Source organism: Uloborus diversus, chromosome 2, assembly GCF_026930045.1.
Source record: "Uloborus diversus isolate 005 chromosome 2, Udiv.v.3.1, whole genome shotgun sequence".
Lineage (NCBI taxonomy): Eukaryota > Metazoa > Arthropoda > Arachnida > Araneae > Uloboridae > Uloborus > Uloborus diversus.
Window position 1 is genome coordinate 74,130,841 of NC_072732.1, and position 72,089 is coordinate 74,202,929.

Here is a 72,089-nt window from a genome sequence, read left to right on the forward strand (position 1 = left end):
ATAAGTTCAGAGCTTAGTTTTTATTTAAACTTTCAGAGTAGTGTCTAAGCAAAATGCAAACAGTATAAAATTGGAAGCTGGCTCTTCAACTGTGGGTTACAGAGACCCTGAAAAAGGAGTGTTATCATAAGTAGAAACGTTATAAAAGTTAATTCGAAGCAACTGTATTTAAAAATATATTAGGATAACGATCAGATTGCGCAGCATAAATCATCTTCAATTTTTAGGTTATAACTGTAACTATAATTGTGTCTACTGTACACTACTATTTTAGTGCAACGCTTTCTTACTACTATATACTGTACTGTTTTATTTTGTCCCTCTCTCTCATTGATCATTGATTTTGTGCATCGTAATAGTATTTCATGTTGAATGTAGCAGCTTTTTTAAAAATACGGTAAACAATCTGCTCTTTATGTAAGAAACGGTAATATACAGCTAAAAAAAGGTCAATTTGAGGTGTGTTTAAAAATGTCCAAAATAATTGGGTATGTTAATTAAAAAATGGAATGCATACCCTTTTCCACAACACGAAATTTCGACTTACGCGAGGGGTCTTGGAACGCATCCCTCGCGTAAGTCGGGACTCGACTGTACTCAGTATTTATCGCTTATAAAAGAATATTAAAGTAAGCTTGTCAAATTACTTGAAATGTGTTTCATTCCGTATTTTAATATTTAAATCTTTCTTTTTAAGAGCTATACTATCTTTTGTTAAAAAAAAAAATCAGTCCACTGGAAAATAAGAGATTTTTCATGCTAAATCGAGAATCGCTTCTCGTTCTGCAATGTCGTGAAATATATCTGCAAAAAGTTAAATAAAACTCGAAAAACTCTTTTGAATATTTTCACATAAACTGATACGTGAATACATCAAGCACGAAATCAAGTTGCAAATTGTAACAAGGAGACGAGAAAGATTTTTCACCTTAAAAAATTCCACACGACGCTTTATTCGGCATCGAGTATAAACGAAACCGAATTGAGTGAGTGATACTGCAAAGAAATCTCCCCTACCATAACAATATCTCAAATTACGTGGTAAGAAAGGTTAAAACTGGCAGCAAAACCATGGTCAACCGATATTCCCTTGGCGCACGCACAAAAGCCGAAAAGTATCCTCTTGAACATTTTCTTTCCATTATATACATAGGTGGAGGGAAATGTACGATGCGTCTTAAATTACGAAAGGATAGCTCTCCGTAGATGTGGATCACGTCTTCAGACTGTTAGATAAGAATTGTGTATTCAGCTATATTTTTGAAAAATGGAAGATTTTTTTCTGGAAGAAAAAAAAATGGTCAAAGAAGGGTGTGTTCTTTGAGGAATAACGATATAAAGAAATGATAAAAATCATTCTGTTTCCTATCAGTTGTCGTGAAGTAGTAAAAATGAAAATATTGTGCAAGGTAAAGTATGTAAATATGAAAGAAATATATGTATCACTAGTTCTTACGTATTATTTTTTACCCACACAGTTTATATTTTTAAAGGTAGAAATGAAAGTATAAAATATCATATTATAGATGTTTTGCAATTTGATATTAACACAGTAAAAAATTTTAGTTGAACCAATGAAGAAAGTTGAAAAAAAAAAAAAAGAAAGATGTTTTCATATATATATATATATATATATATATATATATATATATATATGCTTAAAATATGTAGATAAAGTAATCTAATATGAATTGAAACTTAGTAAAAAAACGGCAAAATGTGCCTACAATTCAGAGATATGTAATTGTAACTAAATAATTCAGCACCTATCACTTCCGTAGAAATTGCATTAGTTCCCAGTATTATAATGTTACCCTAAAGTGCCCGTTACGTACTCCTTTGTGGTCTACTAGATTGATGAACCCCTGAGGACAACTACGCTAACACTGCCCCAAGTTAAGTTTTCTTGAGATTATAATTACTTATGGACAGCAATTAATATGGCTTACACAATTGCCAACATACGTGCTTGTCTTCCCGGAAATGAGAAAGTACCAGAGACAAAAACCAACAACGGGAAAACCCCACCAGATGTAATGCTGCATGTATCGTACATCTCCTAGTGGGTAGATGGCAGCTGAAACGTTTCCAGATTTCTTAAAGGATTTTGCTAAAAACAATTGATGTTCAAAGAAAAACCTCTAACTCTCTTACTAGACATTTACGACTCCCACGTCAATAGAAGGGCTTGAATTTTTGTAAGAATACTACTACACTACTAAAACTATTAATAACATTACTCTGTTTCTTACCACATTGTAGCCATAAGTTGCTGCCTCTTGATAAGAGTCTACATGGCCCATTGAAAAAGTATGTTAATTCCGCCTGTAAATCTTGAATATTGAATAATCCAGGAAAGCCAATGACGATTTATGACGTACCAACGGTGGTAACAGTTGCTTTTCCACAAGAAGCAAGCTCCATAAATATTATGAATGGTTCCAAGAGAACTGGTGTGTTTCTCTGCAATTCAAACATTTTTCAGGACTGTGACTTCATGCCAAGTTGACTTCATGCCACTGATCGGTCAGACTCCCAATCTCCTGGATCTATGAGTGAATCTGTTTGTCCCAGCAAAAACCATGTTGGAAGAAAGTAGAAAAACTGGATGTACCTGTCCTAGAGCAGATTCAGTAACTACTTCGTTCAATAATTCAGGTTTAGAGTTTCTTATTGAAGATAGCACTGTGTCTCAGCTAAACTCACATACGTCTCTGAGCATTACTCCAGGTCATATACGACCTTATCCTAAAGCTGGTGAGGGTTAAATCAAAAAAGAATGGAAACGAAGGACATATACGCAACAAAACTCTTTAATACTCCAGTCAAAAAAAAGCTCTTCGGGAAAAGAGAATCGCAGCAGAAAAACGCGAATCATCACAAAAAATCCCCAAAACATACAAGAAATCTCTGAATCCAGGATAAAAGGAATGTAAATCCTAAAGAAGCATAAAAAAGAAGAACGAAAGCAAATAAAATAATTCATTTCAGACAATGTTCGCATTTTTCAGCATTTACTTCTAAAATCCAAGTTAAATCTTTTATTATATGGTATAACATACGTAATTTCAAAGCAATTACAATGTACTAATTTTTTCATTCACTGCTGTTTTTTCCATTCATTGGTAAGTTTTACTCTCTTATTTAAAGCATCATTAAGGCTTTATGTGAAATTTTCTCTATCTATTATGAGTTTTTCTCAGTTCGCTAACTTATCCCACACGGCTCGCCAACTTACCCCGCGACGGGGCAAGTGTGCGAACTCTGCGAAGGTTCACAAAACAAATTTGCAAAAAATAGACGAAGCATAGTACTGTCAAAACAAAAATACGACTTTATTGCTGATACCATACAGATTATCCAAACAATAACAGAAAAACTTTCTACTTTATTTACAACTTTTAAAAAAATAAAGTTTAAAAAGTTCGTCAACTATCCCTGGTCTCCCCAACTTTAGAAAGACGCCGATTGCAGTGCACATGCGCAAGAAAATGCTCTTCAATATGCAATTATTACCGCCATCTTCCGGCTTTTCATTCTCCTCCAGTTATGTCCGTCCTGAAAATTAATAGCCGGACCTTGTATCTTTAGTAAATCTGCTCTTGCTAAGGGGTTACCTTTTAAAGCTCTCACTAAAAGCATTACTTTTGTCAACCATGTCCAGTGACTGTCATTTTCTTAAATTAAAAAACATATTACTCTTTCGAGTGAATTCGAACTACCAATCTTTTAGTTAACAGCCGAACATGCAAGCCAATTGCATGACGGAAGCTTCGCTTTAGAGGAATTGTTAAACGAGTTCCTTTTGAAGGTCCCTGGTAGAACGTTTTTTGTCTGTTCACTTCAGACGTCAGGTGCGATTAGAAGAACAGCTTTAAAAACCTTTATCAATAAACATGTAATACAGTACAATACTGTACTACTGTGTATAATAGGCTTATTAGTCGATTATTTAGCATGAAGGAAAAGAACACGTTTACTTCAAACGCTCTTCTGACCTGTTAACCTTACGAATAGGGCATTTGTGGTGGACTCAAAATTATAAACTTTAACTTTCTGCCGAAATATGAACTTTAACTTCTACCGAAAACACGATCTTTAAACTTTCACTGCCACTCAGCAATGCGGCACATTAACAGCCGCCATTGAATTGTCAGTCAGAGTTTCTTTTCGCATGTTTTTCTTGTTGGTTGTATCTCCGCGCGCTCGTGCAGAGCGACGCGACGTGTCGATTCGTGATGTTCGCGGCTACAACTGAAGTGTTCTCAATGTGTTTAGCATTTACCTGTTCTTACTAAATAAAATGTTTTTTTTAGCGTTTTACATCAAGAATGTTTCGTCGCCTTTTAAGAAGTGCTCTCCGGCACAAAAGTGGTGTACTTACGCTACCATCTAAGTGGTAACTAAAGTGGCGATCAAACATTATTGAAAAAAGTTGAAATAGGTAACAATCGAAAGAGCATACTCAGACATTTTTATTTATTTAATTTTTAATACAAAAAGTATTTGCCCTTATGCCCCCGTTAACAAGATACAAGATACATCGAGAGATATGACTGTTAAAATTTTTGAAAAAGCGCCAAATTTAGTCACTTGGCGAGAATTCAAAGATACTAATTTTTTAACGACGATTTTACCGTTTGCATGTATTTAGTACAGTAAAAATAGGGGTCGGACCCAAACTTCCAAAAAAAAAATTTTAAACCTCTTGCAAATTGTTTATTACCCTCCCAATAAGAACAGGTAAAAAGTCCCGCCCCATTGTGCGTCAGGTATCGGAATGGAGGGCATCTAAAAATTGCTGTTTTGAGTATTTTTTTTCGGAATTTTTGGAGTAAATTTCAAGAGGAAGTATTATGTCATACTAAGCTTAAAAGTTTGAAAATAAAGGTGTTTACCTCCCAAGAGGGATGACACAACCCACCAATGCTACAGAGCCATCCTATCCACGTAAAACGAAGCAGTACCTTCGTTCCCCCCCCCCCTCCATACATTTCAAGTGGAAATATTATTTTATGCAAAGCTAAAGTTTGTAATCAAGTGTGTCCATTCTCCAAGTCCGATGGTGCCCCTCCTCCCAAAGCTACAGCAACCCCCCCCCCCCCCCTCGAAACAAAATAATACGCCATCCCCCATCCTTTCCATTTCAAGTAGAAGTATTATTTCATGTAAATTTAAAATGCATTAAATCAGGACTGTCCACCCCACAAGAGCAGTAGCTCACCTCCCAAAACAAAATAATATACTTAAAGATTACCTCCCCCCCCCCTCCTTTGATGGCACATTTGATTAAATGGTCAGAAAAATTATGCTTCACGGTTTTTTTCCCCTTTTACTATATTGCTTTTTTACAATACTTAAAAGCAAAATTTTTAGTTTGCGTTATAACATGCATACCTCAAATACGTCATCAGATTGAGGTAAAATCTCCATCAGAACTGGAGTTTGCAAATGATTTCTCCTAAGCTTGTAACAAAAACTCTTCGTTATCAAGATCTTTTTTGGAATCGAGATCCTCAGCAAAATCGTTATTGTTGCAGTTATGTATAACACAGTTTGCGCATATAGTTGAACACTTCAGTCCACTTTCAGACTCTTATCAAACATTCATTTTTTCCAATGAACCCCTCAGGGCAAGCACAAGATATTAGGCGAAGAAAGTCTCCTAGAGCGGAAGGCTTGACTGTTGTAATAGGACGCGATATTTCTGTGGTGCTTTCTCCTTCTTTGTATCCATCAAAAATGACACTAGCTCTCCCATACTTACAAGTGACATATACACTGCATTGCTGGCATATTTCCTTGAAGCTTGTTGATCATTACCAAAAAAAAAAAAACATGATCGAGAAGGTATCTTCCATCTATAACATATATGACACCAGCAGTTTGTTTTGTGATGGTGGCCTTCTGAAACCAGATTCATCGAATACTGATGGAGGATCAGCGCACAACTCGTGCTAGAAGTTTTTTAGCAATTTGCTGTTCCATCTTTTTTACTATTCATACCATTCGGTGTTAAAGATGGTTTGGGCTTACACATCTCTGCAGATGGTAACTACTTTCGTAACAGAAGCTAGAGACATAATTGCATGCCTCCTTTTCAAAGAAATGCCAACTACCCCAACGTTAACGGCTTCATCACATTTCACCTTATTATCAGCGACCGACCAGTATCGGCGAGCAACACCACTACCAACTTGAGTCAATACCCGTGGAGAGGAAAGAGCAGCATTCTGCATTCTACTGTAGTATTGCTCATTGCTCTCATCAAGACTACTTCTATCGTTGAATCACTACAGGTTCTGGACCACCTAAATTTGTGTCTGTTTTGGATCGTGGGTAACTGATGGGACAATTTATCAAATTTTTTTATTGCATTTTGTACTCGAAAGTTTCAAATAGTGTTGCAAGTATATGTTCGTATATTTAGCATAGTTCACATAACCGGCTGCGTAAAAAAGAGGCGGCTAGGTGTTTGCATACAAGAATCCCCACCGACTTGGAGGGTGCAGAATTACAGCATTGCCCGTCTCACTGTTGGCGATTTCGGTTTATCTCCCCTTAAGGTAATGGCAAAGGATTATAGAAAAGTTAAAGTAAATTGGTTAAGAAGAAGGAGGTAAACTTCAGCCAATAGGGACTTTTTTATGCTGCACAGGGATTTTGTTTTAGATATCACCCGAACGCTCTAAAGAGTTTAATAACTCCAGTCACAACTAAAGCTCGCTTAGTTCTTTTAGAATTATCCTTCTGACATTACTATATCATTGTGTGGCATTTTGTACTTCGGAAAAGATTAAAATCAGTGAAATTTTTTTATGAACTTCACAGCAATCGTTGATTTTAGAATGCACATTCATGGTTTCCCCCCCCCCCCCCCCCCCAAATGCGATGGCGCACCCCTGAAGTGTGACGGAGTACCCATCTAGAATAAAAGCACTCAAAAAAGAAAGAAATACCCCTTGAAAAAATGAAAAAAACTGGTTTAAAAATTGCAATGACGCAATCTGCACCATGGATCCCCCCCCCCCCGCCTGTGCACCACGGTTAATTAGCATTTTTTTCTATGAGAGTTTGTTATTTTACTATTTTAGAGTGTGATTTCTACGACTTTTGAGTATTTTTTTTAAGTAACAGAAATTATTTTTATTTAAAAAGGTTATTTCGCCCCCCCCCTCTCTCCCCCAAAATTCGACGCGCAAAGTGCTAGGACTTTTAAGCCTTCTTGCTGGAAGGGTAAGAAGTAATTTGCAACAGGTTTCAAATTTTTTTTTGGATGTTTGTCTTTGGCCATTTTTTGGCCTAATTTTACTGTACTAATTAGAACATCCGTCAGCTAAGAGTATGATAAATGTTTCCCATTACTCACCAAAACTCGCTAAGTTTGGGACTTTTCTTAAAATTTTGGCAGCTTTTAAGACTTCATGCTTCGATAATGGAGACACGAGGGTAAATAATTTATGTATCCAGGAACATGTTTTGCTTTCAGATGTTATTTATGCAATTGTTTTTCATAATTGCACTATTGTATGTTTTCCTGGTAAGCAATATGCATAATTTATTTTATTTACAGTGCATGGATTTTATATTGGATACGTTCGGATTAGTTGACGTTCGAATTAGAAGGGTTTGGATTTAAGATGCTTTAAGATATTGTTTTATTGACTTATAAAACTACCTTACCGGCAACGCGTGCAATCTCAGCAAACTTCGGTAGCAGGCATATAGGCAGACTGTTATAATTCCATCCAGACAAAGCGAATGCATTTCAAAGTGAAAATCATTTGTGAAGACATCAAGTGAAGCCAGTCTTTCAGCAAAGTTTTGAACTCTTCGAAGACGTTATTAAATTTGACAAGTAGGCTTTATCTGAATTTCAACAGCCAGGCTCTACGTGAAATGTCACAAAGGAATGAATGGACAGAGCTGTAGACAACAGCATTGGAAACGATCTGCGCTCTGCTAAGCGAGAACACAGTAGATAGACATCAATGGAAGGATTAGTATGCAGGATGAATTCAGTTAATTAAGTGAGTTATTTAGCAGCAGAGAATTAGAGAGTCGAATAATAAATAAATTAGGAGCTGTCTAGCGATGTATACCAATTGAGTCAATCAATGAATTGTTGTTCCTTTGTTAAACATTGCTCAGGAATTAAAATCGTTGTTCCGCATATGTGAATTTGAATGGTATGCAGTTATATGAAGTTGTTAAGACTGAAATACGTGTCGGGTATTATTTGGTAAAATTTCGATTGAACTGCAGTAGCAAGCGTTAAAATCCCATTTTAAGAATTTTTTTTCAATCAATTTGTTCGACAAGTTACTACATTTATACTGTTTTATAAGTAGTGATATAATTGTTTTCTGGCTCTTTTACGTCATTTATAAAGTATATGTATTACATTTTATAAAGGTTCTGGAAATATAATTATGTTTTACAGAGTTTTAAAAATGTCTTGTACTGATTAAAAAAATCCTTTAATAACAGCTGTTTAATTTAGTGACTTAATATATTTTTTACTGTAATTTATCCTTACATCAATTCGTTTCCTATATTAGTACAATATTAGCTAAATGCATGTGGATGCCTTTTACATAAAAATATGTGAATGGCATTTTGGAAAGAAAAAACTCCAAAGGAGCGTCATGAGGGTAGCATTAAGGGTCAACGCCCCAGAAATTTTGAGTTTACCACATATATCAGCAATTCTAATAAGACAGTTTCTTTCTATATCAGGATGATTAAGGCCAAACCCTCAAGCCCAAGAAGGTAAATTCGGGGACAAAGTTGCAATTCGTCTAAATTTTATCAGATCTAAGAAAGTAGCAGACGTAGCAGTGTATTAACATTGTGAAAAAACTTTTTGAGAAAGGGATCGAAATAAAAAAGATTTATGTTTAATCTGAAGCACGTTTTTTTCGCCCCATGAATTTTTTTTAGCAGTGTAATACTTTGTAAAAACCTTCATTGTACATATACATCTGATACACTGCTCTATTTTCAACAAAAGGTACATGCGGTATAACCTTATTTATCCGAACTTTTTAGAACCAAAATCATTCCGGATGATCTAAAAACCGGATAATCAGGTAGTATAGGGCTAAGCAGAGCAAATCCTAAAATATGCAGACTTAGCTTTTATTACGACAAAACGACATATTTTGTGACAAAATTACCCAGAATTGTTTACAAGACATAATGAAATATCAAAACTGTTTTTTTACACATTTTTGCTTTCTTCTATATCTAATATAGAAGAAAGTATTGGATTCGTGAAAATTTTCGAATTTCAAATTTTGACGGATTTGAACGTTTTGAGGTGTGCTGAGTCCATTTCGACCTTTTTTGGAAAAAGTCTGTCTGTCTGTATTTGTGTGTGCGTCCGTGTGTGTGTCATGTATGTGTGTGACCTGTTTTTTGTGACCGCTCTACAGCAAAAATTACCGCATGAAATCGAACGAAACTTGGTACACATATGTGCCCCTATGTGAACTTGTGCCCATTATTTTTTGGCGTTAATTCCTCCAATGGGGGGTGGAGCAATGAGACGTTTTTTGAGTTATGCGTGCCTGCTATTCCCCAGAAAGTAACCAGCGGTATCAAACAAAATTAAGTCCATATATTTCCCCTAACAGGTACAGGTGCTGATTTAATTTTGGTGTCAAAAGCTCAAGCGGGGGTTGAGCTACAGAACGTTTTTTTTCGTCACTTGTGACTGCTATATCTCAAGAAATAACGAACTGAATCGAACAAAAATTTATCGACAAGTAGCCCTTAGAGGGTACAAGAACTGATTTTATTTTGGCGTCAAGAGCTGAAAAGGAGGTGGTGCAATCGAATGTTCTTTCTTTTTCATTTCGAGTGCTATATCTCAAAAAGTAATCCTACGTTCTGGGTGAAATTTGGAACACAAGTGAACCTATATGAAATCAAGCGCCAATCGCACCAAGAAGTGCTGATATTTTTTTTTTTTTTTTTTGAGCAATCACGATTGCTTATTGTTCTCACTTGACTGTTTTTGACGTTCCTTTGATTTTTCCCACCGCCACCCTCCGCGCCATCACCATCGACGGGCTCCTCACGATGCTGCTCCTCTAGCGAAAGCCGTTTCCAGAAGGCAGCCATGTCCTACACACACGCGCATACACACACGCACATACACACACGCACATACACACACGCACATACACTTACACACACACACACAAACACATACACACACGCATACATACATACACCTACACATACACATACAAACACACAAAAACATATACACACACATACACACAACTACCCACACACTCATGCCTGCACACAGACACAAACACACATGCTTACACACACACACATACCCCCACACACAAGCACACACGCCTACATACACACACTCGTGATTGCGAAAAGCATAATTTGAATTCAAGATGTCATTTCTCGTGATTTTAATTGTATCGGAAATATTATCTCAATGATTTAAAATTTTTAACTGTTGCCAACTTATGTTTGTTAACAAATAAAATATTTGTAATTAAGACTTTTAAAATAACTTTCAATTTTCGCTCTTTGCTTTGCTTTTGCGATAATTCGGAAATTGGGAGCAGTTTTTTGTGTGCGTAATTTAATTTTTTCTGGGTATATTGCTTTTTTTCTCAAGTATGGGGAGGGGTCAGAATTCATTAGAAAAATATAGAAGAAAGTTTCGTGATGGCTACAACATGCTAGTTTGTCTTATGGTTCAAAAACGTATGCCGTTGGAATAAACAGGATCATCCAAACCTTTATCACTTGATTTCAGCAAGAGTGGTGTTTGAATAATACCATAGTTAATTGTACAATCTATGCACATTTAATCAAAAGCAAATGTTCGGTTATAATTAAGTTCTTTCCAATATAATTTGAAGTCATCTATCCGAACATATATTTTTAAACGGCTACAAATTTGATTCGTATAAACGGGCTTCTACTGTATTGAAAACTGCTTTAAAACATGTTTGCTTTATTAGACCTTGAACCGATGTTAATATTTGTTATCTAACTATACAATAGTTTTAAAAACATTGTCATTAACGGTGAACTAACTGTTCTTAAATTCAAATTGTCAAAATGAACATACAATGAAAAGAACGTTCAGCATTTCTTTGAACAGAAAAATTTGACATGTTAAGAATGAAATCTTATTTTTATTCATTCATAGCTAAAACGAGGAAATTTGAATAATAATATTTTATTTACTATGGAGTGATACATTAGTGCTTTTAGTGCAAAAATGTTTTCGTTTACTTTTAGGTAATAAATGAATTTCCACAACTTATACTTCCTACTATGATTTTGTGTTTACGTACATATAACATTATCACGCTCCCTTTCCTTAGAAGTGAGGAAATATTTTTTTCATGCACAAAGGTTTTTTTTTTATAAATTAATTTTTTTGTTTACTCAGTTATGGATCACGATCAGTATAAAGTGTCTTCCAAAATAAAATTAAAATAGAATCGTTAAACTTGATAGTTTCCACATAAAAGAAAAAAAAACATACTTATGATCTTAAAAGCAAGAGCAACTGTTTTATTTCGAATGTAAAATATACAGTCGTGTTTACCCAAAACTAAGACTGAGTATTATGTAATATTTTTCTCCAAAAATGCTTTTTTTTTTCAGGGAACGTCTTTCCCATAACAATGCTGCATTTATTTTTATGTTAATATAGAAATATGCATAATAAGTAAAAAAAAAAAAACAGTGAGATAATCTACGACGGGTCATTACAAATGCTCGAAACATGCTTAAGAGTGATTTTTCTTAATTCAAACTCCTTTTGTAACAGAATTACGTTACCTATGGTGCATTGACTAAAGAGCTTACTTTCTATTCCAATTTTTGTCCAAGCTACCACACACACATGGTTTACATTTAAAATGTGTTCACACTTTTTAAAATGTAACTGATCGTTATTTTCAAGTGCTTAGAATTATCTACTGGATTGTTTTCCTGAATATTAAGAAAATACAAAAAGAAAATGAACCACCCATGGAGGGAATCATCAAGATACTTATGTTCCTTTCTCATGAATTATAGACATTAATTAATCAGGTTGACTCTCCTTCTCAAAACGTTTGCTCGAAACCAAGTCTTACAAACAACCAATTTAAGACGTACACGCTGAAGCGATTATAAATACTTATTTAACTAAGGACAAGCCCACTTAAAAATAATTTATTAATATTAATTATGCTTTTTCTTAATTAAAATCTGATGGACAGTCAAATTCTGAACATTTATATTCTCAAAATTACAGCTTAACTTTCTTTATAAAATATTACAGTTTATGATATCATTAAGTCATCTTGTAGCAAGTTTGTTTGAAAAACATATTACGCATAAATGACCCATACATAAATTGATAATTAAACAATAACTACAATAGTTTTAAAACAAATTTAAAACTAAAAAAAATGTTATTGCATCGAAATTGCTACTTTTACTTGACTGAAGACTTTAAAAAGATTACAAAATCAGATATGACAAGCATCTGAGACTTTATGTCACAATACAATAATGCACACCTCTTGTTTAAAGACAAACTGCACCTCCGACTTTGTAACATGGCACGAGATATTTATGCCCTTGGCGTTCCAGCAGTTCTCCAGCCCGATGTTGCCGCAAGTTTATTCTGTAACAGTTTGTTAATGAAGTTGTATTTATCGCTTTCACTCTATCTTGCTAGCATAATGTGCGAAAGCAACAGTCGCAGTTGCAGTTAACCAAAGTGGACATTTAGTAAATGATCCTGCATGCTTTTAAAGACATACTAAATTTTCTATTTAATGAAGCAGTGCACAAACCCTGGAAAACTGGACATTTCAAGAAACTATTTTGTGAGACTAATAATTTGGTTCGCAAGTATGACAAAAAGATTTTGAAAGAAAATTGTTTTTGAACTGAATATTATTTCTAATGTAAAAGTAAAATGTATAAGAATCGAAGGGAGGGAGGGGGTACTTTTTGGTATTTCATGTTTTCCTAAATAATTTTGCCGAAATTATATTGCTCAGAACTTTTTAAAATGTTACTGGATGTCGTAATTATTTTTGGAAATATATTATTAAATACCGCTAAAGATTGTCTGAACAATTTCCTAAAAGATGAAGTTTGAATGTTATGCTCATGAACTGAACAGTAGATTGCATTCTGAGTTAATAGTAAATTTCATTATTTATATTTTTATTACGAGGGTAAATACTTGTGTACATTATAAAACTTGCTGGTATGTCTTTTCAATTTTACAGGTTAATTGAGAAAGTAAAGTAAGATAAAAAATCTTATAATTTCCTAAGTAGAGAAATATGTTAAAATAAATTTCAAGTTCATATCTTGGATCATTACAAATATGTTTAGCTCGTGTCTTTTTTAAGAAGACATTAAAGCAGGACTATTGCTGATAGATAGAAATTCTCCAGAAAGGAAAGGATGGGTCATAACGAATGAATTCCGTGACTGATTGTCGTAAGGAACATTAAATCTCCTGTCGCAGTCGTACTTTGCCAAATGCGGACATTATATTCGGAAATATCTCTTTCGCAACTCTTAGTGATTGATAGAAAACTTATGAGAAACATTTCTGTCGCTAAATTATGAATTAAAAAGATATACCTTTAGATGTTCATCAGAAATGTAGATGTCTGATAAATAAACTTATTTTGCATAGCAAAATTAATAAATTGACTAGAGTTTTGCTAAAGCTTCTTCCTATCTTAAGATTTTGATTTTAGAACCACGTCAATTTCCCCTTCGAATAGTTGATCGAAAAACATTTTCAAGTGAGTTAACTAGTTTTTAGGAACTAATTGACTTTAACCCTTTAAAGATTAGTATGGGTCATCATGTGATTAATAAGTTCAAAATTTTCTTTATAAAGTTTCAAATAGAAATAATTAGTAGATTTGTTTTCATAGACTTCAGCCATTAAAACCTTATTAGCAAAAAAAGTTAGTTTAATAAATGTAATGTAAGTTTTTTTTTTTTTTTTTGGAAACTCCGAAAACTTACACTTTTTCGAAGAAAAGTTATAATCTTTTCCAAATTAAGGTTTTTGCGATTCTTGCTCTCTTTGCAATTTCTGATCGATATATTTAAGCAAAAAAAAAAAAAATGGCCAACTTTTATTTGTTCCCTTTTTTCCCAAAATTAAAAAAAAAAACTATTTTGTATTCTAGCATGATTTCTATGCATTTATCATTGGTATGCATTTGTAATGAAGGACTACAAGTTTCAGCTCATTTTTTCCGTGCTTGTAGCATGCATAACTAATTGCAACAAGAAAAGAACTAAGCCACTTACCGTTAGTCCATCATTGATCTTTAATTGCTGAAAATTAAAGATCGATAAAACGGCACTTTTGAAAACCACGATTTGACCCCAGGAATTTTCTAGTTGTGAGCTCAAATCTTTTATTTTATGCACAAATACCCGTTCATTTTTTTAACTTTACAATAAGCTATGTTTGATCTTCCTACAAATTTAAATTATTTTACTAGAGATCTTAGAAAAGTATGAAAATTTTCAAATGTTACTCATCTGCGTAGAAAAAAATAGCTATAATATTTTCACATTTTTTTAAAAGAAATAAATAAAAGATTTTTGGAGTACCGTATATTAGTAAGATTGCCAGCAAAATTTGATCAAAATGAAAAATGGTGCGGCACGGCCCTTTTATTTATTTAATATGGAATGACCCCTGATAAAGTGATCTTAAATACATTAAATAAGTTCTAATACAAGTTTCCCCGAATTATTTCATAATAGCATTTATCATTATTGTTCAAACCTTCCTGCATTATTTAGATAAACCACTTGATATTATTAGTAGCATGACGGATGCGTACCAAGAATGGACCACAAGTGTATCAATAATGAATCACGGCATATTACGGATTTCATTATCAGACAAACTAAAAATTTATGAAACAAGTGAACAATACATGACCATGTAATGGGCCACCATTTAAATACTGGTAGAAGATTATTTTATGTTTGAAATACATCTTACACAATATTATATGATTTATGAAATATAAAGCTGCATTCCAATGACACACATATTTTTAATAAAATAACATCAAGCAAACGATTTAAAAATCCGTTAGACTCTCGAAGAAATAACTGCAAACTCTACTCAATTAAAATAATTGCTAAAAGTAACTAAACGGGTAACTAACTACGGAAAAACAAATGTCTTTCATTTGTGTATTTGAAGGAAAGGGCTTCAACCAAGTGGTTCACAATAGATGTATTTACTTTATAGTAAAAACATTAAAAAGAATAAAAGTATGAAGGTATGGTATAAAACTATGAGCGTTCACACGCATGGTACAAAATGTATGTATTTTGATTAATAAAACAGAATCTGCACCTAAAGGCGCTAATTTCACAAGACGAATGGTTGAAGATCGTACACTTACAAAACATCTGAGCTAAATCATTTTCTCTTTACATGTCATTTTTACAAAACAATGCCAATGGTTCACTATAGATGTATTTACCTTATAGTAAAAAAATTGAAAGAATAAAAGTATGAAGGTATAGTATAAAACTATGAGCGTTCACACGCATGGCACAAAATGTATGTATTTTGATTTAAAAAACAAGATCTGCACCTCATGACGCTAGCTTCACAAAATAAATGGTTAAAAATTGTACATTTACAAAACATCTGAGCTAAATCAGTTTTACAAAACAATGCCAATGGTTCACTATAGATGTATTTACCTTATAGTAAGAAAACTAAAGAATAAAAGTATGAAGGTATAGTATAAAACTATGAGCCTTCACACGCATGGTACAAAATGTATGTATTTTGATTTAAAAAGCGGAATCTGCACCTCATGACGCTAGCTTCACAAGACGGTTGAAGATCCTACACTTACAAAACATCTGAGCTTAATCATTTTCTCTTTTCGCGTCAAAACATACCAAGAAAGAAATGCGATGCGAGTAATCGTTTCCCGATAGACGTGATGCCACACCTTTCTTCTAAATTTTACTTTTCTATGGCTGCTATCTAATACATATCCAGTGTACTTATACATTTTTCTCTTTAGTTTTTCCAACTGTTCACAGGACTAATTTTAACCGCATCAAAGTAACAATTTTTCAAACTTTTCTTTTTTTATCATAGCTTCGATAACGTAAAAAAGACGGAATGATTTGCGCATCGGCTGGTGCACAATATACGCAAATTTAATTCTGAAAGAACTCACTTCTTCCTTCTCTTTCTCTCTTTTTTTTTCTTTTTAGTTTTTCAAAAACTATTCTGCTCTTTCGATTTCCTTTCAATTCTAAAACTTTTTCGCACTCTTTTATGCAAACATTTTCTTCTTACACTTTTTAAATTGAGACCTTAACGAAATCAATTTAATTCAAAACTCTACCTTTAATTTTTGTCATGATTTTAAGGTATTATGTATTTTTATTATGCAAACATTTACGGTAGTACTTCTGTTTTTGCTGGATTTTTTTCCCCGATGAATATCCGCTTTTTCAGAATATCAATCCAATTAAAGCAAATAATGATTTTTCTTTTAAGTTCTTGTGGACAAATAACTTCTGGTTATTAGAGGTATAGAAATAGAATTAGATTCCTCGAGCACTTTTTGGAAAAAAAAAGTTATAATTCGTAAGGTTCACTTTGATGAAAGACTACTTGGTTCACTACAATGAAAGAAATTTACGTAGTATTAATGAAAACAAATAGAGACTAAATGAGAAATATTGCGCTATCAATGTCCATAAAAATATATACGCACACCAGCATAATTTCGATTAAAGTTATTCGATTTTTTTTTTTTTTTTTTAAAGATTTCTTCTTTGAGAAAATTTACTTTTGTTGTCTCAATTTTAGTGAAACTACTATGAAGGAATCCATAATTTTGACCTTTTAGCGTCAAAAGTGATGTCAACTGTCAAACAAAACATTTTGAAATTTTACGCCCTCACGTATGCATTCATTTTTTTAAACTCTCTAAGCATTGCGTATGTACTCGCAGAATATGAAAATACTTTACTTAAGGGAAAAACCAGCTTAAGAGGCAGAAATTTTAGCGTTTTTCGTGATTTTATTCAACAGGAAAGGAACAATCAGAATTTGTTCAAACTTAAAGAATATTTTACTCATATTTTGAAGTAAATTTTGTAATTTTTTCCAAATCATTTCTGCCATAAACAGAAGAGTTAGAAGCTGATGTCCATGGATGGTCGCCATCAGAGTTTATTGCTGATGTGCATTCCTGAAGTCACAATTTTTTTCTGTAATAATTTCATTTTTTTTTCTATCGTTAACAACATATTTCTTCAGAATATGAACCTAATTAAAAGTTTAAAAAAATAAACCGATTCATGCTTTTGAGGTGTTTGATCACAAAATTCACGTTTTTCTACCATTTTTGTTAATCATTTTCGCATTAAAAAATGTTTTTAATAATAATATCATCCCAGAATTATTTTCATATAGAGTATAATTAAATAAAGAATATTCACATACAATTTCAGAACGATTAGCCTATAACATTTTGCGCTGGAATGCACACCAGTTGAAAAAAAAGTAATTTCGAAAAAAACACGATTGAAAAAATATTCTGTGAAAATTATACGATCTTCAGGTTTTTTAGTGCATTGGAACTAAACGGAATTTTGAATTGAAATTTCGTCAACATATTTTTCAATAGTTCTACTAACATTTTGCGACGTAAAAAAGATTTTTTGACCAGTCCAAACTGCTTTCCCCCCCTTAAAATGAATACGAACGAACACGTCTTGTTCTGTGAAATTATGTTTGAAGCGTCTTAGCTTAGAATATAATTTATTATCACCAATAATTATTGAATCTTTTTTTAGCAATCATTATTTGTAATACTATGTAAATTATTTGTCCCCCTTTTCTTAACATTCCTCGCATAATTTTACTTCCTCTTACTTTGAATATTCTGCAGAAAATGATTTCCTTGCTCTAACCTCGTCACGTTAACAGAAACAACTTTAAACGGATTGAAAGGTAAATGTATGCCATCATTCTTTCGCAGAAAAAAATAGCAGTTCGTAACGAATAATGTGCGTGACTGATTTCCATAAGAAAGACAGAAATATGTTTTTACTAACTCCGTGTATGGGTAGTGTGCACTGTTTTACTTTTTCGACACATATGGTAAAATTGTGACAGCGTAATCACATACGTAGATTTTAAAAACAACCTAATATTTAAATAAATTACGTTAAAAAATCTATTATTTTTTACGGCAATGTTTTAATTTATTTGGAGAGCGATTGAGATAATTCAAATGACTTTTTTAAACATAAAAAATATTTATCACTTAACCCTTAAGAACTTGCGTCAAAATGAGTACCGTAAACTGGGGCTACTTAGACCCGTAATTTCATATTTTTTGCGAGTTTTACACTGATTTTTTGGTTAAACCCAAAATGTGCCCTGATAACCTTGCTTTTACCACTTTTCGGACGTTCTGCTACCACCTTAAACCTTTTTTAAACAACAATATTAACTCTTTATAATTTTTTTTCTATTTTTAAAAATTGGGTTCAAGTAGCCCCGCCCTGGGGCTACTTGGTCCCACTCAGCGAAAAAGCTGTAAAACAGGTGCTAATATCAAGAAGGACCAATGATTTTGAAAAAAACTCAAAACATACATTCTAGTGAACAAACTACTTACATAAACTGCAAATTATTTATATAAATTAATATAAAATCAACGTACATTCATTAAAAAAACATATTTTTAGGCAAACATGATTTCTCAAATAGAAATATAATCTAACAACAGCTAAAACCAATTGAAATGCTCATTATTTAAACATTAGAAAGAGTGAAAACTCCTCTCTTTAATGGCTTGGGGGGATTTATTTTCTCTGATAGTTTTTAATGCCTGTTCTTCCTCGCTACAAATACTACACGATGCCCAGGCTTGTTTTGTGAACGGTCTTTTAATTTCCTTTTTCGAGATGCTATACTTAAGTCAAAATCAACTGAGGTCACTCTCTAATATATTTCTCCGGAATTAATTGAATCTGGACACACTTGTAATTTTTTCTTAATAATCCGCATATTTCCTACTTCAAAGGGTTCTTTTTTACTTTCGGACCCTTTTTATTCCCAGATCTGCAAGTTATCGGGTATAAATAGTAGCTAACCTCTGTATTTTAAAACATTACGAACCTTACATAACATAATTTAGTGATAAAATGTTGTCTGGAACTGTTTGAACGCTGGGTTCAAATAGCCTCGTTTTAAGGCAACCAGTGCACTTTTACCAACTTATATTAGTTACTGTGTTAATTATATAGCTATAACCTTAAAACACTGTTATTTCATTAAGAAATAGAATGCAAAAATAAAACTATCTTTACCTTGTTGATATCAGATGTTTCCATGAACTTAAATGTGAAAGTTTGCAGACACTGAAAACAACTGTTTAGACAACTTGCAATCATAACCTCAATCAGAAAAAGTCGGGAAAAGCAGAAACTTTGCTTCATGCTCCAACCTCTGCCTAGTACTGCTACCTGTCATGGAGAAGGTTATTTAAGTCATTGAGTTTTATAGGACCAGGACGGATTTGAAACACTTTTTTCTCATGGGTTCAAGTAGCCCCTGGAGACTCAAGTAGCCCCAGTTTACGGTAATACAAAACTTGCGGTTGAGAATTTTTCTCACAAACACTATTTTCCATCAATTCAAAATATATAATGTGTAATTGATGCATTCATTTTATTTATTTCTCGTAGTCCATTCAAGTACATATTTGGTTAAGTATTTGATAAAGCAAGTTTTTTTTTCCCTTAATGAGGCTGCGTTAGAGTGAATACCTTTTGCAGACCAAGTGCGATTGATTCCCCGATTTTGCATCCATTATTCGTGTAGCACCAGAGTCGATAAATGAGATTGCCATGATAATTTTGATCACAGTTGAACGCCCAGTTGGACCCACCGGAGGAAGGCACCTGGGCTCTATTCGATGCAAAACTGCCAAAGAAATTTAATTTTGCTTTGAACACTGTAAGCCAAATGAATATTGGAAGGATCTTTTACACGCCGCAAAATCATACCACATGGACGCTGTCAATTTTCTGCATCCTGAAAATTCAGTGACTGGATTCAGGTTCTACCCTGGCGCATTTAAGCGTAAAAGTACCAGCGTCTACACACTACAACACTCTGTCGACTGATGAAACAAAAGAAAAAAGACGCTTTCAGCAAATTACGCAAACAATTGCTCGATGGGAAAAACACTTAAGTTTGAAAAAAATTTAAACAAAACTCGCGGTATGAGAAAAACACACACATCGTCTATTCCAATTAGATACCTGCCTCCCCAACGCGAAAATCGGAGAAAGATTTAATCGTTGAGAAACACCTCAGACAGCAATAGAATTATACAAGGGAAAATTGGAAAGAGCAGCGCCTTCACCTATAGCGCTATGTTAGTTTACTGTTTTCACGTTCACTGTTATGATTTCAATGGATATGATTTCAATGCTGTACTTAATAATGCTGTACATAATAATACCTAATAATGCTGGAAACAAAAAAATTCATTTATTGCAGTATGTTTTTACTCGTGTTACCTTTAGTTTATGAAGAAAATATTTTCCAATAACTTCATTAGGCACCTATATTTCGGATAACGCTAATACGCAAACATTTCCTTCTATCAACAAACTATTATACAACTAAAACTTCTATACATTAGGGATGAAACAAAACTATCTAACAATTTCGCATTGCAATAGTTGGAAAATAACATTTTCTAAGTTTTACAGGAAACGTTCAAAACTTTGCACTAAAATCCAGTTCCAACGAAAAATGTACCTCCAATAAGTCTTTCCAACAAAACATAAAGCTAGAATTGAATTAGAAATCCTCCTGTTCGTAGACCACCGACAGAACACAAGTTACTAATAAAGCTTAAGCTCCCGACGTCCTAAATCCTTCTACATTCGGACTCCACAATGAAACCCGCTGCAGCACTTACTCAACAGCCGAAATAAGTACCTCTAACTTGAGATTATTGGAATGACCATAATGTTACTAGGAACAAGGATTCTTACAATAATGTACCTTATGCCAACGGTAAAGTGAAATACTGCATGTTCTCGTACTATTTCGGAGTTTTACTTAATGTCCAATGGTAATCTTCTTATATATATGTGTGTTCGTGTAACAACTTGAGATAAATATATCTGTATAAATAAAGAAGATTTTGTGCGGGTGTGTGAGTGTTCTTTACACAAATATACATTTTAGGTTTGAGCTTTTGCCAAATATCGTAGTGAGGTACTTTGGCATCTAGATAAATTTAAAAAGGGGTTTTCAAAAAGTCGAAAATTTGCAAACGTATTGAATTTTTACTTTGGAACTGTAAATATATTTTTTCATGAACTAATTTTCGTATATTTTTCGGATTTTGCTCCATTAGCAATTAATAACATTTGGATGAATTGTTTTTAAAGGGACTTAATTGAAAGCGTAGTTTAATTTTCTCATTACCTAACCGAACTATTATTACCGTACAAATATAACCAACAAGAAATTGAACAAAGTTATTGCAATAAGTACACAATTAAACAGAAAACGCCTGCTTTGTTTTCCCCCCAGAGCAAAGATGGACTTGTTTTGCTGTAAAAATAGCACAGTTGTTAAAAAATTAAAAAGTGCTAAATCAGATGGCAAGATTAGTTTGAAGCAACTCATCCGCTGGACGGCAAGCGGAAAAATGTCACTTACCATTTAAATAACTGTTACAGAAACTAAGCCTATTATATACATGAGCATTAAATGTAATTGATCAAAAAGTAATATGTAATCGAACGTAAAAAAGAGTCGAAATTTAAAAGTAATAGGCTACTTAAAAGCATGGGTACTAATTAGTTTTTTTTTTTTTTTTTTTTTTTTTTTTTTTAAAGATACATTGCATTTCTAACTGTGTGAGTTAATTTGGTATCTCATATACGAATCGCACGGTTTTTTTTTTTTCAAAATAGATTTCGATTTTTTTTTGTTGAGGGGGGAAGGCAAGAGAGGATCATAGTTGAACCATTTTTTTAAATCCTGCTGACCTTACAGGTAAAAAATAATTATGAGAAATAAAAAAATAACAAAATATTTTTATGTGTTAATTTCAGAAATCAGGCCTCGCATCTTCAAGCTAGCATTCAAAAATATATTCATAAAAAAGACTTACGTCATATTCTTGCTGTTTGATGTTGCATTCGGCCAAGTTCAGCCGGTAGAGGTTGATGAAAAATAAACGTTTCATACAAGCATGCTTTATTAATAAAAATTTCGTAGTTTGCAGCCAGGATTATCATTAATTGCGTTAGAAAGGGCCATTCCCCCTCGCCCTTCATCTAGACTTTGAGAAATTGGGTTGTTTCCTTCAGTCAAAACTACTACTTTTAGTCACTGAAGTTGAAATAATGAGCAAAAAAAAAAAAAAAGATAACATTGAGCGAAAAAAAATCTTTTATTTTCAAAACGTTTAATTTTTAATTATTTCTTTTAAATGAAATGTCTGATTTTTTCAAGTTAGGCGTCATCTTTATGACGACACAAGTGATTAATTTTGGCACGCTACTAAACTGGCACGCTGAATGCTTACGCTTGCTATAATGGCATCAGTGAATGGCATTTCACAACTTGTGATGCCATGCGCAGAAACGTGAAAAATGAAGTTGAATCCGCGCATCGCTTAAATTAATTGTAAAAAAAAATTTAAAACTTTTTCAAATTATTTAAAAAATGGTCAAATTTTAGGCATGCTCTTTCAGGAAAAATACTTTTAAAATTCCGGAAAAGTCTTCGGAGTGTGGATTCCGTGGGTGTTTTTTCGGTATAATCTGCACTGGTACCCTTTGCTCCCAATCCCCTTGAAAAATTTCAGATGACGGGCCTGTTTGCAGCAATTTGTTTACTTCACTGAAACTGGTTACAAAATGGTTGCGTGAAAAAATTTCGACGTAAAACCAATTTCACGGTTAGGACTTAAAAGTGGACTAGTAACATAGCGCTCGTGTATACTTCTCTCCGTCAGTAAGCGGTACAATGCTTTTGAAACTTAAACTTTCCGGTAGTCGTTCTCTGAATAGAATGTTTCAATATAATCATTTCAGCTTCCATGGATAAAATACCTTCAGTAATTATTTTTTAAGAAGAGACATTTAAAATATATCCGGATTAAACACCTTACAAATTGTTATATGATAGTTTCTAATAGTGTAAATTTCAAAATCGAGGGATTTGAGCAAAATGTCGGGCAATAGTTGATGAACAAACGCTAATAATGTTGATGCTTTAATCTAACTTCAGACTTCATCTACGTATTTACTGCTAAGTAATCCTATCCTTATGTCTCTTCTCTCTTAAATAATTAACATGGCTGCCAAAGTAAATTCAGAAATAGTTCTCTTACCCTACCTGTTGTTTGCTCGAATTAGTACATTATTGTTGTATACTTTATACTGCAACACGATACAGGGAAAAGTGTTGTACCTTGGGACACTCTTAATTTCTAAAAATCTATTTTTAGCGAGCCATGTTTTTGCAATCTCTAATAGTAATCTCCACCACTAAACAGTAAAAAAATTCCGAAACGTTACTGGTTATTTCCGTGGAACGTCTCGGGATTTCAGACGTTTTCACCTATTTCCCCCTAAAAACAAGTATCTTCACAAAAATGTTTCCTGAATCGCTACAAGTTGCACGCGTGCAGACTTTTCACTGTAGTGGAAAATATTTTTAGCAACCAGTTTAAAGATTGAATGGGGCGTGTTTATTAAGTATATCGGCCCCAGGTTGCTTACGGCTTGTTCAGATTGACTAAACTCCCAATGAGAGCGAAAAAGTCAATGGATAGCTAACTCGTTGTAAGGCAGGAATTGTAGACAAGAGATTTGCTTGGTTCCTTCTTGCATAGCTTTGGCCGTGGTCGCTCAGATTTTGGTGGAGCCTTCTTGGTAAATCAAGATGGTTCTAATCAATTACACTAAACTTATTTTTCTAGAAAGTTCTAGAGACATGACTGGCTTTAACAGTTGAGATCTCGCACTTCTTCAGAAGATTTCAAGTTTAATTTCAGAAAGGTTACTGACTTTTAGCGGAAAAACGTTCCTGGTTTTTTCCAAGATATGTTACTGGATGAAATTGGGCACATCAGCTGCCTATTATTTTCAAGGAACGTTTCTGAATCGTTTTTTACAGTGTAAATAGCGCCATCATCAGCATCAAATGAGTAAAACTGACGATTTTGTGAGAGAAAGAAAATTTCATGACTCCAAAGTGAAAATGTTCTTTATTTTTATTTCATTTTCTGTCTTTGTATTTGTAAAACTAATCAACTGAAATTTATTTTGTTATAAAAGAGAAGTACTTTAAATATTTTGGTAATGAGAAAATAATAATAGTGTATCTAGATTGACATCTATTTTGGTTTTTCTTGAACCACGTGGTTATTGTACCTCGGGACAGCCAAGCATATCGTACCTTAGGACATGTTCCAAGGTACAACATATGCATGGTTCTTATTAATTAAGGTATGTTTAGGAACGTGGAACAATGTTCTAATCTGATGTAGTTTTTTAAACACATTTAATGTTAGATAATAGTTCATTAATTCATTATTTATTATTCAAGATTTTATTCATTACCAGGAAAAAAATATAATATATTTTGTTTTTTGGTGCAAAACTGGTTGAAGTATATGACTTTTTTCTGAATCATGATTACTTTCCCATTGTACAGCAGGATGTGTCACAAGGTACAGTAGGATGTTGTACCTCGGAACAGCTTCAAACTCTTACTTTTAATGACAAAATTTTATTTTTAAACTCTCTGAAATGGATATATATATATATATATATATATATATATATATATATATATATATATATATATATATATATATATATATATATATATATATATATATATATATATATATATATATTATATATATATTACAATGAAAAAGGTTGGGGTAGTTTAATGTGACTTTTAGATTTTAAATTTGATTTAAAATATTGACGTTAAAAATTAAAATATGAAAGTGTCCCAAGGTACAAACACTCTACCCAACTGTTGGGTAATAAAGCAGAATGACTTCTACTAGTGCAACTGTTGTAACCGCTCTGTTTGATTTTATTGATCTTTCTTATTAAATTTTTGGACCTTATAACGCCAAACACAGAACTTCAATCAATCTCTTATTCCGTACATGTAGCAGAGGGTTGCGTAAGATACAGCAATGCGTAAGCATTCTTAGGTTATGATAGATTTCTTCCTTTCACAATTCCTTAAGAAATATCGCGAAAACTAATAACCGGGAAGATTTCGCCAGATTCTTCCTTTTAACCTTTCAAAGAGGGGTGAACAGCGAAAGAGGAGTGTGATATGTGCGGTGATTAAAAGGGGTGTAATTAGACTTCCTCCCGGCTATGATATCTAGAAAGCATATTTGGTCATGGTGGAAATTTCAATAAAGGCTGTGCGCTTTTCGGAACTTTCCTTGCATCAAATAAATCTAAATCTGATTGATAAAGAAAATACGTACGCTCAGAGAAAAGCGGAAACCAGAATTGGTGAAGCATGTCGAAATATTGTTTTTGATATTACGTTAGCGCGTAATAATTTATTTTTGAATGATATTGAATGAGATTTTGCTGAAATTGCGTAATTGTTTTAAAGTTGAATTCGAGATATACAGATAATTTGACACAAAAATATTCAATAACGATGTCTCGTAAATATGACTGCCCGAATAAAAATACCTATATATGCTCTTGACAACAGTATATTTATTAAACTTACATTTTGTATCTAGCCTGAAAACATGCATATAAGAATATGTATCCTCGTTAAAATATATCAGGTCTTAAGCTATTTGGATTATCTCACTGAGAAAAACTATGTTGCTTATATTTACTATTATATGTAAATTAACGGGATTCCCATTGCTTCATTTTCACTATATTATTTTGCACCTTGTCCCTCTTTGGTATTCTACTAGCTTTATGTCAAATTAATGAATTTTATGTTTAGTTTCAGAGTGAGTACCCTAATAGGAGTCTTGTGAGGTCACACTGTAAAAACGATTCATAAACATTCCTGGAAAATAATAGGCAGCTGATGTGCCCAATTTCAGTCAGTAACATGTCTTACAAAAACCAAGAACGTTTTCTGATAAAAGTCAGTAACCTTTCTGAAATATTAAGAAATCGCCCCTATTAAAACAAGTCGTGAACCTTCTAGAAAAATTAAATAGGTTTAACTTAATTGATTAGAACCTTCCTGATTTACCAAGAGGGCTCCAGAAATATTCGAGCAACCCCGGCCAAGCTACGCGAAAATTGCTAGCAAGAACCAATCATATTCCTTGCCTGCAATTCCTGCCTCGCAAAGCTGTAGCTATCCAGTGACTTATTTGCTCCCATTGGAAGCTTAGTCAATCCGGAAGAGGCCATGTACAATCTATATCCGATACACTTAATAAACACGCTCCGTCAATATTTAAACTGGTAGCAAAAAATATTTTTCACACCAGTGCAAGGTCTGCATTCGTGCATCTTTCAGGAATTCAGGAAACTTTTTTGCGAAGATACTTGATTTTTTGGGGAAATAGGTGGAAACCTCTGAAATCACGAAACGTTCCACGGAAATAACCAGTAACGTTTCGGAATTTTTTTACAGTGCATTGCGACTTCCCAAAAAATATATTCGGCACATTTTGTAGGACCATTCGGCAAAATGGAAAATTCTAGAGATAATTGTGTGTTGGGTGCTTTCTAAACGTTTAAAATATATTTTCTCTTAAAATGTAAGCTTGTGTGCATGATAGTACTTTATCATTCGGTAAATCTGAAGTTTCATTCTGCGAATTGAGAATTTTTTGCTTCCCAAAAATTTGAGTTCTGGGTGCACGTAGCCCCTTAAACAGGAAATCGAAATTTAATATTTCATTCATTTGGTAACGTTGGCATCATTACTTGCATTTTATTACTGTAGTATTTTGTAAATAGTATAGCAATATTATTTAATACCTAATTCTTCAAACAATATACTTAGTAACTTTTTTTTGTACCAAAATTTGAATTATTATTATTTTTTTTTCAGATTACCTAGAAGCTGAGCCTGAATTTTCAGAGCCCATACAAAATGTAACGATTGCCATTGGTAGAGATACGCAGCTTAGTTGTACAGTAGAGAATTTAGGAACATACCGGGTAAGCAGTGTACATGTGCTTCTTAATATCAATATTTTTTATTATTTTGATTTTATCTTAACATTTTTTCTTCAAAATCTACCTTAGTTAAACTAATTTTTAAAATCTTTTTCTATATATTCTTGAGTGGAAAACAATGAAGCCAATTTTTAGCTTTTTATTTATTTTTGATTTTTTGTCATTTCAAAGTAGTTTTTAATTCATTTTAAAATTAAACAAAATGTTTTGTAAATTGTTTTGTACAGTTCAAAAATATTGTCCTTTCTTTTAAAACAAAATTTTATTGAAACGTTTCACCAGTAGGGTAGACCGGGGCACGTTTGCGCATGGGGCACGTTTACGCAGTGCCCGTTTTTCAAAACGAATTTTTAAATGGAGTACCAACAGTCATAACAGATTGATGCTGCTCTCTAGCACATGTTAGCATAAGTTTTTAAGCATCAGTCGAGCTTCGGTCTAGCATGCAGAAATAATAATCTGTTTTTTACCAAGTTGAGTAAGTTTTGTGTTGAACGTTTTGAAGTTTATTGTGAATAAATAATACTTAGTTGAGAAAGAACAAATACATAAAAATGAGCAGAATTTTATCTTTTTTTTTTTTTTTTTTTTTTTTTTTTTGAGAACTGTACTTGTATGAACTGAAATGTTATTATTTTTTTTCATGGTAAAAATAAATCCGAACTTGGCAACGGGGCAAGTTTACGTCTTGACGTCGGAGTACCTTTACGCACGTTCTTACTGTGTCTTACTTCCAAACGTGCCCTGACGCTTTTTTCGCTCCGAATTGTCACAAACCTTTTTAGTATTTTCAGGCTCTTTAGTTTTGAAAATCACCATTTATTTTTTAGTTGAGTTACAGATTTGTATCGGGTCATTTCATAGAAATGTCAACCTCAACCTCAGAATTTTTTTTTTCCATAAAGCCTTAATTGTGACCTATCATTTCATTCAGCATATTTTTTAATACATAAATCCAATAACAGTTTGCAAAAATTTCATTCAGTGTTTTTCTTCTGGCTCAAAACGTGCGAGGTTGTAGAAAAGGCTTAGGATGTGCAAAAAACATGCGTCTACGTTTTCTTGTGTAATGTAAAAATTTTTGCAAATTTTTAAAAGAACTATGCTTATTCTAAATGAATAGATGTTGGCCCAATAAAATTGACTGTTCTTTTTGCATGCATTATAAGATAAGTCTTTTAATTAGTTTGGTTATTTCACTGAAAATATTTACGTTACGTTAGTCACGAAAATGTATTATTTTCTGCTTAAAAACTAAACCAGATGATTGAACCAAACAGCACTTTTTATTTTCTTACATCTGTGTCATATCTACTTAAAAAGTGCAAAATATTCATTTCAGTATCAGTAGATGTAAAATAATTAGTGTGACTAACGTAACATTTGAGCTGTGACTAACGTAACGGTTTGCATGTGACTAACGTAACATTTTAAAAATAACTGCTAATATTTAAAATTTATTTAATTTAATGTAAACTTTCATGAACAATTTTGAATATGTAGGCATTTTATATTGATTAAAAAATAAAGGGTGAAAAATACCAGTAATATTTCATTATAGACCTTCTGTTTACTTAGAAAAATACTTTTTTAAAGGTCTTTATGAAGATACTTCCAATTTAAAGAATTATTAAAAAAGAAAAAAAGTGAGTAAAGCAAAATGAGTACTCTGCTGAATGTGCATTCAACACAAGAATCCAAGCTTAAGAATTAAGATAATAGAAATACAGTCTTAACAAAGGAGAACGTCTCTATTTTTTAGAAAATACATCTCCACCTATTATTAAAATGAAGTAACGTGATGAATGAAGTATTTGAAAATGTTACATGATACAGTGACAATAAGCGCTGCTGTCATATATTTCAGAAAATGCAAGAATGATCATTTAGAAATTCAAACATTTTCGGTGATATCTGGAATTAAAATGCATTCTGATAAAACGTTCGAATATTGTTTTTTCAATATTACATTTTAATTTAAAAGGATGCACAACATTATTCGTTCGATGAATCAGTAAACCTTAAAAAATAATATGCCATTGAAAAGTACTACGAAGTTTCTTATAACGATAACTAGTACATCAGCAGAATACTAGAATTCAGTGAAACTACCAACTTGCAAAAAATTAATTTTTTAAAAGAGATATTTAGGATTTAATTAGACCAAGAATGATGTTATTCAGTTTGTAAAAGCAGTTTTTTTATTTATTTTTTTTTTCGCACATTCAAATTGAGTTAATTGAACTGAATCCTTCCATTCAATTTCGTTTACTAATATAGAAAAAAAAAGTAAAGAAAAAACCATAATACAACACAAAGAAGTTTCCTAAAAAGTGTAAAAGTAATATAAGAGCAAGAAATTAATTATAAAAGGTTTTTTATATGCATTCATTGCTTGTTATTCGATGGTTACGTTAGTCACGTTACGTTAGTCACACACAGTTTTTCGGAAAAGTACCATTTAGGGCCAAAAAAGATTCGTCTGTAACAAATCTGTAGTACGATTTTAAAAATAGATTGTTTACCTCTTACAAATATATCGGCCAACCTTAAATGTCTGCGTAAGTTTCAGAAAAAAATTAGCTCGTAACATAAGCATTGTTTCTCAGGGTTGCAAAAATGTTACATTAGTCACGATGCCTTTTTTGGTGAAAAAACACCTGCTAGCGTTTATTTTGCTTCAAATTCTTAGTAGAAAAAAATAGTTACCATGTAAATTTTAGATCTGCATATTAAACCAAAACACATTTATTTTTACTCCCAGTGTAAGTAAAGAGAGTTTGAAAATCAGCTGCGAATGTTATGTTAGTCACTACGGAATGACCCTATCGTATATATTACAATCATGTAGTGCTGTCTTCATGCCCATTCAACTTTTTCCTTATACACTATTCAGTCTGTAATAAATTTGCTTTATTTTAACGATGGTAAGACGTTATGTTCGAAACCAACAGTACTACGTTAAATGTCAAAATAAATATGCGTAAACGTGCTCCGTGTCCGGGGCAAATTTACGCAACCGACTTGGACTCAAAAATATTTTTTAACCGGTTAAAAACACAAACTGAGCCACAACTGAATGTACCAATTTTGACTCCATTAACTGCTTCATAAAATCGCCATGTCTAAAATTTCAACATTGAAACATAAAATTGAAACATAAAAATTAGAAAATTCATTGAAAAAAATCCTGTAAAACGTACCCCGGTCCACCCTAGTTTGCTTTGAACATTTTGAATGAATTTACATATACCTCAGCAACCTTATGTTATCCACTCAACTTTAGAAACGTATTACTCCCTTGCAACGCGGTTCAGTTGCGGTTGTGAGAAGCAAAGAGATGTAAGTGACAATATTTAAAGAATGAGTTCACCAGCCCAAATAATAGGAGAACCTGTCCTCTGCATTAGGGCATGTACTAGTATCCGTGGTAGGTGCTGTCATACAGCATGATTTAGAAGTAAAAAATCAATGAACGTCTATCTAGGATCTGAACTTAAACACGTTTTTTTTCTTTTTTTTTTTCAAAACATTAAATGATTACTTATATCCCTTTGCTTATCACTGCCTCAATTGCTCTCATCGCTTTTAGGACAAAAAGGAATTTTTAAAGGTAACAATCAAACTGTAACTAGCAGCTTAGTTCGTGATTTTTTTTTATGTTTGCCACAAACATGCTTAGATAGGTATTTAATGCTCGTTTTTTTACGCAGGCAGCCTGGATCAAAGTAGAAACTAAAGCAATTTTAACAATTCACCATCACATTATCACTCGAAACTATCGAATCAGCTTAAGTCACAGCGACAATAGGAATTTTATTCTTCAGATTCGTAATGTTCAACCAGCAGATAAAGGTGGATATATGTGCCAAGTAAACACAGTACCTATGAAGAGTCAAGTTGGATACCTTGATGTTTTAGGTAAGCATTAGGTGTTTTACTTGCAATGAAAATGTATGAAAATTAAAATGTTCTTTAATAATTAATCTGAACCATTTTATAAGCAAAAACAGTAGTCTTGTTTATTCGAGTTTTGTTAATCCGATAGTCACTTAATTCGAGGTACAGTAAATAAAGTACTTCCGTTCCCTTTTTGCAAATGCTTAAAGTTTAACACCTCCCTGTTTGGTCTACGGTCTATTTTTCCTTGAATTTTTGCTTTTCCTCTCTACTTGCCATCCTAGTTGAGTCCAGTCTATTTTGTTTCTGAGAGATGTTAATTAAAACGTATTTTCTTTCAAATCAATATATTTACAAATATGCCTGCTCTTAATTTTACCTTCCTTTAATTATCTCTATTTCTACGTAATGGCACTTATAGCAAAAGTTTTCTCCTCAATTGTATTATGTAGTCCGCTTGATCCAGTAATCCAAGGAGGTGTTGGTCCGAATCAACACAGATTATTGGAATTCAACTAATATTATTTTCAGAAGTAATGCTGATAACATATGGTAGAAAAGACATGATATTGATCTTCAGAGTAAATTCTGCACTATTTTTAACCACATGTCCTATAATATCGCAAGTATAAGCTGTGGTGTGTTTCTTCCCGTTGAAATAAAAAAAATAAATAATAGGGAAAATGCTGAATTGAGACAGCATGAAACATCATAAAGATAACTATTTTTAGTGATGTCAAATTTTATTTGCACGTGAAAATGTCTAATTTAGACGTCCTTTGTATGTCTAAACTTGTCGTTCGCAAACTTGCTGGAAGGATCACAATGACAATTCATAAATTGCTCTGAAATTATATTTCATTCCACCCAATCTCAAATGAATATTCCATGAACGTTCATTATATTCAAACTTATGAGTGCTTTCATTTTGATCCTACTTTTATGATCGATTCGTAGGGCATTTTTTACAGACAATCTTCACCAATCTACCAATACGTTATTTATATAATAATAAAGTCTATTGTTTGAGTTTTTTAGGAGATTAACTGTAAAAAAAAATATTTTTTTATGTTCATCCATTATATATTATTATTATTTTATCAAAATTTTCGAAAGTAATAAAATTTTTTAAAAAATGCTCTTCAAACTTTGAATAATCTAACGGCTGCGTAAGTTTTGAAATAAACACAATTCTTTGAAGAATTCTGAAAAAAAAGCTTGTTTCCTTCTCACAAAATGCACCCAAATACGCTTTTTCTTTCATATTTCACTGAAACATTTTTCGAAAAGCTTGAAAGAACCATAGAATGTCGTAAAAAATATCACTAGAAACCAAAAAGAAAATCAAAAATAAAGTAAATAGATAAATACTAAAAATTAAAAAAAAATTGCAAACAGAGTTTCAGGTGTGGTTAATTTGTATTCATCAATCTACATGTTCGTCAGTTATTTATCTAGAATACTTGAAAATTTTAAAGTTGTTTAAAAAGAAATCTAAATTTTTAGAATTCAAGCCCATGTGACAAATAAGAACCTTTTGATCCGAAACTAACAACACTGAAACTATTTTTAGCCCCCAGAACTTGAGAAAATTGCAGAGCCGTTTGCTTGAAGCATCTACAATATAAAAGTAGCTTCACAAAATTTAAAACTGGCGAAAGTTATGCAATGATTCATTGGATCAAATTAATGTGAATTCAAACGGCAACACATCTACAATCGATTTTTTTGTATATATAAATGACTGTTGATACATGCTCTTTTTGTATTCGATAAAACTTAAAATTTTGCGATTGATTATCTTTCTTCTTAGTGGTGAGTAAAAGAAAAAAAAAATCTTGTTTCGAAAAATACACTTACATATATTAAACTTACATATTATTTGAATGAAATTGGATTTATTTGTAAACATTTGCTTATCTTGTTAAGCAAATTGTTTACAAATAACAAGTTAACAATTAAACTTGTGCGAAAATTGTTTTATCTTTGTTTGAATTTTTTTACTTGTTCAAGTTGAAAATTTCACTTGGAGGTTTTTTTTTTCTTTGCCTAAATCACGCATTGAAATGAGAGCTAAAAGAAAAAAAGGAAATAAATTGCTAACACTTAAAGTTATCACTTTCGAACCAAATACTAATAGCATTTGGGATTGACTAAAGCTTTATGACTAACACTGAGATAACTGCCTATCATTTTTGCATTAACTTAATTTTTTTTTCACTTCAGTCATGTTCCGATTTCAAAACGATTCATGTCTTAAAAATGTATATTTGAGTTAGTATGAAACCTAAGACAGTAGAAAGAAATACAGCTGGTATTGGAATATTGATGCTGGCACTAAAAAGCATATTCGTTCAGCTCTGGACGAGTCTTCTGTGAGAAAAACGTATCGAATTTCTTTGATATTAATATGCACTTTCAAATCAGAACTCCCATGCGCATTTCTGATAAGACAAAATACACTTACGGTAAAATATAATAAATTTGATTGAAAAAGTAAACTGAATTTGAAAGAACTTCATTTTTTAAGCTCGTGTGTCAAAGCATAATACACTCTATAACAAAAAAAAATCGACGCACCAAGAAGGAGTGATACGATTTAGACGAAAATTAGTGGATAGAAAGGCAATGCACAGAATAGTAAATGATTAAATTTCCCAGAACGATTGAATAAATTATGTCAGAGTTACAGTAACAAGTTCAATAAGGTAGTGACCCGCCTCTAGCCGGGATACAAGCTGAAGCACGGCGTGGCAAACACGGATAAAACTCCCGGAGGGTGTCCTGCGGTATTTCCGGTCCAATTCGATCCAACTGTCGTATGAGGTTATCAACATTCCTTGCCAGATGCAAACGCCATCCCATCATATCCAAGACATGCTCGATGGGAGAGAGATCTGGCTATCTGGCAGGCCACGGAAGAGTTTGGCAAGCATGCAGGCAGTTCATAACAACACGTGCCGTATGTTATCTGGCATTGTCCTGCTGAAAACCAGCCGAGGGTACTGCAGAAGGAACGGCAGCAAAACAGGTCTTAGGATGTCGTCGATGTACCACTCTGCAGTAAGTGTACCTATAATTACGATCAAAGTGTCCAGTTATCAAAGGAAATTGCACCCCAGACCATAATGCCTTGTTGAGGGCCAGTGTGGCGTGCAAAACTGAAACCAGTACCCCCCCCCCCCATGGTTTGCGTGTCTCCAAACACGTCTTTGATAATCGTCATGACACAGTTGGAAGCGGGATTCGTCGCTAAAGACTATACTGCCGTGTGCATGTAAACGGCAGCATCTGCAGAAATGAGATTTCGAGATATTTGAAGAAATGTGTGGTGGATTCAATACTAACCGTAGGGAAATGTTGGAATTAGACATCTATTTCTTGCCTTTTTTTCAGCGGAAACCAAAAAAGCGAGCTTGTACAATAAAGATAACATACAATACATGACAAAAAAGCAAGAAAATGAAAAGTGAAAAATTTGCAGTTACTGCCCTTTACCTGCACACGGCACTATACGTCCCCAGTCGAAACCATTCCAACCTGATCGAGCCTTGCACCTCTGTAATCTGGCTCGGCAGTGTGTAGGCTGTAGGCGTCAGTGGCAGGAGGCATAACGGTCGGCACGAGCGTAGATTTCGCTGTCTTAACCGTCTGTAAATGGTCATGATGGACACTGGTGTTTGGTTTGAACGTCTGATGGTTGATAGAGATGAAGAAGCTGTTGTGACAGCTGATCGGACAATCATTCTGTCCTCTTGATCTGTTGTGGTCCTAGGTCGACCCCTACTATCCTGACGCTGAACTCCACCCAGTAGACACTCATCTTTGCCAGCACCTTCGAAACGGCTCATCGCTTCGACTCAAATGATGAGCGATTCTCCGATTTGACCAACCGGCCTCTTTCAATCCAATGATACGACCTCTTTTAAACTGACAGTTGCTCGTAATGCCAACACGAGCCATGCGGCAAGACATTTTTAAGTTGTTAAAAGGTAATCTAAATCGCAATCAAACCGAAAGTTTTAACAACTGTTGAAGAACTGCTGTTTATATACATCTGCTGGAAGCGCAGTTTTAATGCGCTGGATATCAAACTATTCATTCATTGGACACCAAATTTTAATCATTTGCATATCTGGTCAAAACACTCATGCATACAAAATTTCAAAGCAATCGGTTGATTGCTTCGTGGTGCATCGATTTTTTTGTTACAGAATGTATTATTTAAATTGTGTGTGTGGAAACTAGTAGTAACTGTAAAATCACCGCTGAAAATTCCGCTAAAAAGTTCAGTTTTGTTATTTATTCCTATATTATCCTTTAAGTAACATGAAATCTGGTAGAAAACAGATAGTCTTCATGTTGCACTGACATTAAGTTATCGACTCATTTCCCAAAGATATGAAAAACTATTTCAATTCAAATTTCTGCTAAATATACTTACAGTGGCTCCCAAAAGTGTTCATACACTTTTAAATTTTTTAGTATAACCAAAATAACGCGAAACTGAATTCGAATATGAAGTCCAATATTTTTTCACATCATTCCTATATCATTCTAAATAAAACCCTGTAGTTTTTTCAAAATATTGAGAATGAAATGGGCTTTTTGAAATGGGTCAAAAAACGAAGAGACAGATAAATAATACGCCAGAAAAGTCATTGTACACTCAAATATTTTCGAAGAAATTCATGATTAAAATTATCATATGTCGTTTTCTTACTATTTTTATATTATGTTGACCCTTAAAAGTCATTTGGTTGAAATGTTTTGTTTATTTATTCCTTAATATTGCGCTTATTACTTTAAAATGGCTGGTATTCATAAAAAATCACAAACACCGTTCGAAATTTGTGTTTTTTTCTCACAGTAGTGGTAAATTGGTTTGAAAAGGTTCTAAATTAGTTAATTTATTCCATTCTATAGTAAAGTGCTTGATATAATGCTTTAATGAAAATAATAGGACAGAAAACAAGGTAAGAAAAGGTCAACCGGCAAAGTTGACAAAGCGTGATCGGAGATTTACAGTTAAGAAATTTATGAAAAATACACATTTGAGTGCTGTAATAGTTTCCGCATAATTAAATGAAACTTTTTAACACCTAATTTTCACCTAAAATTGTTCGCCAAGTTCTCTGATTAGCTGGATTAAATGGGACCTCTTCCAACAAGAATTTTCGTGGCCATGCGAAAAACAGAAAGCTTGCGCTTTTAGTCGCAAAAGCAATGATATACTAAGCTCAAAACGTTTTGGAATTATGTCTTACTTAAAGATAAAAATGAATTCAACAGTTTTTGGTTAAATTGTTGTTTAATTGTAAATAGAAGAAAAAATTAGGAACTTAATCTTAAGAACTTAGTTGGACCAGTTAATCAGGACGGTGAAGGTGTTCCTGTATGAGGGTGCATATCAGTATCAGGACTTGGTTATTTGGAATTTATTTATGAAATAATGAATCATGCTGTTAGTTTAAATATTTTAAAAACCAATTTGAAAATCTTAGCCAAAAATTTGGTTATCGGAAACAACTTTGTTTTTTATCAAGATAACGATAAGAAGCACACGGTTTTCAACGTTTGCGTCTAGTGCCTCAAAAAGTTTCCTAAAGTTTAGAAAATACCAATTCAATCTCCAGATTTGAACTTAATGTAAAATATTTAGTGATATCTGGAGGCTAGATTACAAAATACGACTTTGAAACGAAAATAGAGCTAGAAACAGTAAGACTCGAAGTGTAGCTGAACACTTACTCAGAAATTACGCAAAAAAAAATTGAATGAAATGTATTCCTAGACGTTTAAAAGGTGTTGTTGATACTGCATGATATTTTACTAAATAATGACTTAATACAAAGTTAGATTATTCACTGATATATAGACATTTTTTAAAGTGTGCAAAAACTCTTGTGACATAAAATTTTCGGCACTTTTTGGTTTTTGATTTTGAAAAAATTAAGTTTTAATATTCGTAAAAAAAAATTCATGCAGTTTTGTTGAAAATTGATCATAGTTCTTGTAATACCTATTACGAAATATTAATTCTAACCAATGGATAGGGTCCTATTTCATTGAAAGTCGTAGGTGTACGAACACTTTTGGGAGCCCCTGTATTTGTGAAGAAAATTACAAAGTGAACTTTTTCTTGCTTACAGCAGTAAATTTCAATCACTCTACTTGGAATAATAATTACGTTCAAACCAGTCGATACGTATAAAAACGATTGGGCATGTGCATGAAACTAGGGACATAACAATGAAAAAAAAAACTTCATAGTATCAGCAATTTTTTTTCTTTCATATGAGGTAAAAAAGACTATTTTTTTAAAACTATGCAAAAAAAAGTGATAAACACATTTTTTTGTAAGTTTTACAGGTAAATTTTGACAACACTACTCATTGCCCATGTGTCGTTGCATTAGCGATGCATTAATCTTATTGTTTATTGAAATATGGTTTATCTAGGAAGAGATCAGACTAACAAGGAAACTTTAAACTGTTATAATTGTCTTGTGTCAAATATTTTAAACTAGGCTTCATACTAATGTAACATCAGTCACAAAAAGTTTGCATTGCTTAAACAAAAACAAGCCCAAGTTAATAAAAATTCATATTCTCTTCATTTCTGATGATGTCTTTAATTTAAATCCCTTAAATATTTAGAAATAGTTGAATTCAATCATTTAAAACTTATTTAAAATATGTGATATCAGTCACAGTAACATAAATCACATTTCTCTTTTCGTTAATAAACCTCAAACAAATTGCACGAATAGCATTGACTGCTGCAGAAAGGCAAAAAAGGAGGAGATATAAATTAAGAAATACAGGAAAGCATGAAAATTACGAAAAGTAAAAGAAAGTAGAAGATAAAAAGCGGATGATAAAAAATAAATTAAATAGTTTTAAAAAGCCTAGTATAAGTATCAAAGTTAGTTTATAATAAAATTAAAAAGAGAAATTAGGAGAAGTAGAAAAAGTATAGAACGAGTTTTTAAGGTATTGAAGTCCCAGGTTTAAATTAGCAGCTGCGTTGCCCCTCTTTAAAATAATGAAACCTTGGTAAAAGCTGTTAGTCATTCAAAACGCTCTTTGTTATATCTTTACAAAAGAAAACTGCTGCTGTAAAAAATTTTCTAGCATGAAATTTGATAATCAGATACTTCTAGTTCTTCATGTATTACATTTGAATAAAAAGTGCTACATTATCGATACAGAAATATTTCTAAACGTCATAGCTTCATGCAAATTTCAAAGTTATCATCATCCGACTTGCACAGTCATGTTATAATGAGTTATATTTGAGTAATATTTTTCATTAAATCAGAAGCTGTGGCAAATGTTAAGCAACAACCCTTTTTTTACAGTAAAGGGGGAAATCACATCCAGCAGAACATGTTCCAAAATTGTTGACTGCAACTGGAGAACGGGTTCTTGAAGAATATGACAAACAATTTTATCACGAGAAGTTATATGCATTGAAATTGAAAACTAGTAGTATTTAGTAACTATCAAGATTCATGCAGTAAAACATTGGAAATAGTCTGTCATTGTGGCTTAAATTTATTATTCACATGAGAAAGGAATAAAATATTTAGCGCACTAGATATAGTAAAGGCGAGATGACTTTTTATTTTATGAAATACATCAAAAATATAAGTTTAAAAACTTTATAACTGAACTTTTCTAGCATTTTAAATACAATTTTTATGCTAATTTTATTTTCAAGGAGAAATAATTTATAATTTCATAAATTTATTGTAAATGTAACATCAGTCACTAAATCTTTGTATCATCAGTCACGGGTGTTAAATAATTTTTATACTTTTAGTTTTAAGTTATTTCAATAAATCAAAGTGTTTTCATCTAATCTAAAATCTCTATTTAAGGGGAAGAATTCTGTTTAGATTTTACGTTATTAGTTTAAAGAGAATTTCGAATTATATAGGAAATTATTTTTCTCACTGTCTCTTCTGCGTAACATCAGTCACTATTTTTTGTTCCCCTTAATTTCATACAAATTTTTTCTCCTCAAGTCTGAAAACAAGTGTGCGGACAGTGATGTACCATATCATGATATTTTAGATCAATTTCAGAAGAAACAAAAATTAATTTCAAGACAGTGCTGAATTTATAAGTTAAAAATAGAGTCAAATTGTAACGTCAGTCACCGTGGGCAGACCCGATTTCCTTTCCATATATTTAACTTATTTTATAACTAAAGGGTCTTAAAGACCTATCAAGTGTAAAACTAAGTAGGATGCATGATTCTGGAACTACTGCTCTCAACAGATTTTCATGCATGGAACACCATTTGTCAAAATTGCTAAAGTTTCTTGCTGTATCACAACTTCGTTTAGTTTTCAACACCAATAATAATTAAAAAGATGTATTCAAGTATGAGCTGAAGCTTGTATTCATTTTTTTAGTACCTCCAGACATACTTGACCATGGAAGTAGTAGTGATGTTGTCGTGAGAGAAGGGGCGAATGTTACTCTAACGTGCAAAGCAGTTGGTTACCCTGCTCCTAACATCACGTGGAGGAGAGAAGACAATGAACCCATTCCACTAGGAGCTTGGCAAGGAAAAAAAGTTACAGGTAAGACCATGGAGAAATGTAATGCTTAAACCACTGATATTGAAAGTAATGTGAGTGAGGCTAAATACCGCCATACTTATCTTTGGTGATCGTTTATTATATCCTGATTAGGTGCATTTCATTAGTTTTTGTAAGTTGAATTTCACATATTTAGTAATTTTTTTCCGTTTAACAAAATTTAACTATTTTTATAAAACGTTTTCACACTTGTAGCTTGTGATCCATGCGTTGAAATCACTTGTAAAACGTGAAAGGTATTATATATCAACTATTTTTATTTGTAGAAGAGTAATGCAAAAATAAATAAAATGAAAAAAAAAATAATTACAAGAAAATCATGCAGAAAAAAATGAAATAAACCTGCTTTCAGTACAGCGCTTTAATTGGCTTCACTTGCTCTGGATGTTTTTTGTTGAATGATAGCATAACAATAAGTAATGTTAGAATGTTAAAAAATAACATAGCACAGTGGAGCACCGAAATTTACCTTACGACGTTAGTTTACATATTGTTTTCCTAAGATGGTGACATTGTAAACATGCATATTTGGCCATTTGCACGTCTTAAAATTATTAATCTGATGTTTTTTTAGTATGCGAGTAAATTAAAGAGAGTGTAGATAAAGTAAAATTAATAATCTTTCAGAAAACTTTTCTTAACCCAAACACACACAAGTTTAAATATATTCTTACCTTGAAATTAGAGCTACTCCTCCTCGAAAGTAAATCTACTACGTACTATATGGCAAACGATCTCTTCAAATTCAGCCCTTTCTAATGCAGATACATGTTAAACAGTGCAGCTATGCCGTTTCATGATAAAAAATTAAATTAATTCTACTCTTTGAGGATGGTCTACCTTAGAGACACTAAGACACCTTAAGCTCACTTACCTAACAACCAAACAACCAGTAATTAATGGTAGGATAATTTTTAACAGCTACAAAAACAATATATTATAGCAACAAATAATGGATTTATTTCGCATCAAATCATCAGCAACAAGAACAACAGTAGGAACGTTAGTTATATATATATATATATATATATATATATATATATATATATATATATATATATATATATATATGAGTAAAAGCAATAAAAAAATTTTATAGACAAAGGGAGAAAAATATCCTTTACCAATTCTTTTAGTCTTACATTTACACGAGGAGCGAGTTCAAAAATTAAAATGTTACTTACTTCATTTTAGAAAACATTAGAAGAAAATAAAATTATGATGGATTGTTTTTCGTTTTCGAACAACATTTTGTTTTGACATAATCTCAGTAACTTAACGTGTATTTTTTGCTGTTATTATTGTTTATGAAATTCCCTTTACAGGGATGTGTGTCTTAAGATAGATAATGCAAGGCGCGTTATTCCCATAGTCAAAAGTTTCCTACAGATAATTGATAACAACGCCACCTGGAAATTGTGCATACGGAGACGAGTGTCTAACTGAACAATTTTTTGATTATGGAATAATGGCACACCCAAAAAGCAGATTGAAGTCTTATGATTGGATTAAGAATATTACTTCCAGCGGCAATTACGGTAACTGACTGAGGTTGGAATTGGTTGGAGAATATGACCACTGAGATTTGTCAAAATCCGATCAAATGTCCATTCTTGTTGTTGTTACATTTTTTTATTATCATAACAAAACTAACTATTATTATTATCATTTTGTTGTTGTTGTTATTATTATTATTATCATTATTATTATCATAATAACCATTGCTATTAATATAATCATAATAAACTTATTTATTATTAATATTATTAATGCATTAATCATGTTTATTATTATAATAATAATAAAACAAATTATTATTATTATTATCATCATACTAATCATTGCTATTATCATATAATAAAACTAATTGTTATTATTATTAGTCATATTACTGTTTTTTTGTTGTTGTTAATACTTTTATTGTTATTATTTATTATTATTATTATTATTATTATTATTATTATTATTATTATTGTCATTATTAAGCATTTCATCTCCTCTACGTAATACTCTTTTTCAGATCCAAATGCAGTTACTTATGAAGGAGAAGTCTTGAGTATTACAAGAGTAAGTCGTCTTCACACTGGTGCCTACTTGTGCATTGCAGCCAATGGCGTTCCACCTTCCGTTAGCAGAAGAGTCATACTCCACGTTCATTGTAAGTAAGCGAGAGCATTTGCTCTCCTCGTTACATTGTTCTACTTCGCCATATCGTCTCTTTTGCTCTGCATTATCCTCTGATTCAAAATATTTTATCTTCTGAACTAATTTATATATGTTCATTTTTTTGTTTTATATAATGTAAATACAATTCTTTCATACAACATTGCTTTGATTTTGTACATAAAATGAAAAGTTGTGCGAGAAAAAGTTCAAATCAATGCCTTGCAAAACTTAGTATTATGCTTATAAAATTATTAAAACGAAAAATGGGTTAAAAGTATGTTATTTTCTGACAAGGGTTACTGACTTGTTAATGATTGAAATGTAATAGATTGAACGCAGCAGAAAAGAAGAGGTTTGGGAGCTAAAACCATTTTCTAGACACCACAGGAAATACAACCAAACGAAGCAATAGCTCCATTACTTTACCGTAAAAATTAAAATGTAAAAGCACTATTTGTTGCGTGACAGGTATAACGTCAAGTTCCTGTAGCGCCTTCATATTAATTAAAAGCTCGCGCATCTTGAGGTGCGTGGCAGTTTTATGAGAAGAGCCGGTGCATATGTGCTGTCGCACCGACGCTCATTTTGAAGCATAGTTTTAGATAAGTGATAAAAATATATTATAAAAAATTTTTTACGTATATATCTATACATACTCTGTGAAAGATGAAGTTTTCAAAAATGAGTACATTTATTCTTTTTTTTTTATTTGTAATATTTCGGTTCAAGTATGAGACCCCATTTTTTTAAAGAGTGTACTGAATTATTTAATACTCAAAAATAAGTACATAACTCGGTTAATACTCAATTTTAAAATTATTACATATTTAAAAATGAGCACAAATGCCTCAAAAATGTGCACATGTTTATTTGAGTATTTGATGAGTATTTGAAATGAGTTTCAAATTTGAATACAACATAATTGGAGTCATTTTGACTCTGCGATATGTTCAAATTTGAGTATTTCTTCGTCGTTTTTGAAATTGCTATTTTTAGAGTGTACATATAGATTCACGGTCCACTTCTATTTTACCTAAAGAACATTACCAATATTTTCCTAGGTTAAAATTAGGGCCCTTTCTCCCTGCTAATGAAATTATTGACAAATTCGAAACCATAAAATTTGCTTCATGGACTGTTACGGTAATTCTTATCAACACGTGTACTTATCAATGCTGTTCGTAACAGCTGCGTAAATTTTCTTTACATCATTTTTCTTTGCTTTGAATTTCAAGCCCACTTCCTAAATTAAAACACTACGTATTATTTATATCTCTAAAAAATTCTTTTTCCGATTTTTTTTCACCTAAAAAATATTATTGTAAGTGTCCTACACAATTTTATGGAATAAATTGTCTTTTTCAGTTCCACCTGTACTATGGATACCAAACCAACTGGTTGGTGCTGCTCTTGGGCGGGATGTAAGTCTTGATTGTCACACGGAAGCGTATCCGACTTCTATAAACTACTGGGGACGGAAGCCAAATGAAATGATTATTTCCAATGAAAGACTTCAGATCACAACAAAAGAAAAGACATACAAAACTCACATGAGATTAACCATAATGAAATTACAGCCCCAAGATTTTGGTGTTTATATGTGCTTTTCAAAAAATTCTTTGGGATCAACAGAGGGATCCGTTAGACTCTATGGTAAGCATACTCCCACGAATAAAAATTTAATATATTGTGCAAAATATCAAGATAAATTTTGCGTTTTTTTCTTTTAGAAATCCAGCCCCCCACTGCTAATCCAACAAGAGATTCCTCGTCTGTGAGGCGCCAAAGTTCAGAAGGTGAGTTGCGAAAGAATGAAGTAGCAAAATTAATTTTGATAAGTTAAAATATTTTTCCTTCTAATGAAAAGGTTCTTCTTACAACAAAAATCATTGAAAGTCACTAGCAGAATGAATGTCTACGCAATTACTACGTTTTTTTAAATCTTCAAGCGAAGTATGTTTTTTATTAAATGTTTAATGCAGTTAGGATGTACTTTATTTTGATCGTGCAAATAGAATGATTTACTTAAAAAAACTTATCCGTCGACATCCGTCATAGTAAAAGAAATCGCTAATAGAAAATAGTGGCTACTAAAGAAATTGATACTACCGGCCAGCGGCGATCTGACTTTCTTATTTTTTACCCTTCTTTTATTAATGCATGACAACTGAATTAGTTATACTCATGCCAGTTTAATGTAAAAAATCTCTTAGCAGTTGAGCGTTTTGTGCGAATAGCATTCACATAGGAAGTAGAACTTTGTGCATTAAAAGTAATATAAAATAGTAAATTGGAAAGTACCTTGACTCGGAAACTTCGAAAAATTTGGCTACATTTTCCTACTTCAAAATCGACCGATCTGATTTGCAGCATCTGTACTAGTTATGCTTTTAAAAAATGACTTAAAACTATGGATAAACTTTAAATTACCTAAGAAAGCAGTCTTTATTTTGCTTTTTCAGCATATAACTGCAAATCATTTTGCACATGGAAAGTTATAAACATGTTTCTAATTTGAGCAAACGAAAAGTTTCGATAGAATATGTACTATGTGTATTTTTTAGGATAGAAACAATAATGTATCCCAAAAAGTTCGGCAAATGACTTCTCAGAGATTTGCCAGTTTTATAATAATGCCAATTAAAATAGAACGCTCTGCGATAGTATGCAATCAGTTGTATTATTTTTGAATTTTGAATTTTAAGTTGATTAGTTTTTGAGTTCTATGTCGTGATTTTTGCGTTGTTTCATTCAAGCTTTTCCTCAGCATCAAAGCTTAGGATCCGTCAAAGATTCCACAGAAGACTCTTCTGTAAGTAAATGGAAAAGGCCAGTACTTACAGGTAACTGCAATTTTGCTCTTTTTTTCAAAACATATTATTGAAAACCGACATTAAATTAAAAGATTTTTCATATGCTTGCAAATTCCTTATTGCGGTTTCAAAACACTAAAAAATCACTTAACAAGAAAGAAATCACCGTGAGCTCAAATTTTGCTTTTCAGCAAGAAGATTTCTATATAGTTACATTGTAGATTAAAATTCCTTGCCATATAAATTTTAAGTTTACTTTTAATGTTGACATTATAACTGCACACAATTTAGGTCAATGCCACTCAAGCGAATGGTTTTAGAAAAAAGAAAAACATCCATTTCGTATTGTAGCTGTCACTCCAAGAATTTTATTACGAAGAGCTGGGCTTATGTACAAATGGGAAAACAATTTCTTCTTTTTACTTCCTTTTACGAAAGAGGAAGTATTGAATTCGCAAAAAAAATTTCAATCAAAAATCGGCGCTTAATTTCCATTTTGCTCGCCCCAAAACGAATATTGAGTTTTTTTTTTTTTTTTTTTCAACCCGACCACATGTGGATACATGCCTAAGAATGAATAGACACCCGAAATATCCATTTTGACGATACCCGAGTTAATTATAACGCATTTCCTCGTGACGTCTGTATATACGTATATATGCGTGTATGTGCGTATGTATGTGCATATACATCTCGCATAACTCAAGAACACTAAGTTCTAGAAAGTTGAAATTTGGTGCGTAGACTCTTAGTGGGTCTAGTTGTGCACCTCCCTTTTTGGTTGCATTCGGGTGTTTCAAAAGGGGTCTTTGCCCCTCTTTGGGGGGAAACCATTGTTAATTTCAATGCAAACTCAAGTGATGTTATAATTTGGCAAACACTTGGCCATATCGTATGTAAGTTTTGTTGCTTGGCGATAAATTTGGAGGTGGATTTTTTTTTTTAATCTGGTTTTAATTTGACCATATATATAGTGAGTTAACCATTGAATCACATTAAAATTGCCAACATTTTGAAAAGTAATCTGTATAAATCATTTTTTTTTTTTTTTACTTCGATTCGCAACAAACTTGGGTTGAAAATATTTGAAGTGTTTCTTTTGTTTCCTCCAAGTCAAAGGCACTATTATCATTAAATTAGCGTAAAAGGAAGTCATGTGATGCACACATCAGCTCGTTTTTAATTAATGTTAAACGATCGTAATTTAATTAATTTTGTCATTGTCTAACAATGCTTGGCTGGAGCTCTGACTCAATTATGAATATAGAGATCATATTCATGAAATATACAAAAACAACTTTCTCTCAATGTATGAGAATTTCAGTGTTGTCAAAAAATCTGCCTTTTATAGGTTTCTATGCACGATTAAGGCATTGCTTAGTAATCTTACTACTATTATATATGCGAAATTTTGTCAATATGGATGTATGTGTGGATGTTTGTTACTCTTTCACGCAAAGACTACTGAATAGATTTTGATGAAGCTTTACAATAATATAGCTAATGCATCAAAATAACACACAGGGTAGTTTTCGTCCCATTATGGGGGGAAACCCCTCCCCCCCTAGGGGGCAATAATACACAATTTTCATACGCATTCTCTAATATGGGAGTGAAAAATACCTGCACATATTAACATTATATGTCTAAGTCCATCGAAAGCTTTAATTTTTCTACTGAAGATAGCACCGGTTCGAAATTTCTAAGTAGAATGAAAAACGAGTTATAAGCTTTTTAGTTCCATGCTCGAAGGCTTTCTCAACTCAATACAGTATTTAGTGTATCATCTCAACTTCCTGGCGACGGCTACAAATGTTGTATTGTTGATTTTTTTTTTTTTTTTTTTTTTTTTTTTTGCTTTTACTGTTCAAGGCTTTTTTCAAGTCAAATCTTAAAGTAACATTTTTGCACAAGATTGACTAATAATAAAGATTTGGCTGATTATTTTCCATTTTAGTGCAACTTTGATGCAATTAATGTTTTTTTTTTAATTTATTTGTGTTGACTGGGTATTTAATCGATCAACAGGAATCTAGCCAAACGTTTTTGCAAAATCATTTCAATAGCTAAGGCATTTGGATATTTTTTCAACTGTCGCTGGTTTTGAAGCTAAAGACTACGCAATACTGTTTCTCGGTTTTCTCCACGTAACCAAATATCGCCATTTCTTTAATATTTCTTCCTTTAAATTTGTTAACACGTAAAATAATTTGCTCACAAAATTGAGCAAATCCATAAACAGCACAAAAACTTCCATTAATTTGTCTTTGCGCACAATTTCAAACAATTGCCAAATTTTTACTATTTATTGGAAATGATTCGGGTAGCATCATTTTATAAGAACCAGAAGTATCTCAGTATTTGGCGACACTATCTCTTTGATGAAAATTAATTACACACAGTTTTTCAAAGTAGGGAGAGGGAGCCTCATTTAAGGTATCCCAAAACGATTAACGCGAATTTAATAACATTTTAAATCGCAGTAAGGGATAACGGGCTGCTACATTTTTTTAAAGTTTGTACTTCAGTAGCAATATAGAGAAGGTTTTAGACTATGTTCAAAGGGGAAAAACAGATAAATCTTTTTAAACAAGTGAAGTTTAATTTCATATTTTGCAAATTTATTAAATTTGAATATGGTTAAATATTGTTTTTTCGTTTTTAAAAGAGTACCATGTTTTTCTTCATACTTATTGCCATTTTACTTTTATGGGTAAGGAAGAAGCTTTATTTTTAGTCACGTCAAAGCGGTGTGTTTTGAGTTATTTCAGTTACAGCAGAGACCGAATAAAGGTAGCGATTGTTTCTCATAATTATTACAGACTTAGGCAACGCCGGGTATTTTTGCTACATACAATTATCTGGTAACTAAATAAAGTTATGAAATAGAGTCTGCCCCCCAACCCCAGTTAACGTCGAAGAAAGATTTATTTTTCGCCAGGAAACGGCTAAATACATGCAAAACATTTTTTTATTGCATCTTCTGTTCGGAATTAAAAATATAAATTAACCAAACATTTTACGCAGTTTCATAAACTTGGCAAGTCTCTGGCGAATGTATGGTACTGTGGTCCTTTGGCGATAAATAATGGATTTCGATTTATTATTTTACATTTTAACGCTGCTTTTAATTGCAAAAATATAAAATGAAACTAAACAAATGACATTTTAAAATCTTATTTGATAGGCAGAGTTATGATAACGTGTTCGGGATGAGTGTTCAAAAATGTTGGTGCCACAGCCATTACAAAAAATGCATTAAAATGTACAAATTCCGCAAAATTAATTTTAGTAAAAAGATCACTAAGTATTATGAGGTATTAAAGTTAAAATTAATCCGCCAAATTAGTGAAACAACACTCTTAAATGTCATTAAAACTACTATTAAAGTGTAAATAAATCCACCAAATCCATTTTTTATCTCCAGTCTTATTAGGCGACTAGGTTACTGCACTGCCGAATTATTTAAAAAATTTTTGAAGCTTTTTATTTTCTTTTTTCTTTTTTGTGTGTATTTTTAAGGGTTAATGATGCTAATTAGGATTTTGTGGAATTATTGTCCCTATTGTAATGGCAACAGTGGGGGATATTGTTCTTTCTTTCTTTCTTCATTCTTTCTTTTTTTTTAATCCTATTGATGAGGATTTTTGGAATAATCATGACTGAGATCATCAGATGGAAATGTTATTTGAAAACGCTGATAGACACTATTCTAATAGAGACTTTTGTGAATTTTTCTCTTTGCGAAATGAGAAGTTTTTTGTACTATTGTCCTCATCTAAATGGGAACTTTAAAAAAAAAAATCTGTTGTGCTTACTCTGCTTGTAATGGTATTTTTACTCTAAACTTTTTGGTATTGCAATCAGGACCGTTTACTTTATTTAGAAACAGTTGATTTCCTTCTGATGGGGATTTTAAAGGTTTGATGTTCTGACTCTAAAGGGACATTATTAGAATCAGGATTTGTAATAATTGTTGACTCTATTTTGGGACGATTTCTCCGATAAGAAGCTATACATGATACAATAATTTAGATAGCCGGTGTAGCGCTGGATATTATTTGACGGAGATCAGGATTATAAGGAAAATGAATCACTTTATTTGAGAATAGTTGACCTCACTCGATTTGGATTTTTTGAAAATTACCCAAACTAACTGCATTACAACTCCTGAACGTTTCCGTGATTTATTTTGTGTGATTTTTTGGGTGTCTTCCCAGTTTCACTGACATTTCATTTACCCCCCTTTCCCCTGATTTTCAGTGTTAGTCATACCTTTTGATACATTTAAGGGGGCAGGCAATTTGAAATGCCGGCGAAACTGCAGACAAACTATTTTTGGTAACTATTTGATCTTTGCTTGTTTTGACCATTAAATTGAATCGATTGAAAAAAACTACATCAACGGGAGCTAAGCACGGGTAAAAGCTAGTCATTTACAATCAACAAGAAGAAATTCAAAAATAAACTGGCGTAGATTTCTACTTCGTCATTTCAAAAATACCTTAGAATAATTAAATGTGTAATTAAAGTCTTAAGGGGTTACGGTTCAGTAAGGAATTGATTATGAGAAAATTTAACTTTTAGTTTTAATCAAAATGTTTTCGACTCTTTGTCCAGTTATCGGATATCATAAATAGGTTTGCTCGACATAAAACTTCTTTTTACTGCCCCTAAATTACCATTTTTGAAAACTTAACACTTGGTTATTAGTAGGGTAGGGTACGTCAGAAAGCAACCATTTAATGAGTTTCAAAATTTTCGAACCAAGCAAACTTGATTTGAACATTGCCATTGAACATATGGTGATGCACTTATTAATGCATCACAATTTTTAAAACATATTCTTTTCAAAGTGCCATCCTCTAAGCAAATTTCAAATGAATGTCCCTTTTCCAGAAAAAAAAAATACATTCAGAAAAATGTTCAGATCTCTCTGTGTTGCGTATGAGACATAGACATTTACAAACAGTTACCGTTTAATTTAGGAGCTGACACATAGAACGTAATGCTTATCTTTCAGTTCCCAATTTTAGACTTTGACAACGATGTTCATAACTTTGTTATGAACATCTTTTCCATTACGTTGTCAATTTTTTTCTCTGAGGAGGGGAGAGGGGATTGAGAGGACGGGGAAATGTTTCCGAAGTTTCCCTATGACATAATCTTATGAACTGTGTTCATACGCCAGATGGAATACTAACCGCAAAATGGTAGAATTTCCAACAATAGAGACTCTCAAACAGTAACTAAGCACAATGCTTTGCACAACAGAAAGCAAACCAACATAAATCTCTTTTTTATTTTTTTAATCATTTATAAAGTTTGTTTGTTTATTTATTTATTTAGTTATTTTTTATTTATTTATTTATTTTATTTGCGATTTCAAATTGATTTTTTAAATTTTTCTCAAAGTTTAATGCTTTAAGTTGACACAATTTTGCGTAGCTTGCGAACAAATCATTTGGCAAGAAAAAAAGTAACTTGGTTTTTACAAATCCAGTACTACTGAACATCATATGTACAGTTGAAATGTGGCGAAAAAAATGCAAAATAACTAGAGATAACGGATCCATTAAATGAACCTTTAACGCATTTGAGACAAAACTAAATGTACACTTATGCTTACAAGATTTTTTTTAAGAAGCAAGCAAATTACAACCCATGATAAGGCAGTGAAAAGCAAAGGGATGTAAGTTCGAAATAAAAACATTGGAGATAACGAGTACAAATGGTTGGAGAACCTCTCCTCTGTCTTGGGGCAAGATATAGTACTATCAACCCTGGTAAGTGCTGCTATACAGCTTGATTTAGTAATACTTTTCAATGAAAATCTAACTAGGACCGTAACTTAAAACGCGTCTTACTCAAAACTTGAAAATTTCCACTTACATCTCTTTGCTTCTCAATGCATCATATGTGCTAAAGTGCTTGTATAACAAATGCGTGGATATTTAAAATTTAAAAAGTACTAGTTCATAATGTCCAATGTCGAAATGAGTGAAAGACTTGAAAAAAAAACTTTTAAATTCTGTTTTCATTGAAGTAAAATTCTAGGTTATGTTTCTTTATTATTAAGAATGTTTTAAGCTTTCAGTTCGTTAATGTTTTTTTCTTATAGTTCTCCATTCTTAAAATGCTTTAAAATAAAGCGCTTGATTCCAATCAAAAGGAGGGAAAAAAAGCTTGAGTACTTGTGCTTCTTTTTCGTTAAAAAAATTAAATAAATAAACATAACTAGAAAACCCGCTGGTACTCCTAAATCCGCGTCTTATGCGTCTCAAACGAGATGACTAATTCTTCTTTAAAACACGCCATCCATTTGCTTAAGTGTTTCATTCCCTCTTAAACAAATAAGCTTTCAGTGTCGACAAACTCTCATTTACCACCGCGTATTTGCTTTTTCTAAGCAATTCATTTTTCTGTTTTTCATTAGATGGCGCTTACAAAACAAAAGAACATATCAATACAGTAGAAGATTCTAAAGAAGCCAAACTCGGAAAAGATTCATCTCATTTACGAAATGAAATAGATGAAGGTAACGTTTTAACATACTTTATCTAACTTTAAGTGTTTAGCGGCTCATTTTTTAAATATTCCATGTCTTTAAAATAAATTTATTGTTTTTCTGTTTAAGTGAATATTTATGGTTTTCTGTTTCAGTTCCATTTCTCTTCATACACATTTTGCATAGTAGAGTTATATATATTTTTTTGCTTATGCACATGTAAATTTTACGAAATTAATACAATTTCGAACTATTTCAACTGAAGGGGTTTGTTGAATAATCGAGAAGTATTTCCAGATTTTTTTTCCTTAAACCTAAATTCAGTTAATTTAGTAAATTTATTGATTTTTGGAAAATAAGTAAGTGTGGTAGAATCAGCAAAAGATCTACATTTGATGATGCATTTCAGAGTTCTACGTTAAAATCATTTTCTACTCCTTTTGCAAAAGAAAGACCAAAAGGTAAGTTTTTAGTAAAAATAAATAAATAAATAAAAACATAATTATTATTATAATTCATTGTAGAATGTTAAGATTGAAATAATAAATGACTTGTTAGTTTACATTCAATATAGCTGAAATTTACTCCAGCAATAAAATCTAAGTTGTAAAATAAGTTACAAATTTTACCAGTGACTAAAGGTAAAATTAAAGGACTCACAGGTACGAGTATACGCAAGAAATATAAGTAAGCGTTAAAAGTAAAGCTGCTTGCTTATATGTCTTTTTGCTTTTGTCGGATATCTTTTTATCCGTTAGCTCACTTATGTTGCATTGAAAACGGGTTTCCTTGTAACCCCAAAACAAATGTCTGCAGTATTCTGTAGTTTCGTGCTATTAAACGTTGTTATTTCTTATTTTAATATCAAGCACAAAGGTAATGAATTCAATTTTTAGTGTTTATTGCTTGAAGATAATTTTTTTCAAAGTATAAAAAAGTCTCATCAGCTCAATAAATCACATTTATTTTCGTGAATTGTTTTAAATAAATTGCATCATGGCTTTATTATACAGAATACCGTATAACTGACTAGATTTAAATCTAATCAAGTAAAAGGACTGTTCGTAAATCTTTGTCACATAAGGCAAGATGACGAACTCGTCATCTATTAAAGAGAAACTTATGGTTGGATTTCCACTGCATGTCAATCATCTATGCCAACCATTAGTTATTGTGTTTTTCGGAGCCATGAAAACTTTTTCTTGATATTTAGTTTGCGTCACATCAAACTGAACCAATTAGGGAAAAACATATTTCTCTAGTACTTAGCATTTATTACGGATATATTTTCAACAAGATAAAGCAAAAATCGTAGTTATACATGCTAAATGCTCCGTTATTACAAATGTATTTGCTTCATATTGTACAAAACAGAAATCAATGTCTTGCTCCGCATTGGGATCAAGGTAAGTTTCAAAATAACTCGATGTGTCATGAAACAACTTATATGTTAATTGCATAGCATCTAAATTAAGATTTATCTCATGAATTTTTAGAAGTCTTATCAGCTGATTTTATTTTTTTTTTGCCCGCTCGTCAAAAAAGGATTGCTGATAAGACCATCATTTTGTACCGTGTGCCCCTATCCATTATTTATCGAATATAAAGTATCAACATTCTAAAAAACAAAACCCTTTTTATTTAAAAAAAATAATAACTTGTACATATTGCGTGTGGGACACAGAAATTTACTCCCGTGCTATGTTCAAAATAGTGCAGTAAAGTCCCGAAAACTCAACTTTTGATAATCCGGGTGAATTCGATCACACTCTGGCAGAACGAATGAACACCACTAAACCCGATTAGAACTTCAGGATGTCGGTAAAGCAATTTCAATCCTGTTGCGCTTGCATTTTAGACAATTTCCCCCTCTAACAAATTGGGTCACTTTTCGGTTCATACTGTACCAAGTTCTCGGGAGTGGACTCTACTGTATCTTTAAAATCAATTTTTTTAGAATGGGATAGTTCCTTTTCAGATACATAATGGGTACTAAAACTAAGAGGCAAAGACAAATTTTTCTTGGATTGATGCGGAAATATATACGTACAAATCTCACTGTCGTACAACAAAAGTGCAAGTGAAGCATTAAAAATATTCAATTCTTGATGGTATTTACCTCATGTTTGCAAACAAGGAAAAAATCTTTGCCAGTATAAGAAAGAGTATAAATATAATTTCTCTTTAGGTTCTACTGGAAATCTTGGATGCCAATTTACATGGATGCTGTTGTTCCTATGCGTTGTTCTACACGAAATCACATCATAACTAATTGGTCATTATTTAATGACAATCATATGACTTATTCATTTGGGATGTATACAGAAACTATTCGCATCATTTTGTACAAACAGGCACAAAACCTGAATTTTTACAACAAAAGAAACATTATATGATTTTTCACATGTTCGCCTATTTTTATTTTCATAATATCATTTTGTTGGGTTTTTTTTCTTCTGGAAACTCTTAGTGGAAAAATCTCAGAAACCTTAAACTCAAAGTATGGAGTGGAGTACAAAAATATAAATTACAGATATCTAGGGCCAGACAGATATTGGATGCATTAAAAAAGGTAAATAAAAATATAAAAAAAACTTTTGGGAACAGTAGCCATAAAACTGCTGCAATGCTTAATGGATTTCCCTTTGAGACCCATAGACAATTCGTTATAAACTTAAGCGATACTCGATATCCAACTTAAATTTCATGTTTAAAAAGATCTCAGAACTTTTTTTTTTTTTTTTTTTTTTTTTGCTAATCTTTACCAATAATAAAGCTCAAAGTTTGTCTGGATATCTAGATCTCTGTCGGGATATTTGTCTGGATCTCTGTGACGAGCACAGCGCCGAAACCGTTCGGCCAATTTTCAGGTACTTTGGCACAAAAGTACTTTGTAGCATGAGGGTGTGACCTCGAAGCGATTTTTTGAAAATTTGATTTTGTTATTTTTCTATTCCAATTTTAAATCCATTTTACTGAGCAAGTTATCATAACATGGACGAGTAAATTATCCTAACACAGACGAGAAAACTGAGCAAATTACCGTAACACGCACGAGCAAACTGGCGAGATGGCAAACATAGCAAATTGGCGAGAAATTCATCATTAATTTTTTGTAAATATACAGACGAAACAAACTTGAACGATGTGTAGGCATAAATCAAGAGAAGCAGGAGTTACAATGCCAAAATAGGGAAAAATGGTGTTCAAACGATAATTTCGATATTTTTTTGTAATGTATATAATCAGTGGAATTTACCTTCATGTTTTTTATTGCCAATTTAATTTCAAATAATGATAGTTTAAATTCATTTTGTGGTGAATTCCAGCGGTAACGTTAGGACAGTTTGAACAAAAAAAATCGCTGTATGTCTGTCTGTGAGCATTTCAAAATATATATTTTTTCAAAAACTGAGGCATAGACTTTTATACACATCATAGTGAATTGCTAAAAAAGGCCAAAGTCAGGGATTTTTTTTTTTTTTGCCAGTAACTTTTTTTTAAAACGAAATTTAAAAAGCGGTAACGGAAGGACAAAAAAATGCGGTAGACATTTATTTATGAGCGGATACAGGATAAAATTTTAGAATGCTAGTGGAAAACAAACTTTTGTTTAAAGTTAGTAGTCACATTTAAAACATATATAAGTAATATTTGTACAAAAATTATGTGTGCTTTAATTTAAAAAATAAACTTTTATTTAATTTTTTTTAAAAATGTTTTGAATCACCATTAAAAATCATGTAAATTAAATCTATATTAAAATTCTAACTGAGCCTCCTTGACAAGGAACATAAAGTATTTTGGTAGCGGAAGGACATCAAACTGTCGCCTTAGTAATAAAACTCTTTCTTGGTTGGAAAAAAAAAAGAAATTTTAAATTACTTACCGAAAAGTTTAACTAGACATTCAAAAGACAAAAGTTAACCTAAATATTATATGCTGGGATAACAAGTATATTGAAACTACAGTGCGTAACAAAAAAGAGATTTTTTGCTCTTTAAAAACACAAAGAGAAAACTTGATTTTGTATTTGATTTTCTGAAAGTTATCAAACTATTGGGAAAAACAGGTTAAGATTCAAGAATTCATTCATTTCTGAAGAGAATGATATATGGCAAGTGAAAGAATATTAATTTTTAAAGTTCAAGTGTCATGTCCCCTTTTTCCTGAAATCCACCTTGTACTAAATAATTTCAATGCCAGCTCAAAAACTTTTATATAATTTTTTTAATATAAATTTCTGAACGGAAGAGGTATTTCCACTAAGTTACTGTACACGTACATGCATTTTTTTACATGCTTATTTTAAAACGATTTTTGCTTTTTAACCTTACTTATATTTTGCTCCTAGTAACATAAAATAAGTCTTATTAGAAATAGTTTGTGTGTAAAAATATGTACATAGCCACGAGCGAATATTTTCAGTATTAGCCGTTACTGATTCAAGTTATGTAATCATAGCTTTTGTATTGTAAAATGAAATTCATTATGAGACATAGATGTGCAAAAATGGAATTTGTATTTAGAAATGTACAGTTGGATATACTCTTGTACATAAAAATAACCTGCTTATGTATATTTGCGCATGTATATTGTAAATATGAATAAAATAAATTTTAGTATTGAAGATGTTTGGTTTTTCTTCAATGAATAAATAAAAAATAGACATATTTTAAGGTAAAATCTAACAATAATATGAGTTTTAAAACTATATATGCATTAGCTTAAAAATTGTTAGTCTATTGCATTAAGTCAAAACTTGTTAAGCATTAATTAATACCTAATATGGGTCATTTCATGTCAAGTGTGATTGATCCCAAGTTTTTTTCCCTCACTTCTTTTATTTCATTGAAATTTGGCTCATCAGTTGTACCTTTTGAGGTAATCAAAAGCCCAAATTTTTAGATTTTTATCTTTTTTACTTTTTATTAATGAGACTTTGATTTTCAGAAAAACCGTCTTTTTTTCATGGATGCGTGAACATAAAATGGATAATAACTCAGCACCAAATTTAGAAAGGAAGATTTGGTAAAAAGCATTTTAAAGTACATTAATTGCTGTTGAATATGATATGCAACATGACTAATTTACTAAACATTTTCTCTTTTAAAAAATAAAATTTAAATATAAAATTTAAATTTCTCAGAAAACGAATAATGATTTTTTTCTTAAAATTCTCAAAAATGAGTGTGTATTTTATCTTTGTTTGTGCAAAATTGAAAAATGGATTCTCAGTGGGATGATTATATTTTTATGAATTTTTTAATAAAATTTGACTTAAAATATAGTGACATTTTTCAGATTCCGTTTAGTTAAATATGGGGTTCTTTACTGGTAGTAGTCTAGTTCGTAGTAATTAATCATGACTATACTTGAAATGACCTGGCATGAATTTGTAGATTGGTAATCCCCCTCCTTCCGCCTCGCCACCACTTTTTATCTTTTTTTTTTCAAAACTGTATTTAAAATTTAAAAAAAAAAAAGCTGAAACGTGAGAGTAATAATCATAACCAATTTTTGACGCTGCCAAACATCAGTATTGATTAATAAGTCATAAAAACTAAGAGTCAGGAAAACCATACTCGTTTACAACTTTATTTATTTATTTATTTAATTTATTTATTTTTTCTTTTTTTGTCGGAAATTGGGACGGTAGTGTGAGGGGGAGGGAGCAATCTAGAATGAAGCTTAACAACATGGAAGGTTATAATAAAAAAGAACAAATTTTGTTTGATCTATAACCGCTTTTATTATCTGTATAAATCGATCTCGTTGGATTACTCTCCTTTACATCAGAAATTCAAAAGAAAACTAGCAATTAAAAAAAAGAAAAAATACAGCTGCACTCCAAATGTTGTAGAAAGACAGTTATGTGAACAAACATATGATCTTTTACTTTGATTTATTTTTCGTTTTGTGTGAAAAGAATGAAAAAACACTGAAACAACACGGGGGAATGCCATGATCTTGGGGCAAACTATTTTTTTTCTCCCTCCAAAATTGAAGGTTGATGCTTAAGGGTTGGGTTGGTTAAGGTTGGTGAGGTAGGGGATGAAATGAATCATATCTTTCCTTTTCAAATATTGAATTAATTAAGTACACTTTGTAAAGTTAGGATTGAAAAAGAAACACTTAGTCTGAAAAAAAATGCATGGGGTAAAAATAGTCCTCAATTCAATCCCCAGATGAGGTGTGTGGTGTTAATCGTATGTTTGGGTGAGTGGCGGGGAGTGTACATCTTCTTGCTTTGAAGAAGAACATTTACTAGACTTTAATACGATTAATTTAAGATTATTTTTTTTAATTACTACTATTGTTTCTCAATTTTTTATTTATTTATTTATTTATTTTTGCATTTTGAAAAGTTAAAAAAAAAGATTAAAAGTAGTGGTGCGAGGGAAGGGGGTTTACTAATCTACAAGTTCAGGCCAGCTCATTTCAAGCATGGCCATGTTTACTGTTAGACCAACACCAGTGAGAGAACCCAAAAATTTAACTAATTAGAATCTGAAAAATATCATTATTTCTTAAGTCAAGTTTTATTCGAAAATTCATAAAAATGTGATCCCATTGAGATCCCAACTTGAAATTTTGCACAAACAAGGTTAAAATACACACAATTTTTTGTGATTTTCTTAAACGAAATTCATTTTACGTTTTTTAAAAAATTTAAATTTAAAATCAAAATTATATTAAATAAAATTATTTTATAAAATAATTCATGTTGCATATCATATGAAACAGCAACTAATGTACTTTAAAATGCTTTTCACCAAATCTTTATATTTATATTCTTGACTGAGTTATCATCCATTTTATGTTAAAGCATCCATGAAACAACGAGGGTTTTTCTAAAAATCAAATTATCATAAATAAAAAAGAGATGAAAAAACTAAATTCTATTCTGAATTTTATTCTGAAATTTACCTATTCTGAATTGACATGTCACAGAAGGAAATTTCATTGCGAAAAGCAGAGCTGGCTTTCTGATTGTCCTTTGTCAACGGGTAAAATATTTATTTCTGTTCTCGATCAACAATATGTTAAAATAAATATGAATCAATTGGGACATATAAGCATCCAATGTTTAAATCAATTAATTAATTTACGAAAACGTTTCCGATTCGATCCATCGCGCTTCTATATAAACCATGCTTGACACAACTTAATTACACACAAAATATTTGATCAAAATCGGTTCAGCTGTTTAAAAAACCTTATGGTTATAAACGTCCGCACAGAAGAAATATATATATTAAGATATGCTATCTATTTCACAGCACAACAAGGACATTTTTTGTTGTAATCTACATTTTTAAATGTTAAAACTACCATGAAGAAAATTACTACCACAAACAATTTTGTTGCACCTGATTTTCTTTTTTACTTGAAATCGCCCCAATTAAACTGTGAAATTCTCCACATGTGGATAACTTTGCAGCTTAATTAGGCTGGTAATAATGTTGTTTAATCGGACTCATATGCACTGAAGTATTAATTTAAAACTTAGTTAATAACTGCGAGGTGTTTTTTTTTAAATAATTAGCCAATTTTCTTGATTTAGGTTCCATTCGAAAGCCTGCAAGAAAGACCTTTGAAATTGATTTACTTCTTTCAAATTTAAAAAAAAAAAAAAAAAAAAAAAAAAACAGTTATGTTAAGGCTATGAAATCACAGTGAAAAAAGTTAAAAGCATTTTTAAGCCTAATATCAAATCGAAAATTTTTGCCAACGAGTTCGATTTAAATTAGCGTGAATAAAATCATTTTGGATATGTTGCCATTTTTTTCACGACTGTGAACAAATAAAATTCTTAATTTTGCTTTAAAGTAAAACTTTCCTTCTTGATTATTTTTTGGCCGTTTACCCCCCCCCCTTTTTTTTTTGACTGCAAGCAGATGATATCAAGAATTTTAGTTGTATTAATGAAGGGTTGCGTTTAATATGTTCAGAACTTTCAGATTTGCCGTTAAACGAAATTTAAGAATCATTATTTTGACGGGAAATTTTACAGCATTTTTTTTTTCTATTAATTAAGCCTAAATGTTGAGCACGCGTTCCCTGACATTATTTTCGAGGTAGACCGTGCAAAGCTGAGCAATGCAGCTATTCTAGAAATAAAAGCAAAGGCAGGTAGTGGAAATATAATATCAAAGAAAGGGATTATATTTTTCCCAAAACTTTCTTGCTGCAACTTTTGAAATTCTTACAAAAAAGCTACTTTGACCGATTGTCAATTTCGTAGAAAAGACATGCTTGTTAATTGGAATTCGTAAAACAAACGAAAATTGTACATTGTTTAATATAATATTTTTTGAAACTCGTAAATTAAAAATTTGAAAAATAGGGTGTCAACTGAAAAAAACTAAAACAGCCATCTTTTATATTCATTTCAAGGAATACCAAGTCATGAAGTCTGCAAAGAGCTGCAGAATCAACTTTACAGCGCAGCAAAATCTTCTGAAATTAGAATCTTCATAATAGTTTGCCTACAGATAAATGTAATGAATAATTCAAATTTTCTCAACTCCTTCTATTAATTCCAATCTAAATATCTGGTGAGCTCTATAAATGTTGAATGTGTCCATACCATATCGTGAATACCAAACGAAGCCTCTGCTGCTTAGAAATTCGTGATCTTCGCGCAAATTTGATTGCTGTCAGACATGCACACATCATATCTAACAGTTATCAACAGAGCGTACACAAACTTGGGAAATCAATAATTATGAGATAAATGTGCATGTAAATACTTTGAATCATTTAAATGCAAAGTGGTGACGGCAAACCATTCTTCGTTTTTGGGTTCAAAGATGTTGGAAAAACATTTTATTTTTGAACCAAATTTATCAGCTAAAGCATAAAATACAATTTTTCTATGATTTTTACTGATATTACAATGAAAATTAGTTTCCATTTAGAAAGTGAAACATCCTAAAAATGAACAAAATGGAATGAAGAAGGATTATGGATAGGAAGTGTTTTTGTTACAGTATAAATCATTTTATTTTAGCTCGATTTCAAATTAAGGCTTAAAATACATGTATGAATGGAAACAAAAAGTTTTTGATATTAACTTTACTTAATTATATAATAATATGTTTGATGTAAACCTCGTGAATAAAATACTGGAAATAGATTTTTCAAGGCGAAAACGGAGGCCACAGTATTACTACTGCAGTGTAAAAGCGCCAAACTTACCAAGTCAGGTTTTTTCTTCTATTTTAAGTTTCTGGGCTTGTATTTGGTCAATTTCGTCCTGTGGTACTTTGGAATAAAATCAAATTTAGGGTATTTATGTGAAAAAAAAATCCATGCATAGGAGGAAATGCGACAGATTGGCACAGGGAAGTTCATTTAATTATTCTTTATGGTAAAACCTATTTTAATTTTCATATTTTTAACTTACCTGTAACATAACTAATGTTATAGTACAAACGCAAAAGTTAAAATATGGTGACCATTAAAAAGAAAGTATAATATTATTAAAAAGGGAGATGTGTATAGCATTTTCCCACCTACGGAGCATTAATGGACACTTTGATACTGATGGAATATAATTAATATAAAATAATAAATTTCGTTTCAAAATTACCTGTTAAGGCTTTATTCTTAACAAAGTTTGAATTTAGTCTTGAAATCGTCTTATGTTACAAATATACATTATTTCCAGTACTCCGGATAATTGGACTTTTATATTGTAGAAAATTGGTTGATAATACCAAAACTTGGTGAAATTTCAGCCTGAAGAGCACCTTGCTATAACATTTTTCCGCAATCCCACCGAAAGTATCTTAATTTTCGTCAAGTGTTGACTTGCGGATGGCACGTTCTCGGCGGTTATACTAAAACTTGCCTTGACAAGTTTCAGCGTTGTACCGGCAGGAATATCGATTACAATTTCTGAAATAGTGCTGGTGTATCAATTCCCCCCCCCGTATCAATCTGCCCCAAATTACTTTTTTTCTTACTTCATTGTTTCTTGTGTCATTCTTACTATAGGGATACCTCTCGTCAGGTCCATATTTTAACTTATTGCTCGATGGCATTACAGAGAAACTTCACTGTTATTGAAATGAAAATGCTAAATTACAGGACAACTCGATTAAAAAAAGTTTTGTTGCTCACTCTAAGTTACTGTAGTTGGCACTTGTTTTCTTTATTTTTTAGATCTCTTTGGTTTTATATATTGCCACATCAAATCTCAGGCGCTGACAAAATCATTTAATACTTTTACGTTTGAAAGTGCCATTTTCGAAATTTACTATGCTTTTTAGGTTTAGCAAAGTGTAGAACAAATGGCGTTTAAAAACTATTACTTTTAAAGTGTGTACGAGATTCATTAGGGGAGAGTGTGGTACCTTGGGACACTTTTCATATTTTAATTTTTAACGTCAATTATTTGAATCAAATTTAAAATCTAAACGTCACATTAAAATACCCCAACATAATTCTATGCAATATATTTTTTTTTAAATTCAGACAGTTTGAAAATTAAATAATGCCAGTCATTTTAAGTAAGAAAAGTAAGAACTTCAAGCTGTCCCATGGTACAACATCCTATTGTACCTTGAGACATTCTGTTGTACATTGGGAAAGTCTTCATGATTCAGGAAACAACCATATACTTCAATCAATTTTTCACCAGAAAACAAAAAAAAAAAAATCATGGTAGTGAAATAAATCATGAATATTTAATAATGAATTATGAATAATAAATTATGAGTTATCGTTTAACATTTAGTGTGTTTAAAAGACTACATAAGATTAGAACATTGTTCCATGTTCCTAAACATTTCTTAATTATTAAGAACCATGCATATATTGTACCTTGGAACGTGTCCTAAGGTACAAAATGTTTGGCTGTTCCAAGTTACAATCACCATGTGGTTTAAGAAAAACCAAAATGATAGTCAATCTAGATGAAATATCATTATTTTCTCATAAACAAATCGTTTAAAGTACTTCTCTTTCATAGAAAAATAAAATTCAGTTGATTACGTTTACAAATGCAAAGACAGAAAATGAAATAAGAATAAAGGAAATATTTACTTTTTAAGTCATGATTTTTTTTTCTCTCACAAAATCGTCAATTTAACTCATTTGATGCTGATTTTTACTAGGAAACCAATTAGTGGTGAATGTTACTACTAAAGATTACAAAACATGGCTGCTAAAAATAGATTTTTAGAAATTAGCAGTGTCCCAATTTACAACACTCTCCCCATATATAATGGGCGTACTAGGAAGCAGTGAGGTGTCCACCTTAGATCTTGAATTGTACTATTCGTTTTGTTTTTAAATAGTGTGTTTTTAAATGTTATTTTTTCTTTCTTTTAGCAAATAAATAAAGTACAAAGGAAAGATAGCACATTAATGCCATGAATATCCGTTTGAATGTATAAATGATATCGCGGCTACATTAATTCATACGGAGAAATTTAAACTGCTTCAAAGAAGAAAGTGATTCAACGGATGCAGTTTCAGCTGATCTTACTGGAAAATGCTTATTCAGAAAACTGAAAGCTGTTAAAAGTGCTTTGCAACTAGAAAAGAGATTGCTTTGAATAATTATTAAAATTTTCCTTCGTAGTTTTGAGGAAAATGTCTCCCATCAGGTCAGTTTTATTTCTGAACCGTAGCTCAAAAATTCACTGAATCTGTGTGAAGTACGCTTAAAATATTCAGAACTGTCTTTAAAAGTCTATCTGTAACATGGATAATGTATTCTAGAATATTTCAGTGTTTTTCATAATAGTCTAACTTTATTTTATTCAATGTAAATTCTATTTATTTCAAGAGACGAACTAAATTATTTCAAATTAATATATTATTTCAGTTATTTTTGTTAATTACTAATGACAACATATTACATCCGTCACACACAATATGATTTTTTTTTTTGATGATTTAAAATGTAAACAAAATATAAATCTACACAATGTAAGTCACCGCTGCGCGGCTCTAGATCTGATATTATGAAATTATTCATATTTACAAAATCAGACAATTTAAACAAGAAAAATGAGAAAATTTGTCGCCACTCGAGAGCTAAGACACCTGCATAAAAATGAACGAAACATTTGTACACACATGTACCCCCATGGGAGTTCATGCCCATTATTTTTTGGCGCCAATTCCGTCAAGGAGGGTGAAGCAATCAAACGTTTATTTCGTTATTACAAAATTTGGCGTCCTTTCGGAAGCCAAATTTTGTCACCAGGTTGGCTAGATATCATTTTGATATGGGAACCACAATGAACTGTTGCTGTAAATATCATCAAAAAACGCAGGATTTATTGGTACTACCTTATAAACGAAAACAATAGGCCATGGAGCTCGTGTTGAGTTTTTAATATTTCAGTAAAAAAGAAACAATTATTTAGCTCAAGAAGACTCTAAAGTAGCTTCTTTTTTACTTTTTTTTACTCAGGCGAATAAACTCACTCAGTTAATTAGGCGAAATAAATTTAATTGAAGTGTCCATAGTATCCATAATTACAATTTCCGAGATATTCACGCAATTTCTACTAAACATATCAATTTGTTTTACTTTATAAATTTATTTATTGTTTATAAAAGGAATTAGCTAATTCACACAAAATAGCAAAACAATTTATTATCTTCTTTCTGTAAGCAAATATTTGTCATGCTACATTTTAAACATTACTAATCGTTGAATTTCTTGAAAAAAAGCACCGTTAAATCGTCATTTTTTAAGTTCAAATATGTACACTTTACAAAAAATAGCGGTTTGATTTCAATAAATCGGCACAGTAACCGTATCACTGTTTATTTACCAATTTTAACTTCGATTCTTCAATACTTTTTTCCTTAAATATCGCGTTAGAAATAAACTATTGTACACTTTCTACTCATGACATCTGTAAGAAGAATATTTTTTAATTAAACAACGTAAAAATTTTTTAACAAATAGCTATTCAATTTATGCAAATAAAATTTGCATATATTTAGTTCATTATATTTCATTTTTACATAAAATCCCAAACATAATACTATGGGTATTAAAAAAAAGAAACAAAGAAAACTACCTTGATAGCATAAAATTTAGATTGTAGGTACGCTTTAGAAAATGTAAGCTGTGCTAAAGTTTCAAAACTATTATTTTGCGATTATTACAGTAATTACTAAGCTTTATGAGAATTGTTTTCAAAGAATTATCTGCTTACATGAGAAAAAATCTTTTCATTAGCCTTTTGTTTCAAAATGTTTTTCAGGGACAGTGCTGGTCTCATTAATATAAGGAATTTTGCATAACTAGTAATTATTGCTTACCCAAAGTGCTTGCTTCACACTTTAAAAGCACTGTTTTAGAAGGTTCAAATGAATGATTATTACTCTGCTTTCTTTTAAACATCTCTTGTAGAAGTTTTTCTCACAGGTGAAAAATGTTCCAAGCAAAATTTTAAAACACCTCTTCTTTCGACTCTCATAATTTATGCTGCAAATCCATCTACATTTTCTACACTTATTTTTATATATATAAATTCATATTAAATATGTAAGTTTAATATAGATAGAAAAGTGAAAAATAAAAGAAATTTTTAGTTTGAAGTTTTAAAAATGAATGCACGGGCATCCTATTAGAGTTAATGTCAAAATCATCTCTAAAAATTAAGCGTTTGAAACATCCCTATATTTAGAAGAATTGAATTCTGGCTGGCGGTTCCTACAGCTATCATCCAACATGTACCGATTAATAATTTATGTGTAAAGATGAAAAATGTAAATAACAATACTAAAACGCAAATCAAGCCTAATTGAACATATTTGATACATTAGAAAGAGTTGATATTTTATTTAGAATTTGTTTCAGTCATATGACAAAGTTTTTTACTAATCGGATGTTTCTGGAAGTTTATTGTAACCAATTTTTATGTGAATTTATGCGATACATTTTGACTCTAGGTTTTTTTTGTTTTGTTTGTTTCATTAATCTCCAATCTTTACTTTTTTAACTGTCTTCTATTCTTTCTCGTTGCATTACTCGCATGACTTTTCCTCCAAAAGCTCATATTTCTTTGTATTGAAAAAGGCGTTCCTTGGAACCCCGAAACACGTGGCTGTCGTCAATTTGCTAACTTAAGCTTAATTTACGTTGTTTAATGTTGTTACTTTTGCCCAAAGGTATTCATTCCTTCTAATGTGTAAATCGTCTAAAATAAAAAAACAAATATAAACAAATATGTAAAAAACTGTGCATGATATATTAATGTCTCATGCGGTTAATCACTTAATTGTAAGTGCATAATTCTCTCTCTCTCTCTTTCTTTCTATACATTCTTTTAAAATATATTATTTTACGATAAGGTTCGCATCTACGCCCAGTTGCTGAATATTTTTATACAGTCTGCTACACAGATTAAAAAAGCAAAAATAGTTTGCAACGTAAACCGACGTTTGGTTGATTGTGAATTAAATTGGCACAGAGAAATTGCTCAAATATAAAATACGTATCTGCTATATGTGGTTTATGTCCTTGAAAACATAGTGCTACGCATCTTCGTTTGCTGAAGTTTACTTTCCTTTTCCCTCGGAAAAAAATTTGATTGATTTCTACCCCAACAAAGGACTAATTTACGGAATTTCTCAAATCTGAGACAGAGTGGCGCTGTTTTTGCTATCGGGCATTTAAGGAGGAATCTTAGTTGTTAAGGATTTAACACGACTAGAAGTAATAACTTCAGTTTAAATTAAAAAATAATAAACAACAAAAAGAGTTTGTCATGTTACAAAGTGAAACTATGATAATTTTATTTTTGAAATATTTACAAATAAGGACAATACAAAATGTTTTCAAAATCAAATTAAAATACTTGTATTATAAAACATTTTTAAGTTAAAAAAAGATCATTTCTGACATTTTTCATCATGGGGTACTTCAAAACCTTTTAAAGTTTCAAAATACTTAGAATGAATCTCGCATTTTGCTTATCAGTCTTTTAAGTTTGTGAACTTTTTTTTTTCCTTTTGCACATTTTTTACTCTCCTATACCGTAAAACTAATTGAGTTGAGAAAAATAATAAGTAAAGCTTTATATATCAAAAGAAGTACATTTAAATTTTAAAACTAAGCTATTTTTTAATTAAAAATGTGAGGAATCGTCATGAGATGTGAGAAGCGAATTTTTCGTCCTGTTGTTAGTCTGTCTAACAGCCTTTTAAAGAGTAAAATTAGACCGAACATTTTCTGTACAGTTTTGGATCTGGTCTGCGTTTTTTTTATAGTCTCTAAGAATGTAAACCTGGTATATTAAAGTACAGAGCTTGCAAATTTTGAAAACAACAAAAAGTCATTAAAAACCATTGGCAATAAAAAAACAATATCGCAACCAATAAAGACAAAGATTCGATCGGTGTTTACATGGCTCGGATAATTTCATGAAAGGTACTTTTTTTCTTGTTTGCAATTGTTTTTTACACTTCAGTGAGACAATCAGAAATAAAATATGAATATGAAGGAAATGAACAAAAAATTGTCAAATCTATCACCAGAAGGAATACCATTGCAAAGCAATAGGTATATTTTAGATAAGAAAAAGAAAACTTTCAATACAATCATTACATTCATGTTTGTTTGATATTTAATGGATACATAGTTATCATTAATGATAATTTTTAACATATTTTAAAAGCTGTTGCCTGTGTCAAGACATTTTTTTAATTTATGAAACGTTTTTGCATAAAAACTCAGAACTTACAATTCTGTCTGTGCTGAAAAGTCTTTATATTGCACAATGCAGACTTGGCATTCAGCATCACATTTTTCTATAAAAGTCTGCGTACATTTCTGAAGGTATGACGAAGAAGTAATATTGTTATCCATAACAGAGTTTGCTTCATCTTTTATAAATACTTTTGCTTGGAAAAACTTGGGGCTATCTTCATAGTCACATGTTTCGTTTATTAATCCAGGCGAATTAATTTCATCCATAATCTCCAATTTGACTGAAGGTGGGAGAGTTTTTAGTTTGACATAATCTTCAATATCGTTGCCAGATACTAAAGGGCATTCAACATTTTTTGCATTTGTATGAGAATGAATACTTTCTAAAAATATACTGTCGTATGTAATGTTGTTTAAAGGTAAAGGACTTTCTTCTCTTTCTAAATGTGTCTCTGATTGTGTACGCTTGAGTCTTGATCTTAAAGGGAGTTCAGCTTCTTCGTATAATATTTTGTTCTCCGTAGTGGAATTACTTTCTACAATTTTATCCAATATTTCCATTCTGTTTATAGTAGAACTATTACAACTTATAAAAGTGTCGACTGATATATTTCCGCTGCATCTACCTTTTTCCCCATTTCTGGAACTTATAACTTCGTTATTTGACATACAGTTATCACTTTTTTGTTTTGATTTTTCATCTTGTAAATGGCAAGACGTACCATATGGTGAAGTTTCACTTTTGATGAAACTTTTCATTCCAATACTCATGTCATTTGAGTTCTGGAAATATTCTGAAACGCCAATTTCCCTTTCGTTGTTAATTCTTTCGTGATAAGTGTTAAGTGCTTGATTTTTTAATGTTGATTCATTTTGCATAGGACATTCCAAAACAAATGACTTTGAACAATCCACAGTTGGAGAATCATCTTCCGTCTGTTGAAGAGTAAGAAAATCATTTTGTATTGGCGTAGAAGAAAGTTCTGCATTTGAGGTTAAAACTTCATTCCAATTTAGCTTTTCATTTCCAGGTTCCAATGTTGCGTCAATACTCAGATCGTTTGCATTATTTTCAATTTCAGAAAGGCTCTGATCAGTGACTTTTGAAGAAGTATCTCCGTCTAATGTAGCCAAGTCTAGATTCTTTAGTTTAGTTTGGCTTGTTTCTGTTCCTGAACAATGTTTCGTTGCAATTTCACTACTTTCTATATCATTTGAAATAGAAGTTTCTACAACTGTTGTACAATCCTGAATTTTCTCTCCCCTGTTCAATCTCTTATTTACTGATACAGTCTCAGGAAAAAATAGTTCAAAAGGACTAGTACTTGCGTCCTTTGTTTTTAATTGTTTCTCTGATTTTGCGTCTCGTTCTGGTGCTGCATCGCTGAACGGTGGATGTCGGAGGTCATGTGATCTGCTTAGGGAAATATTTGGATTTAAGCTTTTGGGTCTGGACTTACCTTTTAAATTGCTGTCATACTTTTTACTTTTCTTTATTCCGTTTATTTCTTGATGAAATATATAATCTGAACTTGTGTTTGAGTTGAGGGCATTCGGATAGTTACAAGAAAAATATGTACTCTTCTGCTGACTGTTTGTGGAGAAATTTCTTTGCTCGTCGTTACGTAACCCGTAGAGCAACTGAAGTTGATGAAAATCTACGGGTAAATTCATATCGGAGGAAGAAGAAGAAGAAATCGATTCTAATGGTGAATCGACGAATATTGATGACCTTGAGAAATTTTGCATACTATGAATGTCGTAAGCGGGAAACAGAGGATCACTTCCAGTATATTTGCTTCTATGAAATATTTTTGAGTTGCAACTGTTGGAGGGGTATTGATTCGATTCGAATATGACAGAATTTGGCACATCATCATATACCATTGATTTTTTTGGTCCATTGTTCCTACGGAAACCTTTTTCGTGCCTGTAAAAAGAATTTTCTTCATATCTTGACGGATTATTAAAGTGGTTTAAATAAGAAATCTTAGATTTCTTCTTTTTGATGCATACATCATTTGCACGAATCTTAGTTGAAGATACGATGTTTTTAAAATATTTATAACTTCTGTCATGCTGATTTTCGTCAGTCACAGTTTTCTTCAGAAAACATGGATTTTCCATTTCTAAATGAGCATTTTCTAAACTACTATTCAATTTTGTGTCAAAGTTTTTTAGCTTGTTTTTTTCATGAGCAAAATTTTTGAACTCCTCATTAATATCTGGTGTATCATTATATAATTTTGAAACATTTTGATCTTCTGTATTAGAGAAAATATGAGGATAAGAATTTTCTTCTATCTGAACATTCAATTTCTCAGGAGTTCGTTCATTAAAGTTTTCACAAGACAAAAGTTCTTCTCCTTCTGGATTATAAAATTGGTTTATTTCTGAAAATTGTAATGATTTGTTCTTTTGAGGTAAACTAAAATCATCAAAATGTAACTTTTCTTCTGAGTTTTCTCCCATATTAAAACTATTTAATACAAAACCCATGTCTTCTGGACTGTTTTCTTGTACATACTTTATTCTAGCATTTTTGGGCTTTAAAGGATCAAAATATCCAGTCCGGCTTCTTCTTCCTGATTGATGGTCTAAAGAAATTTTAGTCATATCGACATGTCTTTTACGCTTATCGGAAACTTGTTCCAAGTCGTGATTAATAACTTTTGTTTCCTTCTTCTGCTTACTTCTTTTACTATTTCTTTGCAATAAATAAAAACTTAGCAAATCTTGACTAAGCGCTGGAAATGTGGCCCCACTATTTTTTGCTTTAGCAGTTTCTATTCTTTTTTTCTGAAAAAACTCTTTTTGCTTCTTCTCCTCGTGTGTCTTTCTTATTCTATTTCTGGCTCCTCCTACCCAATTCATTTTCATAAATACGATATTCCTAAATTAAAGTATAAATACAAGTTTTTTAGCACACAAATACAAACAGAGCGAAGCTTTTCTATTAAAAAAGGGTAAAAAGTGAATCAGAGGTAAACAATTGACCGTCTTTAACAAACGTAAGTGAACAATTGGTAATAGAAAAAACTAATAAAATTAAGGTACACATAAATAGCATCAACGTTTGAATTTAGAAATTTGAATTAGGAAAAGTGGGAGTTAGAATTGTAATTAAATGTTTGTTGGTTGTCAATATTAATCGAATAATTAAGAATTCGTTGGGACACTTAAAAAAAGAAGAATTTTATTTGCAAAATACTTAAAAAATTTTATTTTCCGTTAATGTTTTAACTAAGATTTCAAACGAATATTGACAATTTTTAAGTGATACTTAAAGCTTGAAGAAAATACAAATTGCTTAAACTTCTAACAAAGAAATGATTATTCACTCTAAATCATAAACGCCTTACTAAAGTTTTGAAAAAATATATCATAAATTCAAATTATTATGAAGAGACCGAAAAAATGCACTATTAAATGAAAATTCTAAAAAAAAAAACATGTTTTACAGTTCAGTTCAACAAGATGAAGCTGCTCATACTCTAGCATAAAAATAATACGGTAAATAATTAGCAAAAAATATGTATATACCACTAATCACGCGCTTACTCTACTTTGAAAAATGATCAAGAGAAACCCTAAAATTTCACATAAAGTTTTTAATTGTATATTATAAATAATTAATGAAGCAACAAACACTGCACTCATATGCACCACGATGTAAGCAGAAAAAGCAAAGAGCAATACTTTAAACTTCAAACTCTTTTGAATTTCATTTTGAAAAATGTAAAAAAAATACTGTAGTGTTATTCGATTGAATAAATTAGGGCAAAGAACAATAAAGAGGAGTAATTGGGGAAAACTTCTTGAACTGAAAAGCAAATATGAAGTATGAAAAAATTCCATTTATATTGTTTACTGTCAGTAGTACTTTATTTTTACTTATCTGGTTATGTGTTGCATAAAAGCACGGAGGGACTTTTGTGGTTTTTTCTTTTATTTAAGTAACTAATAATTAAATATGGGATTACCTGTTATGCTTTGATAGTATATTAAAGCGTGTATTATTCCCCAATAGCGTTATTTTTAAAGCTTTGATTAGCTGGAAAAAATTAAAAACTTAGTGTTACTACGGGACTTTTTTTCGAGAATCGCCCCTATGCTATTTTACAATTAAAAAGAAAAGATTAATTGTTCCCTTTCTCCTAATTTTTGTAGCATAAAAAAATGCTTTTCACTCTAGTTTAACTTGTAGTTTTATTTTTAGGAAGCCGGTTGACTATCCAGATACTATAAGTAGGGGAATAATGAGAGTTCTGCAACAGGAGGCGGTGTTGCGGTGTTAACACCGCCTCCCCCTCCCACTCTTCCTCCCACCGCCTCCTCCACTTCCTCCCCACCCCCTCCCGACCTTGGGGTTGACCCTCCCCACGACCGGGGCCGCCGCGAGAACCCGTAGAAGGTGACGAGGGTTTTTCCCGCGTTTTAGATATTTTTCCCGCGTTTTCGGACTTAGAATATTTTGAACTTGTTGTCATGGTATCCACAAAGTTTTTACTTTTTGGATGGCAACACTTGTTTGAGTTTCGGTTTTGGAATGGCAACACTTGTTGTCATGACAACCAGAGTTTTTAGTTTTCGGTGGGCAACACTTGTTGCTATGTTTTAACTTATGCTATGTTTAACGTCGGTGGCGCCATCTATTGAGAGGTTGATTTTTAATTTCCGGACTTTGAATATTTCTGCGAATTTAATTATTTTTATTTTTACAGAGTGTTGAAGTTGGGAATCGAACACCCAAACTTTAAGTTAGCAAAAACGTATGCTAACCACTATGCTATATTTTTCATTACTCTTTCAGTCTTAATGTGAATCTGTACCATGACAACGAATATTACAATTAAATTAATTTTAAAACCATCAGTTAATTCACTCTTTAGTACTAATCATGGCATATCATTAACTGAATTTCAGCTCATAATTGAAACTATCATCATTATTATTATTTTTCATAATAACAAAGTTTTCACTTAAGTAAAGATTTATTTAAATACAACCCATTCGAGATTTTAGATTTGGTTCAATGCTTTGTGGACTTGAAATATATTTTAAACTTTGATTTTCTTTTTCATGCATTTCAAACTTTAT

General features: G+C 31.7%; 1 protein-coding gene across 1 annotated transcript; it reads left to right on the forward strand.

The window, feature by feature from the left end:
* The first annotated feature begins 2,582 nt into the window (after positions 1 to 2,582).
* Positions 2,583 to 53,566, forward strand: LOC129216367 (lachesin-like). The gene is made up of 10 exons (XM_054850581.1): positions 2,583 to 2,757; positions 27,170 to 27,279; positions 31,011 to 31,218; positions 39,623 to 39,793; positions 41,832 to 41,969; positions 43,343 to 43,630; positions 43,708 to 43,773; positions 44,734 to 44,820; positions 51,227 to 51,328; positions 53,487 to 53,566. The coding sequence occupies exons 1-10, from the start codon at positions 2,583 to 2,585 to the stop codon at positions 53,564 to 53,566; spliced, it is 1,425 nt and encodes a 474-aa protein (XP_054706556.1).
* The last annotated feature ends 18,523 nt before the right edge of the window (positions 53,567 to 72,089 follow it).

Bases quoted from the DNA above. Each gene is read 5' to 3' on its own strand.
- LOC129216367 (XM_054850581.1), top strand. From the start codon at position 2,583: ATGTTGGAAGAAAGTAGAAAAACTGGATGTACCTGTCCTAGAGCAGAT. The intron at 31,219-39,622 runs GTAAGCATTAGG...TCATTTTTTTAG, and splicing joins TGGATACCTTGATGTTTTAG to TACCTCCAGACATACTTGAC. The intron at 51,329-53,486 runs GTAACGTTTTAA...ATTTCTCTTTAG, and splicing joins ACGAAATGAAATAGATGAAG to GTTCTACTGGAAATCTTGGA.